The 71,791-nt window shown below is 45.4% G+C and overlaps 1 protein-coding gene and 1 long non-coding RNA gene across 3 annotated transcripts; one reads left to right on the forward strand and one right to left on the reverse strand.

The window, feature by feature from the left end:
• The first annotated feature begins 5,101 nt into the window (after nt 1-5,101).
• LOC142826737 (uncharacterized) lies at nt 5,102-17,652 on the forward strand. The gene is made up of 3 exons (XR_012900960.1): nt 5,102-5,210; nt 8,330-8,648; nt 17,529-17,652. It is a non-coding gene; the product is annotated as an uncharacterized LOC142826737 (long non-coding RNA).
• Nucleotides 17,653-26,613: 8,961 nt separating this feature from the next.
• On the reverse strand, nt 26,614-41,127 carry LOC102453637 (cyclin-dependent kinase inhibitor 1-like). Of its 2 annotated transcripts, none has more exons than XM_075901188.1 (3): nt 40,926-41,127; nt 32,632-33,074; nt 26,614-28,536 (listed from the first exon to the last, which is right to left on the reverse strand). In XM_075901188.1, coding segments are annotated over exons 1-3 (513 nt in total). In that variant the 5' UTR covers nt 40,928-41,127; the 3' UTR covers nt 26,614-28,468. The 2 variants fall into 2 exon arrangements, with proteins under 2 accessions (XP_075757303.1, XP_025036705.1); XM_025180920.2 differs by lacking the exon at nt 40,926-41,127 and adding an exon at nt 35,191-35,940.
• Between the last annotated feature and the right edge of the window lie 30,664 nt (nt 41,128-71,791).

Here is a 71,791-nt window from a genome sequence, read left to right on the forward strand (position 1 = left end):
TTCACAATTTGACACAAATCTTGTATCGATTTTCTCTGCCAATGTAGACTAGCCGAAGAGAGAAGATGTGTCCAGTGGAAAGGTAGGAAAGTAGTGGGTTAGCTCCTAATGGATGACCCCCTCCCCAAAAATAATTCCATCTACTAACCAATATTAAGAATAATCAGTGTGCGATGATTGGAATAAAGTGGCTAAATGTGTAAGGCCCTTTACTGGTTGGCATCAGAACAGCCCATCTATGTGTCATTGATCACCATGCTGGTATCAGGAAAAACTTAAAAAACAACAGATAGTCTGGCAGCACCTTAGAGACTAACAAAACATGTATATGGTATCATGAACTTTCTTGGGCACAGACCACTCCTTCAGATGACTGGAGTGCTGAAAGTCCAGATCCAAGAATAAATAAGGGAAGGAGGGAGGGGGGAGAAGGAAAAAAAGGAGGGGAGGAAGAAAAAAAGAGCCAGTGAGTAAATAAGCTTCCCAGGGGTAGCTGAGTTAGTCTGTAACAAGAAAAACTTAAAAAACAACAAATAGTCTAGTAGCACCTTAAAGACTAAATAGTTACAAGAAGCTGATAAGAACCATTAGTTTGCACTAGGAACTGAAGATGACCAACACCAGATTCTACACAGACATCAAGAACCATCAGCACCTTCATTGTTTGTTTGGTTAAGTCATTAAGATGTAGAAGATAATGTGTGAACCATTTGATATCCCGGTTCATACAATTTGCATAAGAATTAAACTTGCAAATGAAGTTAAGTTCCAGTCCTTCTCTGTGTATTTGACTTGTGGAATTGGTCTGAAACAAAATGGTAACTTGGAGATCTATTAATGAGTGTCCAGGCAGATTAAAGTGTTCTCCAATAGGTTTTTGTGTACAGGCAGTCCCCGGGTTACGTACAAGATAGGGACTGTAGGTTTGTTCTTAAGTTGAATCTGTATGTAAGTCGGAACTGGCGTCCAGATTCAGCCGCTGCTGAAACTGACCGCCAGTTCCGACTTACATACAGAATCAACTTAAGAACCCCAAGCATCCCCAAGTCAGCTGCTGCTGAAACTGATCAGCAGCTGATTCCAGGAAGCCCGGGGCAGAGCAACTCTGCCTCGGGCTTCCTGTAGTCAGCGCTGGTCAGTTTCAGCAGCAGCTGACTTGGGGACGCCTCGGGCAGAGCAGCTGTGGTGCTGCTGGGTTGCTGCCAGCTTCCCCAAGGCTTTGCAAAGCCGCGGAGGGGCTCGGGCAGCGGGGCAGTCCAGGCGCACCTGGGCTGCCCCGCTGCCCGAGCCCCTCCGCGGGTTTGCTCCACGTCTTCCTGGTCTGCAGACCAGGGAGACGCGGAGAAAGCCCCGGAGTACATGGGCGGCAGGACCGCGAGGTCCTGCAGTCCGTGTCCTCTGGGGCGAGCCCCGTTCGTAACTGCGGATCCGACATAAGTCGGATCCGCGTAAGTCGGGGACTGCCTGTATTGCCTTTTTGGATATCTGATTTGTGTCCATTAATTCTTTCCCGTGGAGATTGTCCAGTTTGGCCAATATACATTGCAGTGGGGCATTGCTGGCATTTGATGGCATAGATCACATTAGTGGATGTGCAGTTAAATGAGCCTCTGATTTGGTGGCTGATGTGGTTGGATCCAGTGATGAAATTACTGGTGTAGATGTGTGGGCAGAGTTAGCCCCAGGCTGATTGCAGGGGTGGGTTTCTGGATGATTATGATGGAGGTATGTTGCGTGGTTACTGGAAAGAATTTGTTTGAGGTTAGGGGTTGTCTGTAAGTGGGAATTAGCCTTTACCCCAAGGCCTCTGAGAGCAAGGGGTCATTTTCCATGATAGGTTGTAGATTGTTGATAATGCGTTGGAGGGGTTTCAGTTGTGGACTGCAGGTGGAATTCTGTTGTTTTCTCTTCTAGGTTTGTCTTGAAGTAGTTCATGTCTGGATCCTTTTTTGGCTCTGTTGATCTGTTTTTTCACTTCTCCAGGTGGGTATTTCAGTTTTAAGAATGCTCTATATCAGGGGTGCCCAAACTTTTTTCAAAGAGGGCCAGATTTGATGAAGTGAACATGCGTGAGGGCCGACCATTTTGCCTGACATTCTTTGAACCATTAAAATTAAATGCAAATTAACTATTTTATGCAAAGTTTATTGCAAACGGCACACTTTTCATTTCGTCACATGGATGACAAATCTAAACAGGTGTTAAATCACTCTGACTTTCATATCTGAAGGCCAGATGAAAAAAAATCCAGGAAGCTGAAATATACGTCAGGAACATTGTAAAGTACATTACATATTATTGGTAATAAAGGTTGTCTGTCAACTTTTAAGTTAAAAAAATATGAACAGGAACATAACACCAAGTATACATGTTGTGTCCAAATATATTTATAACTGATTTAGACCAACTGACATTAACTGAGATTTTACAATATATTCATCTCAATACATATGGATTCATTGGGGGCCATAAAAGATAGATATTGCCATATTACCTGTGGGGCCGTATTAAACCGGAACACGGGCCGCAATTGGCCCGCGGGCTGGACTTTGGACATGCCTGCTCTATATAGTGTCTCCCTAAACACTACAGCTAGGAAGGAACCTGAGTATTTGGAGCTGGTGTATGACCTTGTACATCACAGCAATAACCATGCAGTCTTACACGGACACAGATTAGTTGTGATATATGAATAATTCATGGCATGATTATGGGAAGGAAAGTCAATAGGGAAGTGGCAACCATCTTTCAAAGTAGAGTGAGAAGATGGATCAGGCACAAATGCAAGCCCTTGAGCATGTTTGACTAAGAGGCTATTTTTGCAAGAAGCAGAATTGTTGCTGGGTCCATTTATCATGCAAACTGTAACCACACTGACTGGGAGCATTTCTGTTTTTACAACTTCCAAAAACAGTAGCTGCAAGCAGTGGTTGCTGCTATTATGTGAGAAACAAACACAGGATGAAAAAATTGGAGTTTTTTGCTTTTCTGCTAAACTTGACAGTTGTTGTTGATCACCCTGCAAACCATGTAATGCAAATATCTGCAAACCATTGAATAGAACTAGTAACAAACCAAACCTAAAAAATCAATAAAAAGTCCTATGAAAGAACTCCTAGCCCTTCACTGCCATTTCATAGAGCAGCTACATGAAACATTTTTAATACGATGGGAGAGAGGATTTAAATATCATGGACTTGCTTAGTGTTGGAAGAAGGAAGCCTTCAGGTTGGCTGAAAATCATTACTTGAACTGGGAGAATAATTCACAGGAATACTTTGAAAGAATGTAGCCCCCTTTTCTGTTTGCAAATGATCTGGGCTCAGATCCTGTTGTTCATAAGTGTTTAGAATGAAATAATTCTCCCCGGAATATCCCTCATTTTAAAAGTCATCTGTGAACAAGATGATTAGGAATAATCAGTATTCAAAATGGGAGCTGTTTTGATTGGACAAATAGTTAAATACCTCCTCTTCCAAGATAGAGGTGAGTGTAACTTGCAGGATTCTGTTGAGGATATACTGAATTACCAGTGGTATATTTTCTTTTTGAGAATACTTCGTAAAATAACTCTAGCTTTTTGAAAAACATTGCTAAGAGTAAATTTAACTTGCTTACTAGAACATTCATGAAAAGTGAACCCCACAAAGGAGGAAAACACAGTTAAAGCAAATTTATTTCATAAGTATTTCCAGAAATGTATTTAGTATATCATTTTTACAGATAAACAGACAGTCATCAAGCCTATCATTCTGGAACTTCTAGTAAGAAGTAAGCTCCCTGTGGGTTGTAATAGAGTTCTCACGGGATGTTTTAATTTTTGTTCAGTCAGTTGCATTTTATTGCATATATTGTTATAGTTAATGTTCTCAGTTCAGCTAAAGGCTGAAAACTCTAACCAAAGTCATGTCTGTTGTAGGTAAAGCTATACACTCAGCACAATCTTGCTCAGATCCTTCCAATTCCAGCCTGTCACTCCTCTGTTAGCTGTGTCCTAGGTGTCTCTGCTAAATACCCATTATCAGCCATGACCAGTTGTGTGGGGTGGTTTCTTCACTTGCAAAAACTTTTCCAAAACTGAATTTAGTGCCTGTGAATGATGCCAGTTAAAGAGTAGTAGGGAGGGAAGTTCACTGTTTCCCCATGCATAGTGTAGACCTGGCCCTAGTCTGGTATCCTACAGTGGATACTTTAATGCAGGGGTGGCCAACGTATGGCTCTGGAGCCACCAATGGCTCTTCTGAAGTTAATATGAGGCTCCTTGCTCAGGCACTGATTCCAGGGCTGCAGCAGCAGATGCCAACTTTTCAGTGCTTAACTCGTGGTTCCACCTCCTCCTTCAAGTGTATTATGCCCTTGCTCCTTTCCCCCTCCCACAGAGCCTCCTGAGTGCCATGAAACAGCTGACTGCAGTGGGCAGGTGGCGCTGGGAAGGAAGAGGAGGTGCTGATCGGTGGGGCTGCTGGTGGGCAAAAGATGATAGAGACAGGAGAGGAGGCACTTGATGGAGACTGCTGACAAATTGCTGTAGCTCTTTGGCTATGTACATGGGTAAACTGTGGCTCCTTCTGTAGCCAGACAGACACCCCCTCCCCCCCATCACATCCATCTTATTTGCCTTCCTGAAGCATACAGGACAGAGAAGGAGCAGTAAAATCAGCATAGTCTATGCTGGCTCATCTGATCCTGAGAAGTTGAAAACATAGATATGAGGAGAGAGTGATTAAGGCAATAAGCTGGCCTCGAGGCTGCAAGAACTGCCACCGGCTGGCACCTATGTTGATTCGAACACACACACAGTCCCTGGGAGAGGAATTTCCCACTGAGAAAAGAATCCCCAGTAATTCCAATTTAGTTATCTCTCTTACAAGTGTAAATTAAGTTCACAACTCCCTTGTAAGAACTGGTCTCACAAAAGACAGACCAGCCCCATTTGGCATGACAGACAAGAAAGAGAAATACGTGACCTCATGAGTATATAAGATAGGTCCAGCACACACTCACTTTGAGTGTCATTCTACCCTCTACCTGCTGGTCGGGTTAGGTGTTTGACCTCCTGAGGTTCTATGGGGACGCCCACCTTGTATTTTCGTCTTTCCTAGGAATTGAGGGACCGGCCGTGGCCTGACATGCTGGAGTCGAGAGGCACAGAAGGGAGTAAAAATTGTACCTGGATGTGGTCCTCTGTCTTAAGTGTACACATAGAAAGAGTAAGCTGTTACTTGGTACCATTATTTCTATTTTTCTATCTTTATCTTCTTTGTAACCATTTTTAAGATCTATATTTTGCTAGTAGTTAAGAAATAGAACAATAGCCATTGCAACCATATGATTTATAAGCTTCCTCAATAAACCTGTAACTGTTTAAGCTTTAACCTGACTCCTTCAGTTGCTGTAATAGAACCAAGCACAATTTAAAAGAACTTCAGCCGGTCATAAAGGGACAGACATAGGGAGAGCTTGGGCGTTTGGATCTGTGTCACTCCCAGGTGACAAGATCCGTTGGGGCACCTTTTCAGCCTTTCCTAGGCTGCCCTCTGCGAAGGAACCCCTGTGTTCTAGCAGCTAAAATCTAAGGTGTAATAAGCTCTTCCTATATAACGGGGTGTCTGTTGGCCTGCTGGCCACCCTCTGCGATGGGACCCCGGTCCTAGCAGTAAAGACACGGACGTTAAACTTTTTCTTGGAAACATACACACACACACTGCCCTGACCGTCGGCTGACACCTTCTCAGGCTCAGGTTGGCCACACGTGCTTTAGAGAAAGACAGGGACCTTGCAAATTCATTGAAGCACTCATAACTGTACAGTACTTATGGTCTCTAAGAATAGAGTGCAAGAGATGAACATTTCCTGGCTTTAGATGGTGCTTATTTTATACCCTAAAGCATAAGTATTGACCATCATTATAATTTTTATTATATATCATATATCCCTTTTCTTACACAATAGCAACAGCTTTGACTACCTGTGTTATGGCTCTACCTATCAGGAAGCAGGAGTCAAGTTCTGTCAATCAATCCTATAATTAATGCATGATGTCGATGGAGACATGCAGAGACAGAGGACTTGTTCTCCAATCCATTGTCCCTTTCTTCCTTTTGTCAATTTTCTTCTTTCCTCTGATCCTCTTGTCTTTTTCTCCTCCTCTTTTTTTCTCCTCTGACTCTTTAACTCAATCTTCTGTCTCATTGCTGGAATGAAAGAAGAAGCAGGGTTTAAGCCGAGGGATAGGATTTCAGCATGCAGAAGGCAAGCTATTGAACTGAGAATTGGGTTATGACACTCCTTCCCATGTACACTGTGACAGGAAGATACTGAAATTAGAATTGGTCAGAATTATTCCAGTGAAACCCCTTTTCTTATTTGTTTCCCTCCCAGTGGACATTTTCCATTGAAAAAACAAAAGCTGAACATTTTTGGCAATGGAAAATTGTTGGCCAAAACAGGCAGAGACCCCTCTCTTCAAAAAGAAGCAAACAACCTTTCCCCCAACAAACCCCCCCAGCTAAAACCAGATGTTTAATTTTGTTTGAATTTTTTTCTGTTTTCTAATGAAAGTTTTAATATATGGATGTAGTTAGACACCAAATATTTCCCGAAAAAAATTGTTTAACTGATTACCTGATTTCCCCCTACACATACTAAATGCAACGCCATATTGTTTTTTTCATAAGACAGATCGCACAAAAATGAGCAAAGAAATCTGGGAATGGGCTGATTGGATGTTTCATCCACCACTGTTAGTATTCTTTCTCTTTATTGTTTTCTTTCACATTTTTGGGCCGTATTTGGTGGAAAGTGTTTAATATGCCAATAAGCATATACTAGACTAAACTAGTTTATACTAGATTTAGGCTGCATAGAAACACAAAGTTGCAGAGAGACAGAATAAATCATGTGGTCACTTCATTTTACAATGAACTAATAACTGATGATTGAGGTTGGTATATACAGCTACTGCATAGGCTGGCCTCTCTGGGAAAAACTTTTAATAGGAATTGTTCACAGCCAGTTAGTCTGAATGACCATCTGTCATTGTAGCCTCTGTGTGGTGTGTGTATAGAGGATAATGGATGATTTGGATTGATTTATATGAAAAAATACCATTCAAGGGTGCTAGTAACATCACAGACCACAAGAATGGAGCTCAAGTAGTTTGTAAGGCCATCAGAATGCCCCCTTCCTCTCCTGGAGAGGAAATTAATACCATATTATTTTCGTGCAGCTCTTTTGTTTTGTTTTTTAAGTAATAAAATGATTCAAGGCCATTTTAAAGCTTCAAAGCATGTGAAGTAAACAGGACATTTCAATGCAACAGGGATATTGGGATTGGAATGTGAGGGATCCTGTAAATTAGTGAAATTGGCTGTCTGTGGCCCCTCAACAATAGACTAGGGTCCTTAGACAAGGTGGAACTCGGGGCAGTTTATCTGTAAATAATACAGCTTTCATCATGGATACTTTGCTTGTATGTTGTCTGTCTGGCTTGCCTAATTAGATTGAAAACTTTTCTGGGTTTTCCTCATATTTTAAACTGTGTCTACAATGTCTAGACAATGGAGTTCTGATCCTCCATTAGGACTTCTGGGCTCTACCACAATATAAAGAAATAGACCAGCAACAAATTCCTCAAGAAGCTTAAAAACACTTAGGACCTCTTTCCCCCAGATTTCTGTCTTGTGAGACTTCATTCAAATCAGCGGAGTTTCACCAGTGTGTGAATTGGGTCCTTTAGTTTTAGGTCAGTACTGTGTTTCAGGAACAAGGTAAACTGTATCATTCTATAAAATGTACCACAAGTCACCCATGCATTTCATTAGCTTTAATTCACACTCTGTCATGCACTGCAGCTTTCTGGTCCTTAAAAACTAGGAGCAAAGTCATCTGTCTCCTCAAATTGCTAGGACAGGAGAAAGGCAGAAGCAATTTTCTGTTCCCCCCACATCCATCTTAGGCATCACTTACATGAGCAACAATTCCTTTACCCTGGTGGACCACAAAGAATGTCCATATGGTGGCATTTACAGGACATTAGTATCATGGAGCTATCCATATTATTTATGGAAATATACTTATGAATATACTTAACTGGGAAATGCTTTATGTGAAATACTTTGTGTTGAGTATCATTTGAAAAGTTGTAATCTATTGATATGATTTTTTTCCCATTTGTGTGCATGTATCATTCCTAGATTTGAAGTTAGAAATATGAAATATAAACCTGCTTTACTAATATAGACAGCTAAGTGAGGATCATTAAGATTTTTCAGAAATGTGATGGCTCATTAGTAAAGTCAATGATCTGTAAATAGGTTTGTTTTTCTAGGGAGCAGTCCGTAGAAGAGATTGAGAGTCTCTACAAGGACATGTGTTTAGCTCACATGATGCTGAGAACCATCTTGGATGCTGTACTTTTCCATTGAAAGTGAGAAAAAATTTAGATTGAACACAAAGGATTCCTGCCTTTGGCAAAATCAATGTAAAGGTGGAAAGCCAAACACAAGTGGCTGCTGCCAGATGGCAGGACACTTCTACTTACCACCTAAGATGACTGCTGGAAACATCTAAGACTGAACAGGGGAAAGATCAAGCTCAGACTGAGAGGCTGACCAGTCTGTGAAAGAAGTTTATCAAAATAACTGATGGTAATATATTCCATGTAACCAGTTTCTTAGTGTGTTCAGCTTAGTTGGTGTGCTTTGTTTTACTTTGCTTAGTAACTTAGGCTGTGTCTAGACTACATGCCTCTGTCGTCAGAGGCATGTAGATTAGACACATAGGCAAAGGCAAATGAAGCCGCGATTTAAATAATCGCGGCTTCATTTAAATTTACATGGCTGCCGCGCTGAGCCGACAAACAGCTGATCAGCTGTTTGTCCGCTCAGCGCGCTAGTCTGGACGCTCCCCTGCCGACATCAAAGCCCTTTGTCGGCAGCCCCGTTATTCCTCGTGGGATGAGGTTTACCGGGGCTGCCGACAAAGGGCTTTGATGTCGGCAGGGGAGCGTCCAGACTAGCGCGCTGAGCGGAAAAACAGCTGATCAGCTGTTTGTCGGCTCAGCGCGGCAGACATGTAAATTTAAATGAAGCCGCGATCATTTAAATCGCGGCTTCATTTGCCTTTGCCAAAACAACAAATCTACATGGCTCCGTCGACAGAGCTATGCAGTTTAGACATACCCTTACATTGTTTGGTGAGCTATTAGTTATAACAGGTTTTTGTACATTGCTATTCCTAATATCTGATTTGTGTCCATTTATTCTTTTACATAGGGACTGTCCAGTTTGGCCGATGTATATAGCAGAAGGACATTGGTGGCACATGATGGCGTATATTATATTGGTAGATGTGCAGTTGAATAAACCAGTGATGGTGTGGCTGATCTGGTTAGGTCCTGTGATGGTATCACTGGTGTATATATGAGGGCAGAGTTGGCACCGAGGTTTGCTGCAGGGATTAGTTCCTGAGTTAGAGTTACTGTAATGCGGTGTATAGTTGCTGGTGAGAATTTGCTTCAGGTTGGCAAGTTGTCTGTGGGTGAGGACTGGCCTGCCTCCCAAGGCCTGTGAAAGTGTGGGATCATTATCCAGGATGGGTTGTAGATCACTGATGATGAATTGGAGAGGTTGTAGCTGAAGACTGTAGGTGATGGCCAGTGGTATTCTGTTGATTTCTTTCTTGGGCTTGTCTTGTAGTAGGAGGCTTCTGGTTTAATTAATCACCCAATGTAAATAATTGTTACTGGGGTGGGGGGACAAGCAGCTATGCTTATCTCACTTTATGTAAGAAAGAAGGCAAACAATCTGAGCTTGTTCTGTGTGAAACTTTATATTGAATAAGATGGATTTGTCTTGGGTTCGAGTTGCATTGGGGCTGTGCACTGGGGTTCTGAGGCAAGTCCTTTTTACTGAGCCTTCCCAGAACTAAGCTGATCTCATTGTCTGTGTTACTCTGCACAGGGCTGTGACCCTATCTCTGGGTCAGTGAAGAGCCTGGCACAGAAAGACCAAGTAAAGGGGGTGTCTGGAAGATAAGGAAGTTGGCTCAGTGGTATTTTAGCACATCAAGTGACAGTTACAACAGGATCTTTCTGAGCGAACCCCTCACAATTACCTGGTGTTTTGAACATTCAGTCACCTGTTTCCAATGAGGAAAATTATACCAGTCCCCTTTTTAGCAACATTTATGCAGAAAGGATGAGCTAGTTGTTTGGCATCAGCGTGACCCTAAAGACTAAATTATTAGACCTGGTTTGCTATAGTGACATTGGTTAGGTCCACAAGAAGGCTAAATTTTCCTTCTTGGGAATGAAATAGACTTGTTTTTCTGGCTTGAAATCCATGCAGGATGCCAGTAAATAAAAGTTTACAGTGCAACTGGCAGTGAATACTATGTCTGGATTCTTTTCCATTAGTGATGGACATTTGGTCATAATGGGTCATTCCATTAAGAAAATCAGCCATGTTGCAAGATCTGTTTATATGACACGGCAGTGCCCAATACAATTAAAACACACCTCATTCATGCAGTGTAGGCAAGACGCATCTATGTTCTCAACATGTTCCCCAAATCTTCTCCAGCCTTCTAATTTTCAGTTTTGTGGCATGATCTGGGAATATAATTAAACATACTTTGACTCATCAACACTGAAGGCTATGTTTTAACCATCTCTGATCCTACCTAGGCTGTAATTGCAATGTAATAGATTTCCATAGCATAGGTTTGATCTAACGCAGTATCACCTTCCAACAGTACGGCATTGGATTGTTGTTCTTGGGTATGACACTATTTTGGGGATGCAGGTTTACCAACTGGAGAAGACAGACAGATCTATGACAGTGAAAGAGCCCAGGTGGTTTGTGTATGCATGTATATGAGAGGACTTCAGCAAGAGAGAAAAATGGATCACCAAATGATATATGGAAATCTAGAGTCCAGAAATTCTTTTCATAGCAGCTAGGGAGATAAAAGTTCAACAAAGTAGATAGACATCAGGGCCACCAATATGGGGTGGAGGGGAGACAGGAATGGGGGCAGCTGCCTCAAGTCCCAGCAATTTAAAAGGGCCCAGGGCTCCAGTCTGCTGCCACTGCTATCATGGCAGCAGAGGTGGCTGGAGTCCTCAGCCCTTTAAATCACTGCCAGAGCTTTGCACAGTGAACTTGGAGCAATGCTGAGTGCTGGTTGCCCCTTGTCCTCTCCCTTTTGCCTGAGACCCCACCCTTTCTGGGGGGGGGGGGGGAGGGGAAGGAGGAATATTCCTGGGCTGAGTCACCCTATTTTGCCTTGGCCTGGACTTAAGTGCTATGCAGTAGAAGAGCTCTGTTTCACCATTCAGATTGTGATCTCACATATTGATAATTGCATCTGCTCTTGGGGAGGGTGGTAAAACATCAAGATGAAGATCCAAGCTGATGTCTGAAAGAAGAAGAATGACGAATTCACTTGAGAGAAAAAATGCCGACAGCCCCACATTAGAAAGTCTCTGTTGAGGCTAGTGTGAGAGCACTATGGAGGGAAGAGTTGAATAAACGAGGCAGGATGCACCTGTTAAGTGTGTCCCATCCATCACCAAAATAGAAGCAGGGTAAATCTCTGATTAAATCTGTGAGCCTGGAGTTTTATGACAGAGTACAGGGCCAGGACAGGGGCCATGGTGCAATATATTGCTTTCAGCTGTGGAAACATAATTCAACCCTTGCTTTGCTAAGAAGCTGAAATGGTCTTGGTAAGTCTCCTCTGTGTCTCTGTTGAATATCTATCCACCTCTTAAAACTAAAGCTTACTCCAGCTGGACTGGCAAATGATAAGCTTCGTCAAATTAAAACAGGGATGGTCTGAGTCAGCACTGGGGTTCGTTGGCTGAGTGCTGCATGGAGGAAACACGGACAGTATCACATTATCCTTAGGGCTGGTTGAATAAACCCCAGTGAATAATGAATGCGATGCATTCCCCATCTCTTTCTGTTCACAAGTTAGCTTTGTGATTTTTCTCAAATGTATTTGCTACCTGGAATTTTTCTGAGTAGCTGTGTTGCAAGTATGTGACATTGGAGCTAATGTGATCAGAAACATAAATCTTATTTTTGCTTAGAATCAGATTTGCCAGGCTAATGTTCATGAATCTCAAATGTGCTGCCCATGGACACTTTACACTGTTCATTTAAAACTGGCTCCTAGTCCTGCCACTAAGCTTGTTTGCTGGCATATTTATGTACAGTGAACACAGCATGGGTGTGAGAGCTCTCTACAATCAACTTCATTAAAACTTCCAATGAATACTCATGCAGTCTTTTTGCAATATGCATCTATAATTTATCTCTAATAGCCTGTGTAACTTGTCTGAGCACTGAGTTAATCTTTAACAGGAAAACTGACATGCTTTGTACTTGTGAGGCTTCTTTGTGTGGTATGTAGTGGTGCCACCTGTCTATCAGCTCACTGTTATCAGCACCATCCTTAATTAATAATATTTTGCACTTTAGCCTGGGGTCTCAAGGAATTGTTATTTATTTCTATTACTGTAATGCTCATAGACCTCTGCTGAGATTAGGACTCCATTATACAAATACATAGTAAGAGACAGTCCCTGCCCCTGCAGGATTTCCCATCTAAATAGAAAAGACAAGGAATGGGAGAAAGAACTGTTTAATTATGACCATAATCTCTCAAATAGGATGCCACATGCTCCAGAACCCCAAGGAGGTAATGTTTGCATTGGTTTAAGGCCAGGGCTTGGAGTTCAATTTTGAGAATGAATCTGCCATAATGTTGGTTTGGGGTTCATCTTTGATAACACAAAAGTCTCACAAGCTGTTCTTATGATTTTTTTTTGTCTTAAAATGGCAAATATTCATCTTGAATGGAAGGAGTGTACCGCATTAGTGATTCTCCAGAATAGGCCTACATCATCTACAATTAAAAAAATTAGAGGGCAAGTAATGTTATATCTCCATCAATGCCAAATGTACAGAAGGTCTTTCGGCCTTCAAGGACTGCCATTAAGCTAGAGGGTAGGCTGTTTTATACAAATTTTGCCATCTTGCCACTGCCCTTTGAGAGGGAAGGGCTCAATCTTTTGGCCACTATTAGGTCATAAATGGCATTTCTGACTTCTTCTATCTGGGATCCCAGGAGTATAGAGGAGTCAAGTGAGGCCCTGAGATTTGAACAGCTTTACCAATAGACTCTCCTTCAGCTGCAGGAATCACAGGCCAGGTTTGGGTGCACTGAGGCAAACTGAACCTCGTCTGTGCTGAGGCCCAAAGGTGTAACTACTGGGAGGAAGAGAGGGGAATATTCTTCTCCTCCCCAACCCAAAATTTAAGCTGAGGGGGAGGGGCAACAATGTTTCCCCCCAACAACTTGTAGCCTGTGGTGAAGAGGATGGTAGCGGAGACCACTTCCAGCTCTTATAGTGCTCCTGTGTCAAGTACCATGCTCCTCCCCTCTGCCTCTCTCCCATATAGGGCTGCCTACCAGCTGGTAAGATGAGCTGAAATCTCCATTCACCATCTGAGAGGCAGAAGCAGAAGCAGTGCTGTACTCAGTCAGCAGAGGGAAATGGGGAAGTGTCCAGCTCCCTTCCCATCAGTTACACTGGTGGGAACGGGGAATGAAGAGTGCCTCTTTCGGTTGGCTTGGAGAACATGGAAGGAAGCAGACTCCTGCCAGTCTCTGATTAATATGGAGGATGGCAGTGTTGGGAGAGCCTTGGGAAAGGCTGGGATAGAGAGCTGGAGAAGGAGACAGAAGACACTGAGGGGAAGGAGGAAATGCAGACACTGGGGGATGGGGAGGGACACACAGACACATGTGCTCTTGTATGGTATCAGTGTAGCATGTGGTATTACCGGGCGGCTTTTGAGAAAGCATCAAGCTAATCAGTGCAGAGCCAGTTCCTTGCCCTCTCCCAGGCCTCCAACATTTGTGCAGCAAAGTGATTAGAGCAGGGTTAATGGGTTACCCAGAAGGATCTGAGATGGAGCTGTGGTCTACCACCCCCCATCTCCTTTTTAGTGAGAGTTTTTCACTCCACTGTTGTGATGCAGTTACATAAAGGAGTGCCTTCCCAGCCTGCTGCCCAGTCCATAGACATATTGTTACTAGGGTTGCCAGGTGTCTGGTTTTTGCACGGACAGTTCCGTATTTTGGCCTTCCGTCTGGTAAAAAAAAACCCAGAGAAGTCCGGTATTTTCTGTTTTCCTCGGACGGATAGCTGGCAGAGTCTGCGACGGTGGGTGGAGCGAGGTGCGTGGTAATTTAAAGGTGCAGAGACCTCTTTTTTTTTCTTAACAAGTTTGGTCTCCTTTTTTTTTTTTTTTGCTCAACCAATTTTCCCCTGCCTGTTTGGGATTTTTTGTGAAGGTATCAGGCAACCCTAATTGTTGCCATCCTTTACTCTGGTCCCTTTAAGAAAATTTGAGCAAAGCAAAACAAAAAACAGCTCCTTGACCCCCAGCTATTGGGGTGGCTCTGGTGAGGCCCCAAGGTTTGTACAGCAGACTGGGGATTCTGCTGTAGTTGCAACTAAATTTGAAAGAAGAATTTTTAAAGGAATTAAGCATGAACATTTCTCCATTTTGAATGTGCTATTTAAATCCTCAGCTGGTGGGTGAAGTCCCTTAGGTTGAGAAAAGGTGCCATTATCACTTATCTCTGAGACTTACAGGTCCCAAGAGGCTGCAGGTGGGACTGATAGCTGTAGGACAACAGGCCACTGCAGTTTGACATTACACAACTGCATTGCAGAAACTGGATGTTTTGGCAGTTGGGAAGGCAGAGGAGGGCGTTAGGCACTTTGGTAAAAGCAGGTTAGATGAATGTTTCTGCTTTCACTCTCTTGGCTTGATGATGTCACCATTGTCATGGATAGAGGGGAAGCTGTAGCTTGTCCCTTTCCTGGTCTCTGAAAGTCCTCCTCAAGGATCAGGCCTCACTGTTAGTTCTCCTGGGGCAGAATCCCAGAAGTCTCCCACTCTTCAATTGGGGCTGGGCTTCAGGCCCCAGCAGGGCTAACGAGGTCCAGATAGGGTTACCAGATGGTTTCAAAAAAATACCAGACACACTTGATCTCAGATCAGCGGGGTGGGGGCGGGGGACCGGCTGGGATGGGAGTGGGGCTGGCCGGGGAGAGTGGTGGTGGGGTAACTGGCCAACAGGAAGCAGGGCTGACTGGGAAGGGGTTGGGGGGAGCGGGACTGGCCGGCAGGGAGCTGGGCTGGCCAGGAGGTCGTCGGGGGGAGCAGGGCTGGCCACTGCCTGTCTCCCACAATTAAATCCCCTCTGGAGACAGAGAAGAGATCTTTTTAACTGCTTTTGAGCTTCTGTTTCCTAGCCTTGGCTCTGTGTTGCAAAACAAGTTTTGTAACTTCACTAGAGCCAGGAAGTAGAATATTCAGTTTATAATTTGGGCATTGTCTCATAACAACCTTGAAGTGTTTATTGGGGAGGGGGGGGGAGAATCTAATCTGGAGCCATTGTGCCCATACTGCTTGCTTTTTTCTTACAACCTGCTATTAAGCTGAGCCAATATAGTCATATGGCAAATGTCCCAGTAACCTGGTCAACACAGATTACTCATAAATTGCTGCCAAGTAGCTCTGTGTCTGTCACCACCATTGCACTAGTTCTCCTGTCACTAGTCTTCTGGTACAAGCAGGGCCTGAAATACATATATTAAAGACAACAGAGCACCCCCGTTCTTTTGATTGACAAAATCCTGTCAGGTGTTGTTTATACATCCTAAGAAGCAAGGAAGGGGAAAGCCCAATGGTTTTCTCCTCTGTTTGTAATTCACCTTTAATTACAAACCCAGGGTATGTCTACACTACCCCCCTAGTTCGAACTAGGGAGGGTAATGTAGTCATACGGAGTTGCAAATGAAGCCCGGGATTTGAATTTCCCGGGCTTCATTTGCATAAACCGGCTGGCGCCATTTTTAAATGCCGGCTAGGTCGGACCCCGTGCTGCGCGGCTACACACGGCACGGACTAGCTAGTTCGGATTAGGCTTTCTATCCGAACTAGCTGTACGCCTCGTGGAACGGGTTCCAAAGCCCAATGGCATCAAGTGGAACGAGGTGTACAGCTAGTTCGGATTAGGAAGCCTAATCCGAACTAGCTAGTCCGTGACGCGTGTAGTCGCGCGGCACGGGGTCCGACCTAGCCGGCATTTAAAAATGACGCTGGCCGGCTTTATGCAAATGAAGCCCGGGAAATTCAAATCCCGGGCTTCATTTGCAACTCCGTATGACTACATTACCCCCCCTAGTTCGAACTAGGGGGGTAGTGTAGACATACCCCCAGTGAGTACTTCAGTCCAGCACTTCAATGAAAAATAACATTAACTTAAAAAAAAGTCTTGCTTTCTGAGTGTGGATAAAGACAGAGGAGGGCTTGTCTTGGATTGGGTGGTGAACCTATGGACCATCACCTTTATCTTTCCATCCTGCAGAAATTTTTTCTGAAAGACAGGCTGCCTTCTTTTATTGTATTTTTTGATGTTCTGCCCATTATAATTTGTGTTTCTAAACACCAGAGAGAACTGTTTCCTGTCTCTGATGGAAAAAGACAGGGTGGCAAAAAGCTTTTTAAGTCAAAGCTTAATTTCCTTTTAAGGCTTACTACAGGAAAACAAAAGCTATTTCCATTATGGTCACAGTTCAGGCATCCCTTTAAAAATGATTACATAGGGGAAGTGCTAACGAGCCATGTGCAGGGGTTACATTCTCTTTTCCATTCAAATGTCAGTTTTGTTAGCTTGCAATCAGTGGCAAATCACTGATCCATGACTGAGCACATCAGAGAGGGATGATGTAATGTCCTCTGCACTTAATCTGCCCGTCACATGGGTTCCAAAGCCCAATGGCATCAAGTTAATCATTGACATGAAAGACTAGGTTTCAGAATCGATATTGGGCAAGGGTGAGAGATGGGGAGAGAAACTTATATCCACTAAAGTGAAGTGGTGGAAACTTTGTCTTTGTCTTGGATAGAGACACTTATTCCTGATGTGACACTTGGGATCATTAGGAAAGGCACCGAGGAGTTGCAGGCTCATTGGAGTTTGGAGGAGATAATTCCTCACCACCACTGTGCTAATCTCTATTACATATCTACAGACAAAACAGCTACTTGGCATTGTGTTGCGGATGTCTGCAACTTTTGCCAGGATATTGAAAAGAGGCCAAAAAGCTGGGTGGAGCCAGGAGCCAGAAGGTCACCTGGGGTTACCACTATTTATTATACAAATAATGTCATGAATATACTAAGTCCCTTTCAGTGCTCTGATTTTTTTTTCTTCCAGTGGGCTGATGCAGCAGATAAATATGCACAGCAAAGCAATCCATCCATTTGCATGAAATTCTTAAGTCATTTGTATTAAAGAAACAAAAGTAAAGTCCTTATTGCAAAGGTTTGATTTCTGAGAACATACATTTGGTTCTTGGTAGTTTGTTTGTTTTTCTTTTAGGCACTGATTTGCCTGTATGAAAGTACCAGTAGTTTTCATTATTATTCCCTTAGGGAGAAGTTAAAAATATGAAAGTGAGCTGAAGTAAGAACTGCATCTGGAAGAGCACACTAAGAATTGGATCCTATGACTCTTCGAGGCAGGTAGTCCTTACTCATATAAATAAAAATGATGGAATTAATGGGACTATTAATATGAGTAAGGAGTGGTTGCATGAGTAAAGGTTACAGGACTGGGTGGTTAATATGCAAAAGCTACTAATGCCACTCTATCTTTTAAAAAGTATTTTACTGGGGAGGGGGCATTTGACATTATTGCATGGACAATATAACAGGATATATATAGTTACATTTTTAGACATCTAAAATCCCAAGTTATTATTACTGAGTCAATAATGTTAAAACCTCCTGATAAAATGTATTTTAATATATACAGTAACAGCTGTGTTATCCAGCCCTGCACCAGACAGAAAGCTCTATAAACTGGCATTTCTGTTCTTCATAGAAAGTTCACTTTATAGTCCACTTGGAGCAGGCCAGTAGGCTCCTTACCAGGATCTGCTGCCCCTGGCAGCTTCATGCACCCCTCCCCCACCAAGTGCTGGCTCAACAGCTCCCATTGGCCAGGAACTGTGACTAATGGGAGCTGCAGGAGTGGCGCCCATGGGTGGAAGCAGTGTGTAGAACTGCTTAGCTGCTCCTCCACCAGTAGCAACATGGAGAGGTCATCACTTGTAGGAAGCCACCCAAGATGAGCATTCCCTAGATCTGGCCCCCCAACTGCTCCCGTGCTCTGACTCCCTGCCCTGAGTACCCTCCAGTACCCAAACTCCTTCCCTCTTACTTAACTGCTGTTGTGTGCCATTCCTGAGCTAGCTGTATTTTAATGGGCGGGGGGAATGGACCTTGCACATGCTCTGCATATATTTTGAGGTTCTTTCTGAATGAAAGGTATTATGCAAATATATATGTTTGTGTTTTTATAAACCCAAATATGGCATAATTTTCAAGAGCCCCCATGAATTCTAATGGCAAAGTTGCTCTAACAGCTTTGAGACTCTTTGAATGTGATTCTTGGTAACCACAAATAATAGAGATTTATGGAAGGGCAAAAGGGATAATCCTAATTTATGGCAGGCAAGTTAAAAATCTCATGCAGTCTATTGCTTCAGTTCTCCAACATAACAGCACAATTTTGTCACTTCATTGGTTAGCATGGCTGAAAAAAAAGAGAAAGAGACAGGACAAATTGTACAACCACAAAAATTCAAGCAACGCTCTTAATCTAAGTGAAGAAATGTGCTCTGTTGGCTTGGTAAAAGATTTATAGCCCTTTAAAGTTGCCATATCCCAGCAAAAGATGTGCTCATGGAGGAAAGAGCTTGAAACAGCTAGCATGTGGCTTAATGTAGCTGTGTTGTAGTGTTTATTAATATCCACTGCAGTTGGTTTATAGAAACATCTGCTCAGAAGCAAGAGAATCCAAAAGTGTATGTTATTGTTCATTTGTTTGTGCAGACTTTATGTGTTGACTATGACAGGGTTGCCAGATGGTTTAACCAAAAATACCAAACACTTCCCCCCCAAAATATACACTAGGAAAAAAAAAAGGAACCCAAGAGTTAAGAAAAAAAAGCGTGGCCCCTTTAAGAAATGCTTTGCTTTTGAGGTTTTTTTGGCCCTAACAGGCTGCGGGTGTCCATCCACCATCTTGCCTCCCTGTGGAATCCGGTAAGCACCCAGGATTTTCACGGCCTGGCCGTGAAAAAATCAGAAAATACCGGACATTTTAGGTGTCCAGTATTTTCTGAACTTTTTTTACTGGACAGGAGGCGAAAATACCAGACTGTCCGGGTCAATACCGGACACCTGGCAACCCTACCTGTCATGGCTTCTGGCACATATTTTAAAATGATTTTTCTGCATTTTTTTTTTTAAAAGGCCATCGTGATTATTTTGAGAGGCCACAAAGACCTGAATTTTAGCAGATCATAGATACAGATGTAAATGTTATGAACATTAAAAAAGCAGGTAGTAATTTTGCTGAATAATGCCCTTGGCTGTGATATGGTAGCTAGCATAAGATAAACCAGTTTCCTATATATTGTAATCCTCAAAGTGCTAGAGACATGGTCTGCATCCTCAAAGGTATTTAGCTGCTAACTTCCATTGATGCCAATAGCTGTTAGGGAATGAAATACCTTTGAGGATCTGTACCTATGTTTCCTTAGTTGGGTGCCACAGCCAAGAAAAATAATTTTTCACTCCCTGACCCATTTCTTCTACTCCTTTCCCCCTTCCTCAAAAACAAACAATATTCTTCTGTCTCTCCAAACCCCCTGCCAAAAGATTGTTTACTATGCTGGCTTCTACTAGGGCTGGTGTTGAAAAAAGGCCAGTTTTCAACAACTAGGGTAAAGCTTATAAATACTAAGTTGGTCTTTTGGGACTTAGATGGAGGCTGTAATCCAGATGATTCCTGAAGTGCCTTAGGGTGTGTCTACATTGCAAAAAACAAAACAAAACAAAAACAAAACACAAACCCCCAAAACAAACAGACAAAAGTGGAAGAAAGAGTCAGAGATTAGGATAATCAGAGAGTAGGGATAATGAGCAATGGGACTGAAAATAGCAATGTAGGCTTACAATGGTCTTGGCTGTGAAACTCACATTTTTAGAGTCAGGTGCTAGGGGCTGTTAGCCTCACTGCCACAGGTCTTTTTTTCCCCAGTGTAGACAACCCTAACAAACTTGACTTGGGTCATTAATACTTTTAAACCTCTAAAAATTACCAAAACATGTATTCTGTATAAAATGTAGTGATTATAGAATCTGTATTTCTGGATTTGAAATACAGGACTAGAAATTCAGGACTAGAAGCAAGTGCTCTGTATCCCATCAGGAAGTTGAAAGTTTCCTTTTTCCAGGGATATATGTCACTCCTTTCTAGGCCTGAAGTTACCTCAATCTATGAGGGGGTGATCTCACCCTGTACTGGAGAGGAATGGATTAATTCCTCACTATGGGCAGAGGAAGCCACACCCCCATGTCCCTACTGGGCATGCTTCAGGGTAGCACCAGTATGAGAGGAAGCAGCCTAACTCAATCTTGACTGACTGCTGGAAAGAAAGGCCACTCCTTGCCGGCTCCCACCCAGGAGCAGTTGGAACCCTGAATCACAGAAGTCAGAGGTACCAAGACACAAGCAAACATTTGGCTATCTGTGGACACTCCAGAAAGGTCTGAGCTCCCGGGAGTTGCACTAGCTGAGAAACCCAGAGCCCTGGAAGATGCACCAACACCATGACTATCATGGTAGGAAGTGGCCTGGAGAGGGGGGGTTTAACTATTGTCCTGATGATAGTATGCTGTGAGCAGATCCCTGCTGGATCAGTGGTGAGTACCCTCACCGCTAGCAGGGCCCTGAGCTGGGACCCAGTGGATCGGGTGCCTGGGTCCCCCTATCTTAGCTGCAGCCTACTCCCTCAAGTGGTGGCCCACATATCCCAAATGTATGCTAGGCCACACAGTCCCACTCACAGAGCAATTCTATTGGTTCTGTTCACTAGCCATACAGCCTGGTCCAGAGCGTAACTCTATTGACTCTGGCTACTAGGCCCCACTGTCCTACGAAGCTGGGGTATCTCTACTGAATCTCTCCACTGGGACTCTGGCCTTTAGGATTTGCTGTCCTGCGGAGAAGAGGACCCTATTGTCATGGGCCACAAGCTCTACAGGACTCTTCTGTCCTGTAGATCAGGAGTATTGGGCCTTACATCCCTATAAATCAGGGCAACTCTGTCAATTTTAGCCCTTAGGTCTCACTGCCTAGAGACAGAGAGGAGCTTGAAGGACAGGGTGAATTCACCCTGAAATGGATAGGGTCTCCCCACTCCCATCACACTGTTATTGATCCAGGATTAAATATTATCATTGGCTTCGGGCCAATGTCATTTTAGGGGAGAATTTTCAGATTTGTGCAGGGGTAGGGAGATGAAGAAGGGTAAATTTATCTGGAAGGCCTACCTGTGTGCCTTGGGCTTTTTTCAAACTAGGAGCTGCTTGAAAGTGCTTGGAGAAAATATTTTGATGGGCAAGTGTAGATGACTACCACCAAAGGTAATACGCTTGTCTTTGCTATTTACCCACACACACTGCTTTGTGGCAGGATGATTTCCAAAAAACAGAAGCCTAAATCATTTAGGCTCCTAAATCATATTTAGGTATCTATTTTCAAAGTACTGCCCTGCCCATTAGCTGCCATGGATGTATAAGGCAATATAACAGTAGTAATTAATAATAAGCATGTGTGTTCATATAATCTAAAATATAAATCACTTCACTTGGAACTGAAGTGCAGCCACTTCTGGGGTGAAACATGGCAGATGCTTACTTTGTCAGTACAGCTTTCTGTGGCAGTTTATGGCAGGCAGTGAAGAATGTCAGCCAAATGAAATCGCAAGAAGGATTTAGTCAGGTGAGATGTGAGCACTAGTACTGGAATATGTGCAGGACTCCACAGGCTAACTCTCCTGCCATTGCAAACTGAGATTAAGCGACTTTTAATTTTGAACACCTGATAGTAGTGTTCTTTGCCAGGGGGAACCTGGAGGATTGCCAACACCATTAGAACGGCAGCATTTCCTCAGCAGAAACGTATCTGAGGAGGAAAGAAAAATGGACTTTGTATGCACTAGTTATGCCCGCAGGCAACTAGTGAAAATGTTCTTTGAGGTGGAGGGGCTGAGTCCCATGCTGGCTCATGCCAGAGGAGCCTGCTCTGTGTATGTGTCAAGCCCACCTCTCCAGTGTGTACTGTGTGTGAGGTTGCTGGCTCTCTCACAGCTCAGTGAGGAGTGGAGTCCAGGGAAGGCTTGCAGAGCCTGCAGCAGCAGCGCCTTGTCTGTGAGGCAGCGCCTTGTCTTCTCTGGCCCATGGGCTCTCACTGATTTGGAGGTGCCTGCCATAGCAACACATGATGCACATACCCATGTCAAGGTGCCATCCTCTTCCTGGTCCTCGTACTGCTGGACATGAGTCTTCATTGGCCAAGCTAAGCAGGCATGCAGTTGGTGGGGTGGCAAGGCAGAGATATGGGGTGGTGGTGATAGTGACTAACCCTCCTCTAGCCCTCGCACTCGCTGACTGAATTAGTGACGTTTCAGTAAAAAACTATGGAAAGATCCTCTTGGGGGGGAAAAGTCAATTTTTTTTGGATTCTAGATTAGCTGAGTTTAAATTGCCCCAAATGCTGTGCTGGAAATGTGTTCGTGTCAGTGAGGGAAGAACGGTATGGGGGGTAGAGTGGACAGAATCTAAATTGGAGTCATGAAGGGAAAAAAAAAGCATATGAAAGGAGGACGATTCAGTCTCATTTACTGTAAAAAAAAATACAAGCAATGAACCAGATTTTATTTATGATTTTACATATATCCACAGCTGACAACCAAATATTTCACATGCCAATACTTTTACACTGAAATTCACGGAACCCACAGTATTATAACAATGCAAGCAAAGCAAAATTAATACTTGAAAGAAAGTACCTTGTATAACATAAACCCTCTGAATTTCAGAATGAACTTGGTTGACCCATTAGATTTACCATTTGACTGGAGTCACTCACAAGCTTTGGAATAAATAAGTCCCTCCAGCAGCCCCCCATTAAAAAAGGTCCAAAAGCTAATAATAGAGCATAGGTGTCTACTGTATCTCACCTATAGGTTCTCCAGAAAAACAATGCTGCCCTCCAGGAGAGTGCGTATGATAGTTTGCAAAGAAGTTGTTTGAAGTAGTAGAAGAAAGCTCTGTTTGTATTATCCTGAAAATAACGGAATGTATCTAGTGTCACTTTTCTTGGATATCTTGCTGAAGTGGCACAATTTCCTCAATTACTGCCAAAGGAATTTAATGAAATGAGCTATACCTGAGAGAGTATTTCCAAGTTTGTACAATACATCAACAAACGAAAGGGGTGCATTTGTACTTGCTCCGTCCCACTTTCAGCTAGTATCGTGTTGCACATGGGACACATGTTCATCTTGAGTGGAAAAGCCTTTGGGCCACATACTTCCCTTTATCTGTGTGCAAGACACTGACTGGTATCAGTAAGAATTGAGCTGCAGATGGAGGACAGCATATGACCCTGAGTCACATATTATGTATATACAGGCAGTCCCTGGGTTACGTACAAGATAGGGACTGTAGGTTTGTTCTTAAGTTGAATCTGTATGTAAGTCGGAACTGGCATCCAGATTCAGCCGCTGAATCTGGACACCAATTCTGACTTACATACAGATTCAACTTAAGAACCCCAGGCGTCCCCAAGTCAGCTGCTGCTGAAACTGATCAGCAGCTGATTCCAGGAAGCCCGGGGCAGAGCAACTCTGCCTCGGGCTTCCTGTAGTCAGCCGCTGGTCAGTTTCAGCAGCGGCTAACTTGGGGACGCCTGGGGCAGAGCAGCTCGGGTGCTGCTGGGTTGGTCCAGTAGCGCCAAGGAGCGGTGCTGCGGGACCAACCGGCAGCGCCCCACCTGCTCTATCACAGGCCCCAGGCTTTGCTCCACATCTCCCTGGTCTGCTGGGGGGGGAGCACTAGCTGCGTCCCCCCCAGCAGACCAGGGAGACGCGGAGCAAAGCGGCGGAGGACCCGGGCCGGACCCGCGGCGCTTCCAGATCAGCTGGAAGCGCCGCGGGTCCGGCAGGGTCCTGCGCCGCTTTGCTCCCCGTCTCCCTGGTCTGCAGACCAGGGAGATGCTGAGCAAAGTGGCTCAGGACCCGGGGCCGGACCCGCGGCGCTTCCAGCTGATCTGGAAGCGGCCGCGGGTCCGGCCCGAGTCCTGCGCCGCTTTGCTCCCCGTCTCCCTGGTCTGCTGGCTCCCGCAGCAGACCAGGGAGACGGGGAGCAGCTTTTCTCGCCCCGGAGGAGGCGGGCGGCGGGACCAGGCGTCCCACCGCTCCAGTCCTCCGGGGCGAGAAAATCCCCGTTCGTAACTGCGGATCCGACATAAGTCGGATCCGCGTAACTCGGGGACTGCCTGTACTGGAGTGGGGGGAGGGGAAGGGAGCTCGGGTGAGATTAGCTGTCTGTTTATTAACATGTGGAGGTTAAAACAGCTAATTATCATGGATTCCCGATACAGCTTCCCCTCTGGTGTGTAATTAGAAGTACATGTAAGATAGCTTGAAACAGTGCTGCTACCACTTCTTTAATGCCCAAATTTATTTTAGTTCCAGAGCACAGCACCTTACTTCTCCTTATGAAAAAGTGCTACTTGGGGATTTGATTGCTGGTTTGTCCCATGCCCCTGGCAGCCAATCAAAGTCAATGATCAGCAAATATGCCTCTGGCTAGCTTCTTTACTGTGTTAGTTCACTGGGAACGCTGTATATTTAAATGGAACTAAAACATATATTAAAGCTACAGTACACTGCTTAACTTCAAGTGGGCCTGCCTCCTTTTTCATAAATGTAAAGACTGGGACTGTTTTAGGCCCATTTCTTAATTTTATTTTTTTGCTGTGTGCTAGGTATTATTATTCGGTATGCTGAGTGAAATGTCTTTATAATGAACATATAAATTGTGTTTGACAGGAAAGTGCAATTGGCAGGATAAAAGGGGAAAAAGATATTGACTCTACGTTTTTTTGTTAAAATACGTCTCCATCAGAATGTTAACTACTGAAGAAAAGACTTCTAATGGACTGTGAAACATTGGTTCCCAAGAAACATCGGCAACCAATCAGAGACCTGTTGTCATTCTCTGCAGTAGGGTTAATAGCTGTAGTGTTGCTATTGCAGTGACCATACGGTAAACTTTGTGTAGGAAGAGAAGAGGCAGCTTATATGCAGGGCTCATTAGTAGCTTGTCATCTATTTTTGGTCTGGAGTAACATGAAGCACTAGTGCAAAATACCTCTCTCCAGGTCCTCAGCAGGTGTAAATTGGCACAGTTTCATTACAGTTCCGTGATCTGCATGAATTTGCACTAGCTGAGCATCGGGTCCTCTACTAGTTAGTGTGAGGCCATCCTAATTGCAAACACCATGAAATGAACAGTGAGAAAAGAAAATGTTTTCTTTCTGTACACTGTGCCTTCATTTACCCTACTTTGTTATTAAGAAACTTAAAGCAATATGCATATCGAGCCACTAAACTTCACAGCATCTTGCCAGCAGATTTTTTGTATTAACATTCTTCACTAACATTTACAATCATAACTGGCAGAGATGTTAGAAATTTGGATGAGCTAAAATATATAGCCTGCAGTCTCTCAGTCTGACAATCTCAATCCTGACAAGCTATCCTAATTTTCCTCGGTAAGAAGAGGTATCCCTTTTCCCCTGTAAGAAACCAAGGCAACATCACGGTAACCTTGTGCATGACAGATGTATAGGCTTCTTTTGTGTGTGTGCAGCTCCTTTCATATGGATCAGAAAATAAGGCTGCTTAACACATCACTACAAAACAGGAAGACACACAGTGTTGATGGTCTGATTTTAACAACACACAAACACACAGAAAACATACAGTTGTGCAGTTCTTTTCAAATCAGCGAAAATCACACACTATAAAAAAATAGATTTGTCTTAGTCATCATCAAAAGTAAGAAAACATGCTATTTCCCAGCATGCCATCGCTATTGTAACAGGATTACTAAGCACCCAAATACACACACACTGAATTAACTCACAATATTCTCCATTCAAAATCTCTTCCTGTTTCCACTGAGCAAAACACCCATTGATTTCAGGATTGGGTTCTCTGTTTCCACAGTTCCCAAATCAAAGATTAAAAAGAGAAATAATTTCTCCTTATTCTCTCACTTGCCTGCAGTTGAAAATAGACCCTGCAACCAGGGTTGCTCTTGTGCATTTCAAAGCAGAAGTGCCCGCATGAAGCCTGGGGTCAACGGGGGAGCCTGGGGTCTTGTGGCATTTCAAAACACGCAGAGCCTGGGGTCAGCTGGGGAATCCTCAGCTGATCCCAGGTACCATAGATATGCCACGCGGAACCCAGAGTCAGCTGGGGGAGTCCTAGAAATAATCCATGCAACGCCAAGAGGGATAGATGAGCTAGTGCTATTAGTACCCTTTTGAGTCTCATAGAAAAAAACTAAATAGCAATGGATACACTGTATGGGGGCTTAAAAATGAAAAAAAAAAATGTCTAGATTCACAAAAAGACTTAAGTGCCTAATGGCCGCTTTAGGTGCCTAAATTCCAGAATCAGGCTGCAATGGGATTCACAAACCCTACCTCAACCTCAGCTGTCATCAAATCCTGTAGGTGTCTGTATTCATTCAGCACCTATATTTTAGCAGTAAATATTCCATAAGTGCCCATGGCTCTTCCTCTGAGCATGCCCTCTACAGCCCCACACCAGATGTAACCCCAGAGTGATGCAGGAATTGAGGCAAACAGGAGTTCCTCTGCCTAACTTGTCTGCAGGGTACAATCTGGTAAGCATCCTCAGATTTTGCCTGTGGGATTGGTCCCTATACACGAGCATACACAAAATGGCTGAAAGTGGGCACAGAGGAAGCCCTCTCTCCAGTGTTTTAGACCAGTGGTTAGGGGGCTCACCTGGGATGTGGGAGACCCCAGTATAAGTCCCACCTGCACTTACTGGGGTAAATGAGTTTTGAACTGGGATTTACCACTTCTGAGTGCCCTAGCCACTTTGGCTCACAGTGGGGTTTTCCCCTTCCCCCACCTTCTTGCTAAAGCAGTCAGTAATCCCAAAAGAGGGTTTGCACCTGAGAATCACAAGCCAAAGGAAGTGCCTTCCTGCAGCCCAGACTTCCATCACCCATCTCACAGAGAGGGGCAGGGCTTAGCACCTGCCATCCCTCCAAGTTTGACATCTCCCAATGGCTAGCATATGTGAGGAGTTGCCTAGCCTACTGGCTTTTGTGAATCCCATTCTGGGACACCTCTCTCTCTCCATTCAGTGGACTCAGAGCCTGCGTACCAGATTCAGGCTTTGTGAATCCTAGGGAGTTTCTAGGAACCTGAAAGTTATGCATGATGATGCTGAGCATTGCCATGCCGAAGCTTCTTTGTGAATTTAGCCCAATGTCTCCACAGCACTGGCATTAAAAACACGGTGCCCAACAGGGCATCTATTGCTCCTGTTTTCACACCTGCATTGGCCTCAAAGGAATTATTTGTCCCAGCAGATACAGGGAATGATTTTACTATAAAGTCCCGCATTTCCTGGGTGCAAATTTGCAGCCATACATTTATGATAGTCACATGTTTAACAACCTAGTTTGTGAACACAGTCAAGGAGATGGACACATAGTGCCATTTTAAATGGGCAAAATTCCGCAGAAGTAAGTACAGTGGTGTCCATTTATAGCAGCAGAGATTTGCCACATAAACATCACTTTTTATGTCCACAAATATTTGTATACACAAGTGCAGTCAAAACTTTGCACCTGAAAAATCATAGGCTGGGTTGGGAACTTTTTAAATAAATCGGATCTGTAGAATTTAGCTGGTGATGCTTCTTGATTGAATAAGCCATCACCCTTAGAAACAGGGATCAAGTTGTACATTAAAAGTACAAAAAAAACCCCCAAACAAACCAAAATCAGACCTATAATGTGGCTCCAATCATATTCTAACTTGCCAAAGGCAGCTGTACATTTGTACAGCTGTTTAACCTTATGTTTACTGCTTTCTCGTATGCAGTATTTTTTGAAACACACATGGTTAAGTTGCTACTATTAGGCAATTCCAGTAACATTTCTAAACTTGCCATTACCAACACATTTAAAGATAGCGACCCTTTGCAAAAGGCTTCCAGTTTAACCTCATTCCGATATGAGTTTTGTTGTATTTATAAGACTTTCCATCACTATTTTCATGAATATATCAATCCATGCGATGCCCGTAAGCATTTGTAGCCTGCACATACAGTTTCTGAATGTCAAATAAACTTGGCATCTCTTTATAACATCTCTGATGCAGATCAATCCTGTGTTCCATTTCAGAAAGTCAAATTCTTCGCAACAGCTTGACTGTTAGTTTTGACTTGCTTCTTAGCTGAGTAGTAATCTGTAGAATAGCAAACAAACAGAATTAGAATCTTCAGAAGTGGTGAATGATGGTTTAAAGAAATCTCTCTAGTCTCACAGCTAAAGAAGTCAAGTAGGCTTCTGTAAGGCCCATAAGGGAACAAAACTAATACCTTTAGCATGTTCCATATAAAGCTATGTACTGTAATACCAAACAAACACAGGAAATGTACTGGCTTTTATCCAGCATAGATCAAAGGACCTGGGACCCTCTTATACAAGTTGAGCAATGTGACATTTTACTCTGTGACTTTTAGATCCAGTACAGTAGTGTTTTCTAGTCAGAAATAGTTATTTTTCAGAGCTCTTTAAACAATCTAAAATAGATCTGCAGTTTAGAATAACATCAAAAGAATTATAATCATGCTGAACTTTACTAATAATGTTCTACTTATTGCATAAAATAAGAACTCTGGGAAGACTACATATAATCTTGCAATAACACTGAATTAATTATGTACTCAGAGAGGAAGGGCTATAATTATGGATAAAATACTCTATATTCTTTATTCTTTTATCCTCTTTATTCTTTAGCAAAGTGATTTCATTCCTGCTTCAAGTGCAAAACTCAGCCTAATGACAGAACCATAACCTGCTTTCATAATTTGTGGAAACACCAAGCAGAGATTTTTTTTCCAGCACAGAAACAATCTACCTCCTCAGCTGCTGTAAATTGTCTCCATTGGTTTTAATAGAGCTATTCCAATTTAAACCACTGGAGGATTCAGTCCTCATGAAGTTTTAACTTCTCTTTCCCACATAACCAGATTGGCAATGTATGTTGCAAGTATTCATGGAGCCCTAGCAGCTTATGGCTTGTATTCATTTCTATAGAGAATATTACTGGCAGAGGAGACTCCCTGGAATTCGATGGGTTTCCATAGCCAAGTTCTGCAAAGAGAATCCTGCAGCCAATTTCATTAAGTTCTGTTGTTTGATTTATGATGAGGATAATATGTATAGTGGTGACCCAAATTAATACCACGTATTGTTGGGAGTCAGAGCAGCTAATTTATCAGGAAAAAAGGCCTGTAAACATCACAAGAAGATCTTGGCAGGGAGGAGGAAGAAATAAATAATAATAATTAGCATGTCTGAACTCTCACAAAGTATAATCTTCACAACTGTTAATTCTTCTAGTCACGAGACTTTATATATAAACTGTCCTCCAGTTTGTACTGAAGAGGAGAGATATATTGTGGATTATACTTGGTGGATCAAGTGCGTAGTGAAGAGACCCCTGTAATCATCTAGTCCAGTGTTTCTCAAAGTGGCCTGTGGACCTACTCTGAGAAAGCTGTTACTGGGCCACTTTGGTTTGTTTACTTACCAGCTATGCAGGCACAGAGCCTCGTAGCTCCAATTGCCTGCAATTTACAATTTTCAGCCAAGGGGAGCTGCAGGAAGCAGTGTGACCATAGCTGCAGAGTCCATAAGTAAGCAAACTGGAGCAACCTGGTAGCAGCTTTCTCAGAGTGGATCTGCCAGCCACTTTGAGAAACACTGGCCTAGTCTGACCATACAGCTTCCCCCACATAACTCCTAAAGCATATGTTTTTAGAAAAAGCATCCAATCTTGATTTTAAAATTGCAAGTTATGGAGGATCCACCTCGATCCTTGGTAAGTAGTTCTAATGGTTAATTAACCTCACGGTCAAAAATGTAGACCTTATTTCTAATCCAAATTTGTGTATTTTCAACTTCTAGCCATTGCATGAGGTTAGACCTGTCTATGCTAGATTGAAGACCCCATTATCAGAATTTATTCCCCAAGGAGGTTCTTATAAATTGTAATCAAGTCATTTCATAACCTTCTCTTTGTTCAGCTAATTAGGTTTTGCTCCTCAATCTATCACTATAAGGCGTGTTTTCTAACCCTTTAATCAACCTTGTGGTTGTTCTCTGAAACCCTTTCCATTTTATCAACATAATTTTTTAATTATGGACACAACTGGATGAAATATTCTAGCAATGGTCACACCAGTTCCAAAACAGAAAGGTCAAATAACCTCTCTAATCCTATTTGAGATTCTCCTATTTAGGAATCCAAACATCACATTAGGTGCTGGGTGCTGAGCACTTTTTTACAACCTGGCCCATAAGTATCTTACTAGAAGTGGCTGGGTGCTGAGTATTTTTCAGAATTTCCCCTTGGCATAGGTGCCTAAGGTGCATGTCTGTGCCCCAGCTTGGAGGTCTGATTCCCAGCGCAGACAGACTTGTGCTATCTGTGCTCAAGCTAAGGTGCCAAAAATAGTAGCCTCGCCATTATGGCATGGTTGGTGACTTGGGATAGATGCTCAAGCTCAGACCATGAGAGCAAGGTGATCTTGGACTCTGGTGGGTAGGGTGAGCCACTTCCCTTGCAAGGTAGGGTGAGTCACTTCCCTTGCAAAAGTGTCTACACTGCTATGGTTAGAATGCTAACTCAAATAGTGTGTAAACTAGGGCCGTTAAAATAATTTAATCAAGTAAATGTGTAACCGCTAAAAATTTCACGTTTACACTTAGTGCCTGCTCCCCCCGCACTGCTGCCTCTGATTCAGAGGCAACAGTGTGAGGGGCAGCTGGCTCCCCGGGAGCTGGTATATGCTGGGAACTGGCTTTTAAGACAGTTACACTTTCATATCCCTAGTGTAAACATACCCTAAATGGGACTGGAGACCATTCAAAAATCTGGCTCTAGTTATGGCTGCTGAGCACTTCAAAACCTGGCCCTTTCTGCCTTTCTGCCAAGTTTAAGACTGGTCTGCTCTTACAATTCCTGGATGCATTCTCTGAGTATCCCATCCAAGCTGAAGTTAGCATGAAAACTGGCAATCTTCTCTGTTCCTTTCTTTCTCCCCTGGTTCTGCTTGGCCTGCTGTATCTCAGACAGCATTTTGGGAACAGTGCACATGGCTAACTATGGAGAGCTATGAAAAAAATTGGGGAAAATTATATTGTCTTGCTACAAAACCCATCTTGAGATCCAGACTGCCCTTGAATAAGTCCTCTCAAATATTCTTCATAGCCCCCTTCCTTTGATCCCCTTTGCCTAGTCTCTCCCACCCTACACTATGGCCACATCTGCAGACATTTCACAGCCTTGAGCACTGGAGGCAGGTCAATCTAATTCTGGAGAATAGACCAGGCCTAAATTTGACAAACAATCATACCATTCTTCGGCCTGATTTTCAGATTTTCTAAGCGTTCACAAATCCCATGGATGCCTTTGGGAGCTGCAGGTGCTCAACCTTTTAGAACAGGGGTGAGGAACCTCCAGTGTGCTGGCTGGATGTTGTACACCACGGTTAGCCCTTGGCGGACCACCAGACACTTTGTTCACCTGAGTATCTGCAGGGAAGGTCGCTCACAACTCTCACCCCTGCTTTAGAAAATCAGCCTACTTGTGTCTTGTGTAAACTGGATATGATAAGCCTCCTTAGCCTACCAGATGGTGTTGAATCCTGGGATAGTATGAAACAGTAAGACTATGTCTATACTGTGCTCTCTTGTGCAAGAAAATATGCAAATGAGACAAAGCGGTGAATATTGCCATGCCTCATTTGCATACTTAATGAGCCACCATTTTTGCACATTTTTTTTCAGGCAGAATGGCTCTTGCGCAAGAGGGGTTTTTTGCGCAAAAAGGAGTAGTGTAGCTGGCTCCTTTTTGTGCAGAAGCCCCTTATGCAAAATGGTGGCTCATTAGGTATGCAAAGGAGGCATGGAAATAGTCACCGCTTCGCCTCATTTGCATATTTTCTTGCGCAAGAGAGCGCAGTATAGACGTAGCCTATGTCTTTATCTTGCCTGAGCATGCATATGCATAAAGATATTCTGTGGGACAATTATAAGTAAGTTGAAAAGAAATGATTTTAGCGGGGGGGGGGGGGATATTCAAAGGCCCGGTTACTGACAGGAGAAAATGAAAGACTATTCAGGCATGCCATTTGATTTATTGGAAGTGTTGCAGTGTTGCTTGTTTAAGACAAGATTAGTTATAGGCCTGTCAGGATTAAAATCTTGCAACGCGATGCTCTCAGAGCTAATTCTGACCCACTGTGCAGCATAAAGTACAAATCTCACAAACCTGTCAAGGATGTCTGTCTTCGTTTCTTCCCTGCTTGACTCTTCTTGCTCAACGTTTTCTTGGCAACTTTGGGGTTCTCGGTCAGTGTCACTGTGGCAAAATGGTGGACCTTGACCTCTTTGACTTTGCCCTGGTTCAAGGGCTTCAAAGGCTTGCGAGCCTCACCCACCACACAACTGTGGTAAAAGACTGGAACATCGTGGTTCTGTAGTTCTTCCCACTGCAGGAGCCCCTTAGCTGGCATGTCTCGTAGGAAGTCAAAGTTCCACTTCTGCTGGGCTCCCTCCATGCTGCTGTGCAGCATGTGCTGGAAGTCCTGCTGCAGCTGCTCATGGTCCACGGGGCCGAAGAGGTTCCTTCGTACACGGGTTGACTTTGCTGGCCTCCATTCTGTCTGCTCTCCAATCCACCGCTCTCCGACAAGCGTACCAAGCAACGATTCCCTGCCAGAGATAGAAAGACCATCAGACACCTTTTATATGGACAGTTCAACAGGCATCTATGGGGGATATAGCAAATGTTGGGGTATTTCTGATCCTCTGAAAGGAAATGCTGGGAAACAGTTTGGGAAAAGGTCCGCCAATCTCTAATCTTCATGGAAAACTCTTATTGACTTCAGGGGATTGTGCTGACTGGAGCCCCAGCTGTTGTTGTATTTGCTGTGGAGGCACAGGAGGGCTCCTTCCTTTATTTTTTCTGGGGCACTTCACGTACTGCTAGTGAGGGAGTTGGTTTGGTCAGCTGGGAGGCTGAGGCTTTGTCTCCACTGCTAATAAAGCTGCATTCTTTACTTCAGTATTGAATGTGAGCTATCCTGAGGTAAAGACAGTGAAAACCACGCACTTTAGTTTTAAACTCACCAAGGTCAGCCCTACATCCCTCCCTGAGGTTGACCTCAGCAGTTTACTTCATGGTAAAACTAAAGTGTCTTGTCTTCACTGTTTCCAGCCCAGTATAATTCATGTGTTACTTCCCTGAGGTAAAAAACACAGCTGTACTAGCAGTGAACACAGTGTCCCGGGGGAACAATGGAAAGCCGACTGAAAGTTTTTCTGGTGTAAGAGCTTTTTGTTCTGTGTTTGTTCAGCATCTAGCACATCTGGGTCATGGTCCATGACCGGGAGCGCCTATGTAACAGTAATAAACAACAACAATAACAAGAGTGGACAACAATGCAGAAATAGAACAGAAGACACATTGGAGAGGATGGGGATAAAGCATCCCAGAATAAGTACCTGTAGAGGGAATAAAAATAAATAGATCTTAGGATGGGTAGAAGTGACAAAACCAGTTAATTAATGTTAATGAGGCTACTACTCCGATTCACTCTCTGAATTAGTCACACTGTTAGATGAATGAAACTCAAAAATATTACCCTCCTCCTTCAATTTTTTGTTCTCCCTTCTGGAATAAAGTGGGGAGAGGGGAAGGCTGTTTTCCATCAATACATAAAGATAAAAGCAAAGCACCATCTTTGTATCTCTCAAGGTAAATCTCAAGGTAGGTGCAGAGGGTTTGCCACACAGTAGTCCCTACTGTGAGGGAGAGGAAGAACGTGACTTGTGGAAGCAGCTCAGAAGCATGCATCCCCTCCGTGGAAATGAACTTGATTCTTCGAGGGATGCCTAGGCAGTGGTGTTCTAGGGGGTTTGGGACAGAGCAAAACAGAGGGGAGAAGTTAGTGAATGCATAAATTTTAAGGCCAGAAGGAGCATTATGGTAATCTGTCCTGATCTCTTGCATAATGCAGACTATAGAACTTCACCCAGTAATTGCTGCATCATATCTGTGACTTCTGCTTGAGCCTAGATTAAGGATGTTAAATATTGATTAATTTATTAGTCGAGGAGTTGATGCAATTTCCATTGACTACTCGACTAGTTGATAGGCACGTCCGCATTCCTCCTTTGAAATGTACAAAACCCCCCAGCTCTTGTGCATTTCAAAGTGGAAGCGTCCCTGTGGAGCCCAGAGTCAATGGGATTTCCCGCTGGCCCTGGGCTGCACACTGCGTGCCAGCTTTGAATGTACAAGAGTCCCCAGAGGGGGCTCTTGTGCATTTCAAAGCAGAAGCGCCCTCATGGAGCCTGGGGTCAGTAGGGGACTCAGAATCCCCCACTGACCCCGGGCTCTATGCAGCACTGCCGTTTTGAAATGCCATGCAGAGCTGGCGTTTCCACGGAACCTGGGGTCAGCTAGGTTCCATGGAATTGCCGCATGGAGCCCAGGGTCAACTGGAGAGTCCCCAGCTGATCCCAGGTTCCTCACAGCGTTTCAAAGCGGCAGCGCCGCATGGAGCCTGGGATCAGCTGTGAGGCGCTGCCCCTTTGAAACACCATGATGGTGTTTCAAAGGGGCAGTGTCGCACAGAGCCCGTACCCTGGGCTCCGTGCATGCTGTCGCTTTGAAGTACCCCCTCTCTCTCCCCTTTGCTGCCTCTATCTGATAGAAGCAGCAAGTGGGGGGCGAAGGGGGAACGATTAGTCAACGCAACTATCCAATAAGGATTTGCTTATCAGATAGTCAACTTGTCGTTAACATCCTTAGCCTAGAGCATACCTTTTAGAAAGAAATCCAATTTTTCTGTACATGGATCCAGTCACTTCTGTTCTCTGCTGGGAAGCAGAGCCAGCACGGACTCTAATGAGGTCTTAGGGTTGCATTAGAGTCCAACCAAGCCGTAGATTTATCTGCTGCCACTCAGACATCTGGAGGATATACAGAGTTAGGACCCTGAGAGAGACTATGTGATTGATCCAAAGCCATGGACACAACCAGTGCAGAGCCAGAGGACAAAATCATTCCCAGCCTCCCACCTTCTCAGTCTACTGCTAACCTAGGAATATGAAAGTATCAATTGTATAAACAAGATACTATTGTTTCTAAAACAGTATTTTTAATTGAGTTTTCCTGTGCTGAGCCATCACTGTGCTCTCAGTGCCTCTATAGGGGAAGCAAATGCAAATGCAGTAACACAAATAAACATCTGAGTGGCTGATCTCAAAAGGCAATTCCGCTTTCCCTACATTCATGTTTCACCTTACCAGTAGTTGTCAGGATACTCAGCGGTGCTGATTATCACTATAGATACTAACAGTCACCCCACAGCTCTATTCCTTTTCCATCTGGAGCCAAACCTCCAGCTGTTTAAACTAAGTTTCTTAAAGGGATACCATCAGCATCAGAAAAGGACTACAGCAAATAATCGTTTGCATTAGAACTCTTCTCATATGAAATGTGCACTGTTTGCTTTATTAGGCAAGGGCAAAATGTTATTTCTCAAACAATTCTGAACTGTGGAAAAAGCAATTTTTAATATCCAAAATGACATTCACTAGAGAAGGACAATATAGCACTTTAAAGACTAACAAGATGGTTTATTAGATGATGAGCTTTCGTGGGCCAGACCCACTTCCTCAGATCAAATAGTGGAAGAAAGTAGTCACAACCATATATACCAAAGGATAGAATTTAAAAAAATGAACAAATATGAAAAGGACAAATCACATTGCAGAACAGAAGGGGGATGCGGGGGGGTGGGAAGGGGGAGGAAGGAAGGTAAGTGTCTGTGAATTGCTGATATTAAAGGTAGGGAGAGTGGGATGTTTGTGAGTTAATGGTATTACAGGTGATAATTGGGGAAACTGTCTTGGTAATGGGTGAGAAAGTTCAAAGACTTGTTAAGTCCCTGTTGGTAAGTGTCGAATTTTAACATGAATGACAGTTCAGAGGATTCCCTTTCAAGTGCAGATGTAAAAGGTCTTTGTAGCAGAATGCAGGTGGCTAAGTCATTTAGAGAGTGTCCTTTCTGGTTAAAGTGGCAAGAAACTGTTTTCTCTTTGTGATCTTGTCTGATATCTGTTTTGTGGGCATTAATCCTTTGGCGAAGTGTCTGAGATGTTTGTCCAATGTTAGCCACCTGCATTCTGCTACAAAGACCTTTTACATCTGCACTTGAAAGGGAATCCTCTGAACTGTCATTCATGTTAAAATTCGACACTTACCAACAGGGACTTAACAAGTCTTTGAACTTTCTCACCCATTACCAAGACAGTTTCCCCAATTATCACCTGTAATACCATTAACTCACAAACATCCCACTCTCCCTACCTTTAATATCAGCAATTCACAGACACTTACCTTCCTTCCTCCCCCTTCCCACCCCCCCGCATCCCCCTTCTGTTCTGCAATGTGATTTGTCCTTTTCATATTTGTTCATTTTTTTAAATTCTATCCTTTGGTATATATGGTTGTGACTACTTTCTTCCACTATTTGATCTGAGGAAGTGGGTCTGGCCCACGAAAGCTCATCATCTAATAAACCATCTTGTTAGTCTTTAAAGTGCTATATTGTCCTGCATTTTGCTTCAACTACCCCAGACTAACACGGCTACATTTCTATCACTATTCACTAGAGAAGAATCTGTCTTGACCCTTTCTATCCAGTCCAGTAGCCAAGCCCTGAGGTGTAGCTTCTAGCTTGGGTGGAGCTACCATGCTAAAATAGCAGGGTACTCAGTGTAGTATGGGCAACAAGAGTGGCTAGCTGCCTGAATTCATACTTAGGATCTCAGACGAGATTGTAATTGGAGCAGCTCCAGTGTAGACAAACCCTGAGGATGCTATAGTATGAGCCTGGCAAGCCTGCATCTGCAGACCCAGGCTCTGAGATTTGCTGCTGTGGACTGTGCAGAGTCAGGCTTATCCAGAACAGCCCATACCAGCTGCTTCAGAGGAAGATGCAAGTACTTTCAAATGCGTAATTCTAGAATAACCTTCCCTTAGGGAACCTTTCTTCCTACTGCCTTCTTTCATACTTTGAATCATGAAGGATCACATATCTTTGCCAAACTTGTGGCATATTTGATAACAGTAGATGTTTTCATTGTTCATATAAATATCTAGGGTAAAATCCTAGACCTACTGAAGTGAATAGGAACATTATCACTGACTTGAATGGAACTAGGATTTCACCCCTAATATTTCTCTAGAATCCTACTATGCCCTGGACTTCAGAGGAACAGTTTTGCAAGGAGTTCCACATGCTAATTCTGTGTTTAAAACTGTGTTACAAATCTGCAAAACAAAATCATCTGAAATACTTTCTCCATGCAAAATATTGTAACTTTGAAATTCTTTGTGTTCAATACGGTTCAGTCACTCCTGACCACTGATTTTTGTGAACTGCAGTGACAACAGATGGACCTGTCTTCTCATCACTGGAGAATTTTAAATCAGGAGTGAATGTTTCTCTAAAAGATATGATAAAATTTAGACATGAATTAATGCAGGGAAGTCCAATGGCCTGTTGTTATACTGAATGTCAGACTAGAATGGATGATCGCAGTGGTCCCTTCTGGCCTTAAAAAAATCTATGAATCAATCCTCATTCAGGAACATAGTCTTTATTCACACAAGTAGCTCCATTTAAGTCAACCTGAATATGTAAGTATATTAGTAGTGGCCATTTCTAATTTCCCTCTGGTTATTTGCCAACTAGAGAAAGTAAAAAACTAATCCATAAATATTTATTTTTGTTTCAAAATTTTGATGGAGCATTTTGTCAAAATATTGAATTTCAAAATAGTTCAACTAGTTAACTAGCTCCTCTTAATGGTCAACACACTGAAATTAAGATTTTTTGGGGAAAATGAATGGAATTTTAAATCTTCATGGAGGATTATTCCCCGAGACAGAGAAAGAGGGAAAGAGAGGAGTGTATTTAAAATTCTAGTTAGAAAGTTGGGATTGGTCCTGCCTTGGACAGGGGGCTGGACTTGATGACCTCATGAGGTCTCTTCCAGCTCTATGATTCAATGAAAGTCCTATTTTTTCAGCTAGCCAATTGCCTATTAGGTAGTGTGGTCTACTGCACAGAGCACTAGGAGTCCGAGGTTCTATCTCTGACTTTGTTGCTGGTTAACCAGGGCCAAGTCACAGCACTGCTCTGTGCCTCGGTTTCCCCACTTGTAAAATAGTACATTTGCCTCTTTTATGAAGTGCTTTGCAAGCTGCTGCTGCAAAGTGCTCTGTAAGTGTGAGGTATCATAATTACAGAAGGGGGTTGGGGCTTTTTTACCTTTCAAGAGGAATTCCCAGGCATAACCACCATCCTTGATTTCAAATTACTTTGACCTCATGTCCTTTCTCCCTAGTTTTTTTGCCTCTGGCTTGCCAACTTTATTTGCCTCCTTAGCAAAGGCATTTGCCCCACAATCGGTCCTCTTATGGCTCAACACTTGTGCAGTTTCAGGCTTGAGGGGAGCGGGCAGGGTGTGAGTTATTTTCCATACCCTCAGCCACTAGTTAGGGGAATGGCTGCCATCTCCCGTAACGGCTGAACTACTGGTCCCTCGCAGCTGCCAATACTGGGGAACCAACAAGTCACATATTCCAGGAAAGTGCATCCACGTGCTGTGCTGTTCATACGGTTCCCATCAACAGGAGCAGGGACCTCAAGTTCCCACTGAAGCCCGTAAGCCCTTTGCTTCTGTGCCCTTTTCCTTGCCTGGCTTCCCCAGGGGGAGCCCTGGACACGACTCTACCTGGCTGCAGACTTTCACTTTCGGGGAAATATTAGGCAGCTTACGGGAAATGTAACTTGCATCCTTGTTATTAATCAGTCCCTCAGAAGGAAGAAAAGTATAGGGATGGAATCTGTAGGGAATCAGGATTTTAGTAGCATCCTCTTCCAGCTCACCTGCCAAACTAGGGGAAATCTGCAGCAGAGGAAACCACATGTAATATCCTGTTGGACTTTTGGCTCCTTGTATATAGACAAGAAGTACAAACAGGCACCTGATTTCACAGATGCAGAGTCTATATTTACTCTGAAAAATCAAAAAGGCAATTTGCTTCCCTGCCCTTGCTAAGCTAACAGGTCCTATTCCACCTGCAGACTTTACATGGGGGTGATTAAGATGAAGGCAAATGATAAGGACAAATCGAGATGGCAGGAGTCAGCAGCTTTGCAAAGACTTCTCCCACGAGTTAGCGGTGGTGAACTGGGATTTTGCCAGAGCCGCTGTGATTCCGAGGGAAACAGAAAAGCATCAGGTGCTGTTGGGGAAGATGCAATGCGATTGTAACACTGCTGCGAGGGGCTACGTTTTGCGAGGCAACTGCCCAACAGTATAACGAGAATAAAAGAAGGGAAAAGGCCCCACCCTATCGAAGTATAACAGCAATGCCCCCGGAGCTTGCTTCCGCCCGCTTCTGCTTTGCTGCCTGCTCGCTCGGGTGCTTCGCACCTCACCGGGCTTGGAATCGCCGCGGGGAGGCGGGACCCACCCGGCCTTTCCAAACCGTCCTGGGATCCGCAGTGACACGCGCCACTTTTGCCCGGGAGGCTGTTCCCATCGCCTGAAGCCCGCCTGGCACAGCCTTGTGCGCCCCTCGCAGATGCACTTCGGCTCCCCGCGTTACGCTGCGGCGGCCCCCCCGGCAAGGCAGCCGGGACCCGCTCAGAGGAAAGCCGCTCCTAGGAGCGAAGGAGGGACCCCCCTTCTCAGCGGGGCGGGGGTGGCAGGAGGAGGGAATCAGAATGAATTAATCGGGGGGCGATGGGGGGGGGGGCGGGGAGATGCTGCTCTCTGTGACTCCTTCGTCATCCCGCCAGGGAATTCCACGCAAGGCGCTGGCGACCGGGCGTGCCCCCCTCACGGGGGGCTGTGTGCTAAGTGTGGGTGCAAAGCAATCCACACAGCCTGGGGGCCGCCTCGCTCTTGCCCCGCCACGCCTCGCAGCCCGGGGAGGGGGCTTTGGGGGCTGATTCACTTTGGGGCTGTTTTCCTTAAGGGCCGGGCACTGCAAGAGGGGCGGATTTTTCCCGCCTGAGAAGATTCCAATTTTCCACCCGAGGCCAGGATTTGGGCGCCCGCTTCCTCCGCCTCCTGCTCCCGCCGGCCCCCGGGCTGAGTCCAGCCACAGCTCCCAGCCCACGCGCACACCGGGGACGGGCAGGGGCAGAACAAATCGGGCCGCTGCTGGACAGAAAGCGGCTGCTCCAGGAGCCATTGCACAAGAGAAACGCGGGGCTGCATGTTTAGTTAAGCCCCCCCCCCCCCCGAAGGCAGGGGGTGCTGCAGCCTGGAGGGGAAAGGAACCAGACTCAGCCCGAGGCTGAGCGGATCCCAGGATGTAGCCAGAGCGGGATGGGGAATGATTACGAGCAGCGGAAATGATTATTCTCGACAACGCGTGCGCCCTGGGGCTGGGAGCGCTGGAGCAGCCGCTCTCTGGGTAGCAGCTCCTGGAGCCCCGTGGCAGGCAGGGTCCAAGCGGAGCTCACTTACATGCCGGGGCTCCCGCCGCCTGACACGGCTGCCTCCTTCCCAAGGGGCCTGCTCGCTTGTCTTGCGCGGGTCTGGGGCGCAGCTGCCCAGCTGCGGAGAACGGTGGCACTTGTCACTCCCACACGTCACAGACGAGCCCGGCCGCCATGCAGATGTTGGGCTGCCCCCCTCCCCGCCTATGAAAGGGGCTCCAGCCGCTGGGGTGCGCACCGATGGCTGCAGAATGGCCAGATTCCCTCCTCTCCCTCCGGCTGCTCGTCTTCTTTGCCGTGTTTCCCTCCCCTCCCTCCTGTGCCGTTTGTAGGCTTCTGCTCCTCGGCTGATCAGCTTGCACATTCCGGGCTGCTTTCCAAGGGCTCGCTGCACTGGCACGTGGCTCTGCAACGTGACTGCTTTCCCCCGCGAGCTGGCCCTTGCCAAATAGGCCAAGCCGAAGCCAAACACTTGCAAGTCCGTGACATGGCTGGGGGGGGAGGGGGAAAGAGGAGGCGGAACTTGAGCCCGTGAGAGGGAGAAAAGATGAATCCCCGAGTGACTCAGGACGGGACAGTTTTTCCTCTCTGTGCCCGTGGGAAAGGGGCCAACTACCGTTCGCAGAAGGGACACCAGCAAGCTGCAGTCCAGACCATTAAAAAGAAGCATATTCTTTCAGCCAGCAAGCCTGCCGCTCGCCCTCACCGCTAATTTGGAAGAAGGAGGCTTCCAGTCACAGTTTCCGGAGCTTTTGCCCCTCTGAAACTTTTCCCCCTCCCATATTGCTTGTCAATGAAAGGAGCAGGGGAGAGTGAGCTCCAAGAGCTTTCATAGTCACAAAGAAACACTGAAGAAAAAGATACATTTTCCTCGACATTTTCAGGTATTCTAGGAATTATTTGTCACCACAAAAGGTTAAGAATTTCAGATAAAAATGTGATTAAAAAAAAAAAAGTTGCCATTCTCATTTTCAAAGGGATAATTCGAGTTTTTTTCAGCTGAGATTGTAATGTATTTTCGTGTCCCTGCTTTAAAAAAAATCTGTCTACCCCAATTCATTTACACAGATTGCTCTGTTTAATGTTAGTGTGACTGTGGCCATACTGTATTGTCCAAAGTGTGCAAGGCGCATTACTGACAAATATGAAAATAACATCCATGCCCAAAAGAGCTATTTTGCCCTACATGTCTCTTTTGTGGGGTCTGTGGTCATTGCAGGCATTTATTGAGGCGAGATCAGAAAACGTCCATTTGTGGGTTTTTTGGTTTTTGAAAAGGAGAAAAATCTGAGTTTGGGAAAACTGTTAATTAAGATCATGAGTAGCTCTTTGATAATCACAACTGAATGTAGCTATATATTTATATGTAATCATAATCAGCAATATAGTGTCCTGCTCTTTAATATCAATTTAGTGCTCAGACAGAGCTATTTATCTACAAATTGCTTTACAAATATTTACCTCTCAGTATCCCTGAAAAGAAGATAGGCAGGGTATTATCCCCATTTTATAGATCAGGCTATTTTTTGGGGCCACTGTTAAATTACTTGCCTCAAAGTCACATCAACAAGGAACTCAATATGAAGCAAAGAATTACAGTTGTAGAGTTCCTGGTACTCACTGGTCAGACAAAAATCTGCTACTTTTTGTTTTCTACTCATGAATGTTTAGCATTTTCCAGGGTATCTTGAAAGGCTTGCAGGTGGTATGTTGTGTGTCTCCTGTCCCACTGTGTCTCTGACTCTTTACTCTGACTCTGTGGAGCATCCTATGGGTCCTAGAAAGCAGGAGAGATGAGGACATGGAGGAACGTAACTGACTCAAAGGAGGGTTCAGACTAAAACTGTGACCATACCACATGCAGATCTTGGGTGTATGATCTAGCTCTCAGTTTTTACCTAATTTCACTTTCAGGTTCTCATCTACTAGCACAAAGTTGCAATGCTGATGTGCAAACACTGCAAATGTTGTAATCACAATTTAGAAAATCATGAAACATGGTCTTCTGGACAAATCACAATCTATAAAATCATATAGTTAATTAGCAGTGTTTGTTTGTATTGCCATCTAGGTATAGTAATTTCCCATTGAAATAACAATGTCCTTTATATGAGATCATCGTTTGCCTGGAAACTTCAAATGCCTGTTCTAACTGACTTGATTTTTATGAAGCTCAAATTAGTAGTTTAGTTTCCCACATAATTACATATCATCACGTGTCTTGTCTTAAACCTCAGAAAGGGCCAAATATTGTGAGTCACATTATATTCATTTCAAATCACCATCTTATGGTTAACAAACATTACAAAAGGTAATTCATATTTAAATATCAAGGACTTATCAAAGTTCTGCTTTGGTTTCACAACTTTCTTATTTCCCCATTATGCATTGTCCAGGTTAATTTTGCCATCCATTCTGAATTTTTTGGGACTGTCATAATTTTGAGAGATCTGTCCCTCATCCTGCAGTACTAAGGGCCTGTCTACATACAGATTCTGTATTGTGTAACTACGTTGGTTAGGAGTGTGATTTTTTTTTAAACCTATGACATATGGAAGAAAAGGGAAACTGATAGTAATTAGTATAAACAGGGGTCAACAAATTATGGAAAACCCTACTCGCCATACAAAAAAGGGACTCGCCACCTTCCCCCACAAAAAGTGTTTTTTTAATGACATAAATTCCTAATAAGAATAAAAACAGTAATTACTAATAAGTTATTAATAAATATCACCCAGGTTATTAATAAATATCTTATAGACCTCTACCTTTTCTCTCTGCTGCCATGTCTCCTCCCCTTGCTTCATCAGCTCCCCTGGTGCCTGCTGCCCCCCAGTCCCCTCACCCTCCTTTGCTGTCCTGACTCCTGCCCTTCTCACTGCCCTCAGCTTTCCTGAGACCTGCCCCCCTCCGCCAGCCCTTCTCTCCCCCCTGTGCCCACTCCTCCAGTAGCCCCGCTCTGATCGTGTGAGCTACCCCTCCTCATTCCCTCTCCTAAAACCTCCCTCTATACACCTGCCCTGCCTCTCTCCTCTGGTGCTGGTCCCTCCCCTGCAGGTGTCTGCCCTTCTGCTTCACCCCCAGAATCCCTTGGCACCTGCACCCTCCTGGTGCCTCCCCCTTCCCTCACCACCCTCTGCCCCCGTTCCCCTCATGCCCCGTGCCCTCACAGATGCCTTGCTCCATCCCCACCTTCCTCATGCCCACCCCTTCTTTCAAGCCTTCTCCCAGCACCTCCCCCTCCCCTCCCCCTCTAGCCCCCACTGCCCTTACTCTCTCCTCTCCCAGCATCACCCTGTCCCCCTCCCACTGACACCTCCCCTCTTGCCCTTTACCTCATTGTCTGCACTTGGCCCCTTGGCATTTGTCTCTCCTCCACCCTGTCCCTTGGTGCCTTCCCCTTTCTTCTTCTTCTTCTTCTCCTGACCTCCTCCCCTCAGCACAAGCCCCTTCCCCATATTTTCCCCCTACCCTTCCCTTCCCTCCCCTCCCCACAGCCCAGCCCAGCCCTTTCCCCATCCCAGGGGCCAGCTCTAGGTTTTTTGCTGCCCCAAGCAAAACATTTTTTGCCCCCACCCCTTTGTTGTTGTCTTTTATACATGTTTGCATTTTGCAGTGGGGTTTTTTGTTTGTTTTCTTTTTTGTCCCTGCATTTTAGCCCTATAAATAACAAATAGCATTTTCATTCGTTTTTTTCCATAAAGGCAAAGACGCTTCAAGTGAACTCCTCCTTTCACTCACTGCTGGGTCACAGCAGCCTTTTCCATGCCCTGTCCAGCCCCTCCCTATGGGCAAGCACCCTTCACTCCCAACCCACAGGGGGAGCAGAGTGCAGGCACAGCACAGAGCCAGAGGGGTGCAGGGAACAGTGGGGAAGTACGGGGGTGGCGCGGGGAACGGGATGCACAGAGGGATCGAGGTCTAGGGGTAGTGCAGGGAATGGGCAGCACAGAGCTGGGGGGGCAGAAATCGGGGGGGGAACGGTGCGGGGATGCGGTGGAGGCACGGAGAATGGGACGTGGGGAACAGGAGGGGTAGAGGGATTTGGGTCTAGGGGTAGTGCAGGGAATGGGCAGCATAGAACTGGGGGGGCAGGGATTGCGGGGAGCAGGGTGTAAGGGCGGCGCAGAGCCAAAGGGTCGCAGGGAAGAAGGAGAGCAGGGGGTCCGGGGTGCAGAGGAGGCGTGGGGAACGGGCGGCACGGAGACAAAGGGGGACTGGGGCCGTGGCAGGACTGGAGCCAATGGGACGGGCCCTGGCTGTGCCGCGCGCCGCAGCCAGCTCCCAGGGACACTCAGCCAGAGCCAAGCTGCCGCAGCCCTTTAAAATCAGCCGGGCCAGGTCACGCCAGCGTCCTGGCATCCCGCCCCGCCTCCTCACGCCGGAGCTGCACGCAGGCAGCCCAGTGGGAAGAATCGCCGCACTTCCCCCTTCCCAGCGGCTCTGTGCTCCTCCACCGGCTGGAGGATCAGATGGGGCAGCGTCGCCCGTAGTGCGGGCTTCGGCCAGCTCGTCACAACAGCCCACTGGGCCAGTCTGCCCCTGCACTCGCCAGCTGGAAAAATCTACTCGCCACGGGCGAGCTGGCGAGTGCATTTGTCGAGCCCTGAGTATAAATCAGAAGTTAGGAACTATAGAAAATTAATAAAGGAAGGAAAGGGACACAAATTGAAAGCTATGGACAGCAGAGTTAAGGACAATAAGAAAACATTCTTTAAGTATATTAGAAACAAAAAGAATCCTGACAATGGTATTGGTCTGATATTGGATGCAAAGGTTAGATTTACCCATAGAAAAGCAGAAGTGAACAATAAATATTTCTGTTTTATACTGGGAGAAAACACAGATGAGGTAGTCATATCATATGGTATTAACACTCCTTCCATTCCATTAATATTGCTGGTGGATATTAATCAGCAGCTACTAAAATGAAATCTTTTTAAATCAGCAGATTAAAGTATTTGACATCCAAGCATTTAAAAGAGCTGGCTGAGGAGCTTGCTGCATTGTCAATATTGATTCCCAGTAAGTTTTGGAGCACTGGAGAAATTCTAGAAACCTGGAAGAAAGCTAATGGTGCCAATATTTAAAAAGGGTAAACAGAATGACATGGGAAATGATAGGCCTGTCAATCTGTCATCTATTTCAGGAAAGATAACGGAGCTGGTTATTAGATAGTGGGTAATTGAATAGTCGTGTAACTACATGAAATCTTAGCAGTTACACAACTATTCCATAGTCCCCGGGGGTGGGGCCAGCAGCAAGTGCACTCCAGTCCCACTCCCAGGGAGCCCCCTGCCACCCAGCTCTGCTCTCTCTGTATGTGAGGCAGCAGCGCAGGGTGGCTGGTGGGAGCCCGTGTGCGAGGGAAGACAGTTTAAAAACCAGTTCCCCATGCAGACTGGCAGCTTGTCTCCCCACACTGCTGCTTCTGATACAGAGGCAGCAGCATGGGGTGGCAGCAGCTCCTGTCTGTGGGGGTCTGAGCTCCCTGTGGAAAGAGGCTGTTGTGGGGAGGGAGTAGAGAAGGGATGGGCAGGCTGCCCTGGATGTTTTAAAGTGGCAGTGCCACACAATTGAGCCCGGGATCAGCTGTGTGATGCTGCTGAGAGTGGAGCCTGGGGTCAGCTGTGGACTTCCCAGCTGATCCTGGGCTCCAGTGTCGCATTTCTGCAGAACCTGATATCAGCTGGACAGTCCCCAGATGATCTCAGGTTCAGCTGAAATGCCGCATGGAGCCTGGGATCAGCTGGGGAGTTGGTGCTGTGGGGAGTCAGTTTTTAAGCCGGGTCCCTGCAGCACCAACTCCTGTTTCCCCTCCCCTGCTACTGCCTCTGATACAGATACAGAGGCAGCAAGGGGAGGGGAATTAGAGTAGTCAACAAGATTAATCGATAAACCTAGGCTTATCAGTTAATCATATAGTCAACTATTCATTAATAATGTTGATGCAATATATTTCAGTTTCTGTAAGGTTGGTACCATGTGACATTTTGATAAAAAGCTAAAAAAAGATAAAAAATTAACATGACACATACTAAACGGATTAAAAGCTGTTTGCATGATAGATCTCAAGATGTAATTGTAAAGGGGGAATCATCACTGAACGGGTGTGTTTCAAGGGGGATCCCTCAGGCATCAAACTTTGATGTTATGCAAAACTATGTGAGTCACATGGTGCTATATTCTTGAGTCCTTAAGACTAGCACTTAAAAATGAAAAATTAATGTCAGGACATGTTACAGTTCTAGCATAGAAAAAAAAAACTGGTATGGGTACCTGCAACCTCAAGTGTAGCAGAATGTGGCCAGACTATTTTTCTTAAAGTTTTAATCACGGCTTCATATTTTGCCATGAACCATAAACAAGACTGCAGTTATTGTTTTGGACTTCTTCCTCTTCTGTAGTACACAGGCAAGCTTGGAAAGGAGTAGCTTGTGCTGCTGGGTTCTGCTGTTGTAAAATGTTGGTTTTTCACAGACGTGAATCCCTGTGGCAGCTTCACTAGTTCTTTTTGAGAAGCAAGACTTCTAGGGGAGAACAACTCAGTACTCAACTTGATCTCTGTCCATTGAGGATACGTTTAGACTGGCGGGTTTTTCCAGGATACAAACTCTGCCGCGTCCAGGGAATGCCTTTGCTCTTCCGCTTTTTTTTTTTTGCAGAAGAGCAAACACGTTCTTTCAGGGAGCCCTGTATACCTCGTTCTACGAGGAATAAGGGCTGTGCCGAAAGAGGAGGCTTTTCCACCATTTGGCCCGGAATAACAGTCAGAAAAAGCTACGCAAATTGTGAAGCGCAATTTGTGGAGCTTTTTGCAATAAAAGAGTGTAGTCTAGACCTAGCCTCAAGGTGAAGCCTTCCAGGTCAAAGGGTCAGAATCTTTTCCTTTTGCGGTACAACAATGCATAGCACTGCAACCATACGAAGTGGTGGCATGTTGCCAGTATGGCCAAAATGCACTGTACTATGGGGATTCTCTGCTTCTCAAGGCCCACAGGGGAGGAGGGAGGGTGGAACAAGACCCAGAATGTATGTAAATTAAAACAATCTTAGAAGCAGCCTCTAATTTACACCAGAGATTGTACAGACCTCTGCATATGGAGAGCACAATGGTGGCTGAGGACTTGTTTACATGAGGAAAACTGACCTTCATTGATATTCTGGAATAACTATTCTGTCAGGGTATGTCTACACAGCAAAGTTATTTAGAAGTAACAGCCGTTATTGCGAAATAACGTTACCAGCGTCTACACAGCCAAATCGCTATTTTGAAATTAAATCGAAATAGCGGAGGACTTATTTCGAAATTGGTAAACCTCATTCCACGAGGAATAGTGCCAATTTCAAAATTGCTATTTCGAAATAAGTGCTGTGTAGATGCTTATTTCAAAATAGGGGGCCTCCAGCCCTTCCCAGGTGCCCTGGTGACCACTCTGGGCACAACCAAGAAAACTCCTCTCCTCCCCACCCTCCCCGGAGCCCTTAAAGGGGTAGACTCTGGCCACAGTGCCTGTGCCAGCTCCAAGCCTGCCAGCCCAGAGCCAGCAGTCACTGCATCTGACCCAGTGGCCCCAGCTTGAGCCAGGCAGCCAGTGCCAGCCAGCCCTCCACCGCTCTCCAGGACCAGTCTGTCAGCTCCCAGGAGCCTGCCAGGGGCCGGAAAAGGCGGCGCCTGCCTGGTCCAGTGCGGAGATCATGGACCTAATTCAGGTTTGGGGGAATGCCTCCAATGTCCATGATCTCTGCACTAGATGGAGGAACACAGCTGGATGGCTGCCAGCCTGGCCACCAAAGGCCACATGCGAACCCAGGAGCAGGTTCACATGAATATAAAGGAGCTGCCGCAGATGTATGCCAGGGCCACAGGGGGCAGCTCCCAAACAGGGGCAGGCCCAGACCTCTGCCCCTATTTTGATGCCATGGACTGCATCCTCGGGGGGCAGGATGGTCTGTGCCCCCGAGGTGGTCATTGATCCTGGGGCAGAGCTTGCTGCCTCCTGCTGCTCCAGTCCCTGCTGCCTCCCCAGCTACCGCTCCTCCTCCCACTCCTTCTCCCCCTCCCACTTCTTCCTCCCCACCCTCCCCACACCCTCAGGGACGCCAAGGCCCTCGCACCAATGGTGCTGGGAGATAATTTGGCCAGCGAGACCCCCAACCCTGAGCCCTGAGCTTCTCCTCCCCCTTCCTCCCCTTGCCTCCCCCTGCCAGCTCCCTCCTCCCAGGTTTCCCCCTCCCTTCTCCCACGATCTCTCCTCCCCTCTCCCACCTTCTTTCCCCAGTCTCACTCAGTTTCATTCCCTCCTACCCCCCAGTTTTGTTCAATAAAGAGGCTTTGTTGTAATGAACACGTGTGTCTTTTATTGTACAGCAGGAAGGGAGATTAGGGAGGGGTAAGTGGAAGGATGTGAGGGAGGAATGAGGCACAAGCCCCCAGTGGGGCACACTAGGGAGACTGTTACTGCCTGCAGAATGTGCTTCCAGGCTTGCAGCAACACATCCAAGAGAAGCACCAGAGTGCCCTGGGGCGGCTCCGGTTCTAAGCTGCAGAGTGCTGTGGGGTCCTGAGTGACAGCAACCAGAGCATGCAGAGAAAAAAATACTTTGCTGTGCCTCAGTGAGGTAGGCAAGCAAGCAGGGAAACCTTAGAACCGGCTGTCCTGGGGGTCCCTTTAAGCACAGGTCTCAGATACCTTGTGTGGCTGCTGCCTGAGGCTAACTCCTGACCTGATGCCCTGCCAGAACCGGTTCCGGCCAGCCTTAAATGCGATTCAGTGTCCTATTAGTGTGGACGCGCTATTTCGAAATGTATTTTGTGTCTAGATGCATTATTTCAAAATAAGCTATTTCAAAAGAACTATTTTGAAATAAGATATTTTGAAATAACGCTGTAGTGTAGACATACCCTTATAGCTATCACAGAATAGCTCCCTGAGGGTATGTCTACACTGTGCGGTTACTGAAAGTATCCCGAAATAGCTACCCTGTGTCTACACAAGCCACCTGTTATTTCAAAATATTTTTCAAAATAATGGGTGCACTATTTTACAATCCTGGTAAACCTTGTTGCATGAGGGATAAGGGATGTCTTGAAATAGTGCATTATTTTGAAATAGATTCAAAATAAGATATGCAATTTGCATAGTGCAAATTGCGTATCTTATTTTGAGTTTAGGGTGAAGTGTAGACATACCGGCTGTGTCTACACTGGCATGAATTTCCGGAACTGCTTAAAACAGAATACTATTCCGTTTTCAGTTTTTCTGAAAAAGGAGCGTCTACATTGGCGGGCTGCTTTTCCGGAAAAGCCCTTTTTCCGGAAAAGCGTCTGTGACCAATGTAGACGCGCTTTTCCAGAAAAGAGCCCCGATCGCCATTTTCGCGATCAGGGCTTTTTTCCGGAAAAGACTACTGGGCTGTCTACACTGGCCCTTTTCCGGAACAGTGTTCCGGAATAAGGACTTATGCCCGAGCGGGAGCAGAATAGTTTTTCCGGAATAGCAGCTGATTTTGTACAGTAGAGCGTCGTTGCTTTTCCGGAAATTCAAGGGCCAGTGTAGACAGCTCGCAGCTTATTCCGGAAAAGCGGCTGATTTTCCGGAATAAGTGGCCCAGTGTAGACACAGCCCCCATGTGTGGACTCCCTATTCGGAAATAGAAAGGACTTTATTCTGCAACAGTCGATCTTCTTTGGCTTGGTCAACCAAAGGGGAAAGTCGACTTAAGATATGCAACTCCAACTCTAGTATGTGCTCCTGCTGGCCTCCCTCAGCGTGGACATTGCTAGTCTTGGCTTAAGGTAAACAGAATCCAGCTATACATTTTGTGTAGCTGGATGGCATACCTGAAATCTACTTGCTTGGTTTAGCATAGACCAGGCCTAAGGGACTATAGTGTCCCCCTCAGGGAGTTATTTCAGAATATTTAAATTTTACAAGAATAGGTATAGTAGAATAGTTACCCCAGAATAACTATTCCAGAATAGCTATAATGGTCAGTTTTCCCCATGTAGACAAGAGCCTGAAGTCACTGTTCTCTCCTTTTCTCTGTCCTGCTCCAAGCACAAGGATGGAATATTTAACTAGAACCCAGTCCCTTTCATGAGCAAGGGCCTAACTAGTGCCTGTTAGAGGGAACCTAGAAACCTGCCTCCTCAGAAGAAGGTATTAGAAGACCCAGTAAACTGCTAAAAGTGACCATATGTTCAAGTTTTACTACGCCAATCCCAATTTTTATGTAACCAATCAAAACTTCACAATGTCGGTTTAAGATGATTTGTTACACCACCTAGTATTTAATCTGTGTTTTCTAGGGACACACTGTCCCATGTCCAAGTGCTATGAACAGTGTTTGGAGCATAGAAAAAAGGCAAATGAGCATGGATGCTACTACCTAGACTGTCCATTGGCTCAAAGCAGTAACATTTGTTCAACGTTTCATAATAAACTCATTTAGAATGGGGGGTGGGGTGGGGGAGGAAATAGGTTTATCTTCCTGACTGTGGGATATGACTTTGGAAAATAAAGGGGCCAGCAGCCAGTGCACTCCAGCCCCAATTATGAGGAGCCCCCTGCCACTCCTTGCTGCTGCCTCTGTGCCAGAGGCAGCAGTGTGGGGTGTAAGGCAGGAGCTGGTCTGTGAGGGGAGCCAGTTTAAAAACCAGCTCCCCTTGCAGACCAGCTGCCTGTTTCTCCATGCTGCTGCCTCTGATAAAGAGGCAGCAGTGCTGGATGGCAGCAGCCCCTGTCTGGCGGTGAGGGGTCTGTGCTCCTGGACTCAGCGTGATCTGGAACTGAGCCAGACTGCCTGCCAGCCTAACTCCCATACACTTTAAATGGAGAACCGCAGCAGGTGTAGGTCCCATACCCGTTGCAAGCCAGAACTGAGCCAGGTTGCTGGCCAGCCTGCTAAAAAATGTACTTGAGGGGGACGATGCGTGTTAATGTCTGTAGCATTAACCTATAAGCTTTTGCTTACTGATTAATCGACTACATTATTACATCCCTATCCCATTTTATTTCATTAGCTATCCAGGGAAAAGAGCCAGCTTTTTAGAATCTCCAGTATCTCCAAACCTTCACCCAAAGTGAGGTGAAGCTGTTAGGCTGTAATAGCCTTTCGTTGAGGCCAGCGTACACTCCATGGGGCAGTTAGTTAAAGGAGCACTAAAGAGCATATTAAAACACTAACCATAATGTTTTTGGCAGCCTTCCAATGGCTTTTATTTTTCAGCTAAACAATACTTAAGATCCTGTTTGCTGCAAGTCAGCCCAGAATTAATTGTTTAAACCTGTTTTAAAACCCTGTAGCGTAGGGGGATTCAGTGCAAGTACTGCCAGCCCCCTGAGGGTTGATGACTCAGCAAGCGAAAGACGTACTGGGTGAAAAGTCACATATCAGAACAAATTGAGCCTTAGCTGTTGTAGTGCCCCGCTTTTTGGGCTCTGGGTTTAGTGCTTAGCCTTAGCTGTTGTAGTGCTCCCAGTGGCCCCTGGAAGTAAGTGATGGGAATGATAGGCTTGGTCACTGCAGGAAGGGGCCTCAAACCACAGGCAGGGCTCATTCCCCAGATGTGCCACAAGAAGGTGCCACTGAGCCGCTCCCATGACACCCGCGGGGGGAGTGACAGTCTTGCAGGGCCTCTGGGCATGGTGGGGGAAGGCCAGTGCTGCACTCCTAGAACGGGCGAGGCCTTGAGTGGAAGGAGCGGGGCTGCGGCAGCCAGCCCTCCGTGCTGCCCAGAGAACGCTACTCTGCACTCTCCACTCCCCAGGCAGCCCTCAAAGCCACCGAGAGAGCATAGCCTGGGGCTCTGGAAGCAATTTAAGGGCCCAGGGCTCTGGCTTTTGCCACTGCCACAGTAGCAGTGGTAACAATAACCAGGAGCCCCAGGCCCTTTTGAATCATCAGGCTGTGGGATGTTGCCTCCTTTGCCTCTCCCCCCTTGTTGGCAGGCCTGGACACCTGCCAAGAAATGTTCTCTCTAGTATACAGCTGGATGGATTACTTCAGATTATTTGCTTAGAGGGCCTAGCAGAAGCCCCGTTGTGCTAGGCACTGTGCAGGCACGCTCCCTCCCCTGAAGAGTTCACAGTCTAGCTAGGCAAGCCAAATGAAAGGTGGGAGAAAGGAGCTAGTATTGCTTCAGTTTCTCAGAGAGGGACCTGAGTGGCTCGGAGATTAAACAATCTCTCTAGGATGAATGCAGGCTAGCACTGTAACACACCAGTCGGGGGCTGAGTCCTTCAGTGTCTTCCCACAATCATCCAGGACCTCCCTGCCCCATGTCCTTGTCATCTAGCTATTACCCATTTACTGACCAGAAGCCACTGGCACAGCAGGGCTCTGCACAGTGGCTCTGCCCAGCTGTCCATGGCTCCCAATAGCAGTAGCCAACAACTGTGCACATCTCTAGTACAGGCCTCCACTGTTCAGGAATGTACACTGCCAACGTCATCGTCTCCGCCTGCTATCAGCCATCCAGAGGCCAGTGCAGGAGGATTCACCTGCCATTAGAAACTGCATCCACTGTCTCCCCTGCTCCAGCTCTGCATGGAGCTTAGGCAGTCTGCTTGAGAAAACAGGTTGCCACTACCAAAATACCCACCACAGTCTCTTCTGCCCTTGTCTGTCCTCCTCTCCCCATAATGAGTTGCACTAATGCCCACCCATCTGGTACGGGTCATTGCTCTGAGGAGACTCCCGCCATGTCTCAGGGCCAGTTGAAACTTAGGCTGTGGGCAGAAATCAGGAGCATGGCTACCTGGGACAGGTTTACTTTTGTGAATTGCCTGCTTTGCACCATTTCTGCCTCAAACCCCAAAAGGGACAAACAAATTCTCCTGCAATACCCAGTGAGAGTAGTCATAGAGTGAGGCAGTTGATCCTATGTGCCATAGGATGTGCTCCCAGAAATCTTGCACCACCCACGGCCATGTGAATGCAAGTCATTAAGGAAAAGCCCTTCCTGCTGCCTGACTTTTATTCTGTAGGGTGGTCTCTCTCCCTCAGAGTCAGTTATCCTAAGGTAGTAATTTCAGGTCAAATCACTTCCGTGCATTCTATAGTTTGGACACAGCACTAAGAGATGCTAGTAAGGGCAATTTTGGATGCAGAGAGAATTAAACAATTTAAAAGGTACTAGGAAGAGTTACAGGCACAAATGGAACCACATATTAATGCACCACTGGATTCTGGTAACATTTAAAACATAGTCTGGAACATACTTGAACTTTTTGGATTGAGCCTATCTTACATTTTAATTGATCTATAGTTTAAGATCTATAGTTCAGTGGTTGTATGCTGTCTCTTCAGCCATTTGGCAAAAGATGGGTTAGGGGGTCACCTAATAAGTAAACTTTGTTTTATTTTGCATAGTAAGCTCTGAGAAAGTCCTTATTTTTATTTTTATTCTTTTTTCATGGTGAAGTGAAAGATTTGCAGAACAATAGGAACATAGGTCTTCATCACCTTCATTTGATTGAAGCAACTGTATGGTAGGCATCAGACCTCATAAACCCAAGTCTGGAGACAGTACATATGGGTTTGCTTCAGTGATGGCCTAATTTTGCTCCCATTGAAGTCAACTGTAAAACACCCCATTGAATTCAGCGGGAGCAGAGCCATGCAATTGTTGAAAATTCCACCCTAGCTCTGAACAAAACACTCTTCTGGACATTTTGCTCACACTTGGGTCTTGCAGTAAGCAGTGGCGGCCCGTCAATACAGGCGAACTAGGCGGTTGCCTAGGGCGCCAAGATAAACGGTCGTTAAGGGCTTTGGAGGCAGGGGCGCCAATCGCGCACCAATTGCACGTTTCGCCTAGGGTGCCAGTTGCCGGCAGCTTGTCTAGGGCCGTTCCTGGCAGAAAGCAGCATCAATAGTCACATTAGCAAAACTAAACTTACAAGGCCTATAAGCCCTCACGCTTCAAAGCAGGACTTGATCACCAGCAGGTGACAGCAAGAAACTTTGCCTGTTTTGTAATGCACAGTTAGGTGCATTATGGGTGTTTTATGCCTTCCTTCCCGCAGCATCTGGCATTGGTCGCTGTTGGAGACAGGATACTGCACTAGATGAAATATTAGTCTGTTCCAGTATTGCAATTCCTAGGTTCCTGTCTCCCTGGTGGGCTAGCATCCTGTGATATCCTTCCAGCTGGTAATATGCCCAGGACAAAGTTTTAGCACCATCAGCCTGCCTGTGGCCTCAGCACTGCATTACCAAAATAAAGCTGTTTGAATGCAACAAGTGTTTGGGAATGTGTTGTGTCTCTCTGTGCAGATGCCAGAGTGTACGAGAAATGGGGAAGAGATTTTTTTCAGAGCTTAGCAAGTCATACACAGAGGATTCCACCCCCATCCTTCTCAGGAAAACACAAGTGAACATTGGTACCATGTAGAACATGTTTACATTAACCATCCAAATTTACATTAACTTTAGAAAAACTCTAGGGATTCATTTCCCGTGCTACAAATGCAGCTATTATTCTTTAAACCACAACGCAGTACAGTTGTTGAAAACTAGAGGCAGAAGCCAAACACAATAGGAATCAGAGTGAAACTTGTCCCTGAGGTTGTTTGATTTCATTTTTAATTGGCTGGCTTCAATTTCTCAGGTTAGTTTCAGTGACTGCTCTTGTTCTCACTGCTCATACCAGACACAAGAGCAGTTTGAGACCATTCATTCATAGTGTGGGTTCCCTACAGTCTGCAGCAGGAATGTTTACTCCTTGTTTCGGTTAGTTGCCAATCAGAGCACTAGCCAGTTGTTGGTTTTGTCTTTTTATAGTGAAGCTATGTGTTTTGCAAGCTAAAATCAGCATATGCCTGCAGTCAGGCGAGTCAGCAATCTCCTGATCTTATTTACACCTGACAGATTTGTGAGTGTTCTGATATGACAGGTTAAGTCTTGGAGCTCTGGAGGTTGTTTACTATTTTTTATTTGAAGTATGATAAGAGCTCCCATCATGGGACAGGAGTAGAACCCCACTGTTCCAGGAGCTGTACAAACACAATCTTTATCCCCAAAGTGCTGTGTGTTTGTGGAGGAGTGGGAAGAGGGAAAGTAGTTTCTTGAATATTTAGTATTCGTTAAGCACAAAAATGTTAGTGTGGTGGGTGTAATTAGAAGGCAGTTTTGTTAGTGTACATATGACATGCAAATAGCTTATAGATTATTCTTTGATTAACTTATTTGAGATACTCTTCTGGATGAAAGAGTAAATTATGTATTAGTTGTCTGTGAGATGATTATGGGTGGGAAAGTGGTAGTCCAAAAATATTTCAAGCATGTAAATACTAAGATGAAGAGGGATTGTTTTGTGAAGCACAAGGGTGAATAACAAAGAAACACAGGATGTGATTTAGAAAAAGAAAATTTAGCCTATCAGGAAAAATGTCAGATTGGTAGATCTATTAGGCTGCTAATTGGTCCCCTAAGGGAAATAGTGGGAGTAAGATACTTAAAAATAGATGGGGCAAAGAACCAGATATTTGTAAAAATAGCTGTACTTGATCAGACATATAGACCACTTAGCCCAGTGTCTCTCTCCCCTTTTGCCCTGTCTTTTCCTTGTTCTCCTTGCTCTTTGCTTCCTCTAGCCCTTTCTCTTCCTGCGACTTGCTGCTCCATGGTTCTTTCTCCTCTACACTATCCCTGCATCCCCCTCCTGTTCTGAAATGTGATTTGTCCTTTTCATATGTGTTCATTTTTTAAAATTGTATCCTTTGGTATATATGGTTGTGACTATTTTCTTCCACTATTTGATCTGAGGAAGTGGGTCTGGCCCACGAAAGCTCATCATCTAATAAACTATCTTGTTAGTCTTTAAAGTGCTACATTGTCCTGCATTTTGCTTCAGCTACCCCAGACTAACACGGCTACATTTCTATCACTGTTTCTTTGGTTCATTCTTCCCCTCCAAATGGTTTGGCCTTTACCAGTTGCCTGTTGTGTAGCATTGCTGGGTTCCCATATGATCGCATCATTAACAGAGGTACTTTTTAGGACGTCTGGGTAAAAAATACTCTTTGTGAAAGATGGTAACATCCCTATTTTTACACGGGGAAACGGAGGCACGGAGAGGCAAAGGGATTTGTCCAAACTCACAGAGCAGGGGATGGAGTTACTCAGTTCACCTGAATCCCAGGTCAATGTCTCCTCCACAGGTCCATGCTGCTTGTACTACCTTGATTCATCTGATCTGCACACAACTCAATCCTGAAGCACATGGGCAGCGTGAGGCGTGAAAGAATTATCATGAGACAATTCCCCGTGTTTTGGGCAGAGCAAGGGAAGAGTGTTGTTATGTTTCAGCCACTTTAAAGGTGGTAGATAAGGACTTAAGGAAATGAAGGGTGGGGAGATCCTGGAGATCTTTCCTCATTCCTCCCAAGCCTTCCATAATAAATGTGTAAGCTGTTGTTACCAGTTCTTTTAACAAATAAACAAGGCAGCTGTAGCCTTATTGACCAAGTAAGGAAATCTGCATAAAACATTCCCCAGATTTGAAGTAGTCATGTTTTTCAAGAGACTATATTAAAAAAAAAAATTGGCACATAGCATCATCGTCTAAGTCCAGGAAGACACACACATTAATTTCCAGTAGCAGCACACAGTGTACTGACTGAAACTAGGTGAGAATGCTAAACAGACCCAGTTTCCCTACTAGCTCCTAAAAACAGGGCTAAATTCCTCTGCAGAGAAAAGACAGAAGGCGTGGGCGTTGCTGAAAATCTGGCTTCCCTCTCTCAGAAAACTATGCAAATCCAAAAGCTCAGAGCATGGATTAATAAATGATTAGTAGTATTGTCATATTTTCATTTTTTGCCAGTAACACAGAGGACTGGCAGAGATCTTATCCAGATTGGGAGGCACAGTGTTTCTATGGAAGTAGAAACCTATCCACAGCCTAATGAATAATGCACTCATTCTCCTGCCTGTAGGAGAGTCGGGACATTGTTGTTATTGCTGGGGATACAGACCAAGGAGCTGAGAGTGGTGGATGATGATTGAGAGCTGATGCACAGGGGTAACTCATAGAGAGAGTGACACCTTCCCTGCAAGGTATCAATGGGCTGTGTTGTCTGCAGAGAAATCAAAAGCTTCCACTCTGGGTTTGGATGCCAGGAAGCATCTAATAACAATGAAGAATAGCAGCAGTTCTCATTTTATTTCACTGGATGGCATCTTGCATGGTGCCAGTGAGCTTTATGGATAGATGGGGCCTTATTCTGTGCTGCTTTGCACCTTGTGGTATGATGAATCCCCATATAAAGCAAGTGGAAAGACCTTGCTGATCTTCCTCTGATGAAGGGTGATTGATATGTTCCATCCCAGCTGCCAGAGGAGAATAATCTGAAGTCTGAACAGTGCTAAGTCCCAAGCCTCCATTCTGCCTGAAGAATTGCTCAGGATACAACAGAAGGGAGGGGTAAAGGTGACTTTAAGCCATATTATGGTTTAAAAGACCTCGGGCAAGAAATACGTGTGGAGAGTGTGTGTGCACAAGAGTGATTATATGTGCATGAGAGAGCAAGAGAAGGGTAAAAGAGCCAACAAAGGGGAATTTTTCTGAGCACAAATACCTCACCTCAGAACACCTGCCTCCCTACACCTACACACACACACACACACACACACACACACACACACATTTCCTGCGTGTGTAAAGAACATACAGGACAAAGAAGTGGATGAACTGATATGTATTGGTTGAGGGACTCAGAATGGTTGGTGTTTGTGGAAGAGGCAGGGGTACAGTAACTGTGCCCCATCACAAAATTTATTTCAAAAGAAATGACCCCTGCTCTAATTAGATTATCAGTTTTCTGAGGTCTTCATTTGAGGTCTTACACAGCGGTTGCTTTGGAGGGTGAATCCAAGGCATTAGGGATTTTTGCATTGGAGCAATGGTCTTTTGTTGTTTGCAATGCAGCAACATTATTGCAACCCCCTCTCCACTCAGAGTAGATGTGCTGCATTAGTACAAATCCTGCTTAATACCAGGATAGCACATCTGTGATGCAGCTCTGCAGCAGAATAGCTAGATCTATGTGGATACCACGGCAGTCATGTATGTGTATCCACTGTAATGTCGAGAGGGCCTAGGACTTTGTAGGACCAATAGTAAAGCAATTTCCAAAACTAATGCCTTCCTGAGAGCATTCTGCTGCTAATCTTTTGCTAATAGCCTTCTGCTAATCTTCTTCTTAGCATCCATGCAATATGTCTGAGGGGGCACATGCCAAGGATTCAACCCTGAATTTGATTAGCTGGTTGGATCATTAGCTTCCTTGGCCTGGGGCAGGTACTGATTAAGGATGTTAACTAGCGGTTAATTTACTAGTAAAGTAGTTGATGGGATTTCCATCAACTATTCGACTAGTCGATAGGCACTTCGGCATTCCTCCTTTGAAATGTACAAGCGGTACACTCCGTGTGCAGCCTGCAGCCAGCAGGAAGTCCTGCTGACTCCGGGATGCATGGGGGCCAGCTTTGAAATGTATAAGAGGTCCCAGCCGTGGGTTCTGCGCGGCATTTCTCCAAAACCCGGGGTCAACTGGGGACTCTGCAGCTGATCCCAGGTGCCGCGGAAATGCCATGCAGAGCCTGGAATCAGCTGAGGAGTCCTCAGCTGACCCTGGGCTCTGTGTGGCACTGCTGCATCATTTCAAAGGAGCAGCACCGCACAGTTGAGCCGGGGATCAGCTGTGCAGCGCTGCCACTTTGAAGTACCTCCTGTGGCTCCCCCTTTGCTGCCTCTATTTGATAGAGGTAGGAAGCGGGGGGAATCGACTAGTAGACTCCTTAACATCCTTAGTACTGACGGGGAGTGAAACAGGAATGCTGATCCATGCCAACCAAATATATGGACTGCTGTCAACAGAACTCCAGCTGATTCTTGCTGTTGCTCTATGTGTGAAACACCAACAGGGAAGTGCATGTGCAAATGCATGGTTGCAGTTATGCTGCAGTGCAATTTCAACGTTTGTGCATACAGATGGATGTTTGGAAAGGCTTGTTTTACACACATACTCTGTTTGTTTAAACTGTAGCCTTTCCAGTCAATGGGATATATTGGGAAGGAGATTGGTCGAGCAGTGATAGAACCAGGTAAATTATTTAAGAGGTTTTCCCTGATGTTTACTGACACCCTTATTATCATAAATGTGAACCAAATATTCCTTTGCTTGTTCTGGAAATTGTAATGTGATTTCTTCCCTTAGTTGATTTTTTATAGATTTAGGTATGTGTTAATCCTGAGATGATATTTTGTAATATGCTGAAGGTTATCTGTAGCTCCCAGAAGTCATGCAGACAAAGAAGAAAATACATTTTTTTCCACAAGTTCTGCTTCTAATGCTGAAGGCTTTTATCCAGTCAAAAGAAGGCACTGTCAGGGTTACTTATCTCAGGGATCTTAAATACATTGTGCTTTAATAGCCTATGGGCAAGAGACCTCGCCCACTTCGTGCTGTGCTTAATTCAGGGCTGGATCTACTGACATTCTTGGAGCGTCGATGACGGTTGCTCCACTCCTATCCTTTACAGCCTCAAAACATTGGCACCTGGGCACTTGCTTCCACCCTCCATCACTCCCTGTAAACCAGCCTTTGTGTAGGAATTTTCAGTTACTGTTATGCCTCACTTTGAACAATGTGACCACTTCATCACATGTCATAGTTGTTTTCTTACTGCTTCTTGCTCTCTGGTGCCTTGGAAGCGTTCCCTTAGTCCTCGGCGGGAAACCCCTGCATACTCACATTTTCAAGGTGAATTTTCTGGGATGGATTTTCAGATGTGGGTTCTGATTTTCCACTTGGAGTTTTGCAGTGATGGCCATTTAGGCCTGGAAGCCCTGATGTTTCAAGGGGTCTCATTGGGGCTTCTGATTTTGTGTCTGCACATAATTTTGTAAGAACATAAGAACGGTTGTACTGGGTCACACCAAAGGTCCTATCTAACCCAGTGTCCTGTCTGCCAACAGTGGCCAATCCTAGATGCCCCAGAGGGAGTGAGCAGAACAGGTAATTATCAAGTCACCCATTCCCTGCTTATTCCAAGCATATTGTGTCTGTAAATCTTTAAAATGCAGATTCCGTTCTTTGCAAACACGGGGTATGTCTAGACTACATGGTTCTGTCGACGGAGCCATGTAAACTAGTTTACCCGACATAGTCAATGAAGTGGGGATTTAAAATAAATCCCGTTTCATTAAAATAAAAATTTCCGCTGCGCTATGCCGACAATCAGCTGATCCGGCACAGTGCAGCAGTCTAGACGCGGATCAGTTGACAAGGGAAGCCTTTGTTGACCGCTCCCTTATGCCTCATGAAACGAAGTTTACAGGAGTGGTCGACAAAGGCTTCCCTTGTCGACCGATCTGCGTCTAGACTGCCATGCTGTGCCAGATCAGCTAATTGTTGGCACAGCACGGCGGCCATTTTTATTTTAATGAAGCAGGGATTATTTAAATCCCCACTTTTTTGCCTATGTCAGGTAAACTAGTTTACATGTCTCCATCGATGGAGCCATGTACTCTAGACATACCCAGGATTACTTACGATTTCAGTCAGTATAAACTTTTAGCACATACCTGTAACACTTCCCATGTCAGCTTTGCTTTTTTGTCACATTTTTATTCAGTTCCAACATGAAAAAATCCTTTACTGCCTGGAGGCACAACCTCAGAGGGACTGTCCAAATTGATCCGTGGGTTCCTATACCGGTAATTCAGGTTCCCTAGCTGATCATATGTGAATAGCCTTCATTCTTTTCTTGCCTTGGTGGGTCAGTGAGTGTTAGTGTTTGCCTGTCCCCATGATGGCACTGATTCCTTTGACCTATATCCATGTGACACCTCAGCATTTCCCTCAGAATCAGCAGCAGCGTGGGAGTGATTTGTAATAAACTATATACCACCGCTTCTGGATTTAATGAGCTGGTCATTATAGGTTGGCGTTCCCTCAAATGTTGTTCCCCAGCATTAACAGGTGCAGTTTTTATTCTGGCTTTGAAGAGAAAGGAACTGAATCTGTATGCCATCCTCTCAGCTTTCAGAACAGATCTATTGCTGAAAATCTGGGTGTGGTGCTGGCAGATCATGGGCCAGCTCTGGTCAAGACTGAGGCATCGGCTGGGAACTGACAAACTCACAGCTAGGTCCATTCACCTGGGTAGCAGTATAGATCCAAGTGATTGTTAAATGTGTAAGAATGTACTGTAGAACCTCAGAGTTGTGAACACCAGAGTTACAAACTGACCCATCAACCACACACCTCCTTTGAAACCAGAATGACACAATCAGGCAGCAGAAGAGACACAAACAGAAAAGGGCTAGTACTTTGTTAAATGTAAATTACTTAAAAAATAAAACTTAAAAAAAGATTTGACAAGTAAGGAAACTGTTCCTGTGCTTGTTTCATTTAAATTAAAATTGTTCACGGCAGCATTTTTCTTCTGCATAGTAAAGTTTCAAAGCTGCAGTAAGGGTATGTCTACATAGCAGGGCTTAACTCGAAATAAGCTATGCAAATTGAGCTATGTCAATTGCGTAGGTTATTTTGAAATAGGGAGGATCTACACAGCACTTATTTCGAAATAGAGCACTCTTCCCCCAACTTCCCTTACTCCTTGTACAATGAGGGTTACAGGAGTCAGAATAAGAAGTCCTCCAGCTTGACAGTATTTCAATATTATTTTGAAATAACTGCCTGCTGTGTAGACGTGGACTAAGTCATTTAAAAAAACATTGCTGTGTAGACATACCCATAGTCAATGTTCAGCTGTATACTTCTGAAAGAACTACCAGAATATTTTTGTTCAGCGTTATGTACATTTCTGAGTTACAAACAACCTCTATTCCTGAGGTGTTCATACCTCTAAGGTTCTATTATATATGGTGTTCACACTTAATGGAAACAAATGGGATGCTGCATGCATTGTTATCACTTATCCTGGCAAACATTTACATTGTATAACCCCACTGTAACCAAAAAAAACCCATTAAGCAAGAAAGAAGCCTTATGCAATGCAAGTGAAGAACTTTAACAGGAAAATGCTAATTCTTGTGCATTTCAAAGAAAGGTTATGTCTAGACTGCATCCCTCTGTCGGCAGAGGGATGCAGATTAGGCAGGTCGACATCGCAAATGAGGCAGGGATTTAAATATCCCATGCCTAATTTGCATAAAAATGGCCACCGCGTTTTGCCAACTCAGCATTTTGTCAGCAAAAAGTGGCAATTTAGAGGGGTATCTGTCGAGAAAGAAAGCCTTTTTCGACAGATCCCTTATGCCTCCTGCAAGGAGGTTTACAGGATCTGTCGAAAAAGGCTTTCCTTCTCGACAGATCCCCCTCTAGCCTGCTGCTTTTTGCCAACAAAGTGCTGAGTCGGCAAAACACGGCGGCCATTTTTATGAAAATTAGGCACGGGATATTTAAATCCCTGCCTCATTTGCAATGTTGGCCTGCCTAATCTGCATCCCTCTGCCGACAGAGGGATGCAGTCTAGATATACCCCACGTGGCCATTGTGTGTGATGATGGGAGAGCAAAGACTCAGTACATTCCTTTCTCTCAGTCGTCAAAGGAAGAGCCCACATGGGTAGCTGAACTGTCACTACGTTTTCCTTGAGAAAAAGCTATATGTATGGACACCATCTAACGTTCATCATTTCTGGACAGTTTGGATTCCAGGAAGGCAGAATAACTGAATGAGAAGCTGGAGCTAGAGTTACTCTGGCTATCTCTAAATGACTTTTGGAAACTGGCAGATTACTACATGTCTGCTGCCTTTTTAAATTATAGCCTATGATTCACCTGCAGATATTTTGTTTTAACCTCTCAATACCTCTCACTCCTTTTTCTTAGCTATTAAACTGTTAGCTAGTTTACTACATGTAGCGCCCCCTCTCCACCTGGTTACCTTCTTTTAAAGCCAATCTCCTTTCAGGTTCGGATGGATAGGTCTGGGTTCTTCTGGATTCCGCCACCCACTCAATTTTATTCTTTCTGATTGATGTACTTGGCGGTGCCTCCACCCCCCTCACTCCTTCCTAGCAGGAATACCAGGGCAGCTTGGGAGGAAAATTCTAGCCCAGGATAATCCCCACGTATTTGCCAGATAGTTGGAGACTCCCAGAAAATAGCACAAACACATACACTATAATAAACACAATTATATTAAACAGAAGACAATTATAACAGAACAGGGTAAAACATTATTTTTAGGGTCACCGGTGCCCAGCAACTGTGAGGTTAGTGTCCCGTTGGTGCCCTTGATGGGGCCTTTGTTGTGCAAGATCTGTATACCTCCTTTTTTGAGGAGAAAGAAAGAAAGAATGAAAGGGAATATTTCAAAAGTTTACTGGATTATAAAAAAGAGGGGTAAAGAATCCTAAATTCTTTCACTTCAGAAGGCTTGTAGCACTTTGGTCTTTGTGAGAGATCCTGACTAAAGGGGTGGGTAGCCATCTTGATGGAAGGAGGTGTGGTAATAATCTTGCCTTGAACCAAGACTACAGATCTGTTAAATCTTGGTGATGAGAAAGCACTTTCACTTTTATTTGCTTGCAACCTTTTATCTTTTATACTTGAACTCACTTAAAACCTCTCTCTGTTTGTTAATCAACTTATTTTACTTCTGTTCTAAATCAACTCACTGCTCTGTATGACTAGAAGTGATTGTTAACTCTAGCTAAAGCAACAAGCTGCTGTGATTTTGTCTCTTTAAAGGAGCAACGGACCTAGCTGTGAATGTCCCAGGAGAGTGCTGGACATTTTAGGGCAGATGGTTTTGGGGAAATTCAGGACTGGGGTGTCTCTTGGGATCACCTGGCTAGTAGTAATCAAGGATGGTGAAGATGGTGGTGCACCAAGCAGGATGCTGGAGTCAGAATTGCTGGACCACGAATTCTCAGTGCTTCCTTACATGCCGCCAGGGAACATCCAGACAGGAAATTATGGCAGCTAAGTATTTTAAGGCTCTCAGGATTACAGAAGAAGGGTGCTGCAACCTTTTACTGATCTGAAGTGAACCCCAGAATGCGACATTAAAAGCTACTGACACTTTTCATGAGTGTAAAGGTTTAGGCTGGTGTCCTTGGCCAAATGTTCTTTTCCTTCCAGTGTTGCTTGATATTCAGTGCTGCTCTTGCCCCCAAAGCTGATTTCATTCCATTGGTGCTTGTACACGGGCTGAGATTGTACTAAGGGCGTTAGACACCCAATGTGAATTACATTCCAGTGAAACTTGGCTGCCTTGTGCACTTAGACATCTTTGAAACTTTCAGCCACAGTGCAGATTGAGATCAATGGAGCGTGCTACTTCTACCTATTATCACATTGTTACTTCTACTGTGAACCCCTTTCTTGCACTTTTGTCAAGTTACATCTGGGCCTCCTCCTTCAGAAGCAAATGTGTTGGTTGTGGCTGTACTCCAAGGAGGGATCCATTTCCCTCAGCATTTGCAAGGAGGTCCATGAGATACAAAACAATGGTTTATGGGGGCAGAGGCCTGGAGTTAGAAAGTAAGAGCAAGTTCATATTCCCCTTCTCTTGGCAACTGCCTCTGACTCCCCCCCCATACCTATTTGGGAGTCACAGACAACTCACATGTTGAGATCTGTGCCCAAAATGAAATAGAATGAAAACTAAAAATCCTGCTTTACCAACTGCTGCTGGGCATCTTGTTTCCCTGTCATTGATTATAAATTGCAGTCCAGCTCCTTTTATAATCCCCATGCCTGACTGGCTGGAATCCCATGGGACTTTTTGTTGGCATCAGAAATACCACATGAAGGCTGCCAAGGTTCCTGAATAGACAGTAAGTGGCAGGAGATTCATTTTCTCTGGGCGGGGCACCTTGAAAATATCTACCTCAAGAAGGTGTGGGGTGGCTGGGAGAGGGGGAAGAATGTTTATCACTTGTGGGGGTGGAGCATGTTGCGGGGGGGGGGGGGAGCCGGAGGGAGGAAGAGAGACCCAGGTACTCCTTTCTGTACCCCGGCAGAGAGTGCTCAGCCATGAACTTCTTATTAAACCCTGGTAATGAGGCAAGGATCTACATATTTGTGCGGGAAATTAACAACAGATGGTCATGTCTCAGCAAGGAAACCTGGCAGACTGGTGTCATACCAGGACACAGTGCAAGGATGAATCGTAGCCCTCAGCGATATTCTGTATAGAGAGCTTCACTGCAATTAGAAAGTACCATCCCTGTGCTTGAGAGGCAAGGAATTTTTCTGCTTTTGGGAGGTGCATTCTAGAGGCTGGACTCCCCCATTTCAAAGCAGGTGAAAACAGTAAGTCTTGTACAGTGAAAAGTGATTTGTAGCCAGGGTATTTTTATATAGAACGGACAACATTTTAAAACCTGGATGCCATTAATTAGCCTTCTACGTCCATAGTTAGGCACCAAAGTAAAAAACCCAGATCTTTAAGAAGGCAGAGAATCCCATTGAGATGTGTCAGTGGGGAGCAACGGGAGGTCAAGGCATGCGCCATGGCACTGGGGAGGGGCATGTTTGGACAGGCAAGCAATCAGTAGGGATGTGTGTGAGCAGCGCTGGGAACAGAGGCAGTGTTCCAGATAAGGAATGCTGTTGCTGGGGACTTGCAGTTGTCTGCAAGCAGGCTCAAGCCTGGGGACAGTAAGGGTAGGGTCAAGTCAAGTTGGAAGAGCAGAGGTAAAGTGATAGAGCAGGGAGCTAGCCTGCAATTCTCATCTACACCATGCCAGTCCCAAGTCAGTGCTGGCCATGCTTTGCTTTTATGAGCAATAACCTCACTGAGACGTTAGCTCAGAAAAGTGCTCCTATGTGGTGGGATGTGGGAGGAGTAAGAGAAGACTGCGGAGCAGACAAAAGAAAAGTGAAGGAAGAAAATAGTGGCAGGCTTAGGTTGCTGCTAGAGGGTGTAATTCCCAGCGCAGGCTGGCAGATTTACACGAGCTCCAGCTTGAACTTGAGCTCCAAACAAAGCAGTGCAGATGTTGAGGTGTGGGTGGTGATTCACACTAGCCACGTGAGTCCAAGTCCCCCGTGTCCAAGCCTGGGCAGCTACACCGAGCTGCTGTCTGTGCCACAATATTCCACTACATCAAAAACCTGAGATAGAAGCCGGAGCAGGGCCAGGCCTTCAATCTGACCTGCAAGTGGAAAGCCAGAAACCACTTCCTCCCTGGGGCAGCTTCACCAGAAAACCTGAGCGTTAGTGGTTTAAAAAAAAAAAGTAGGCCAACCGTATTTCATAGTCCGGGTCTCCAAGTGAAAAGCAAATAAACAGTTTACCTGAGTTTAGTCTGGACCAGGGGTTCCCAAACTTTTTGATACTGGGGACCAGTAAATCCATTCGTGAGCTTTTGGAGGACTGGTAACATTTATTTGCATATTTGCATATTCATTAAGCAGATGATGACTATGCAAATACATTGTTTCTGGTCCTCCCAAAGCCCCCAGTCCCAACTTTAGCCCACAGAAAGGTCAGTCAGGGCCACAAAAGTGAGAAAAAAACCCACAACCCCTCCAAACCCCTCAAACCTCACTAATGTGGCCTCAGCTGTGCTTGTGGGTGTTGGGACAGAGTTTTGGGGAAGGGTGCCAATGAGTGCTGGGGCAGGGGACAGGGCGCTTGTGGGTGCTGGGGCAGGGTACTTGTAGAGGTTGTGGGGGGAGGGGACAGGGACTGATACCTGGGGATCCTGTAGCTGCCAAGGCCCAGGAAGTGCACGGGCTGCTCCCAAACAGTGGCGTGGTATCTGACACGCTGGTCTGTTGCATGCCTGATGCCTTCCTGCGCCAGCCCCAACTGCTTGGGCAGCACGTGCCTTGCTCCTCCGCTCCCCACAGCAGCACGTGTCAGCCGGAGCCGGCGCAGTCCCAGATCCCCACCCACTCACCCGCGCACAGGAAGGCAGCAGGGGAACAAAGACCCCAGCATGCGATGGGCCGGCGTTTTAGGTACCACACTGGTTGTTAGGGCAGGAGGGAGAGCAGCCTGCGCACTTCCGGGACCTGGTGTACCACTGCAGAACTGCCCCACTACCCCGCAGGAAGCCTGTGCTACCGCCGTTGACACTGGGAGTTCAGCGCGGCGTTCATCTTGGGGGTTGTGGGCAGCAAGGCAGGCTCTCGCAAAAATTTTCTGAGGCCCAGTATTTTTTTCCTAAGGACTGGTACTAGGCTGCAGACCACAGTTTGGGGAACACTGGTCTGGACTATGCTAATGCCAGAATGACCCAAAAAGAAACATACAAATAATTGGTTTGGGTCAAACAAAATATGTCATGCAAACCAAAATGATTTTTTCTTTTCTAGTTTTGGTGAGAAAAAAAATCTGTTTTGATGTAAATCAAACTGTTTTTTCACCCAGGATTTAGTTTGAGTTAACGTTTGACTGTCGCGTGTATCCGCGGGCAATTAGTTCGGACTAAGGGGATTTAAAAATAGCGCCCGGACAGGAAGATGCAAATTTGCAACTTTGAATGCCTTCATTAGCCTCCCTAGTTCGAACTAGGGGGCTAGTGTAGACATACCCCCAGGGACACCATTCCTTATCCATCCTGGCTAATAGCCATTAATAGATTTAACCTCCATGAATTTATCTAGTTCTCTTTTAAACCTTTATAGTCCTAGCCTTCACAAACTCCTCAGGCAAGGAGTTCCACAGGTTGACTATGCGCTGTGTGAAGAAGAACTTCCTTTTATTTGTTTTAAACCTGCTGCCCATTAATTTCATTTGGTGGCCCCTAGTTCTTATATTATGGGAACAAGTAAATAACTTTTCCTTCTTCGTTGAGTGGTATCCCTGTGGGTGCTCCACTCAGGTCTTGGTGTGTCCCTGCACCGGGTATCAGAGATTTTCAGCAGCAGTGCGCCTCGTGCCAATGCCTGCGCACTCGGCGCCCCTCCCCCCCCCTCGGAGGCTGTGGAGCACGTGCGCAGTGTGAGTCCCGTCAGTTTCTTTTCAACCTTCCCTGGCTGAAGACGGAGCTCAGCAGTGCTTTTCCCCCGAGAGAGAAAAATTGAATCCTTAGTTATTTCTATCGTTTTGGCTAGTTTAACCTTCTCAACGTTAACTGAAAAAAAAAAAGCAGCAGCCGTGGTCACGGCGGCTTTTCTTCTCCGCTTCAGTGCCGGGCTCCCCTGGCTTCAAAAGATGTGATTCCTGCAGAGACTCAATGCCTACCTCAGATGGCCATGCCACGTGTTTAATGCCTGGGGGAGTCTCACATGGCAAAGAAATGCCCACATTGCTGGAGCATGTCGGCAAGGGCGAGAAACGCCCGCAAATCGTGGCTCAAAGCAATTCTCTGGGAAAAGTGTCTTCAGTCACCAAGGGACAAACCAGAGGACATGCGGGTGCAGCAAAAGCCCTCCAGTAGGGCAGCTTCATCACCCCACAAAGGTTCTCAAGCTGCAAGGGCTTCCCCAGCACGCTCCCTGTCTGAGCTGCCTGAGCCTCTTGTTCCCTGGTACCATCAGTGTCTGGTACTGCAGAGAAATGCAAATCAGAGCCAGCCAGGAGAGCTGAGGCACAAACTAACACTGCCACATCACCAGGCAGCAGTGAGGCGGCAGCTACAGATAAGCTGCATATGCCTCCACCATTAGCGTCAGTGAGCTCTCCCTCTGCACCCAGTTCAACCGGGCAGAGTGATTGTGACCGCCCTGTGGCACAGCAGCACAAGAAGGCGCTGTGCAAGATGCGGCACCTACAGAAATCTCCTCAGCCTGAGTCAAGAGGAGTAACTGCCTTACCATGCTCCATGGTGCATTCTAACCTCTCAGAGTGGCCCCCATTCGTCTATATCGCTGTCCCCAAGGCCTGACTATGGTAGTGGACATAGGAGCAGGTTCTCATCACACCATTCCTCCTCTGCTCCCTCACTAACTTCCTGGAATTCATACAGGGATTACTCCCTTCAACAACACCCTATCTGGCCCAGCCAGCCATGGATGTATCCCTCACATCAGCTCCCACCTCAGTGAAGTCCTTGGGATACCTGGCAGGGGTACTGACCATGGTCCTCCCCCACTTACCATCTAGGCAAACCGCACCTCTAGGCACTCACCCTTGATATCTGCATGCTCCTCATCTCCTCACCCACCCTCAGTAAATTCTCAGGTGGGCTCCACTGAGCAGGATCACTTACCTCAGTCAGATTCAGAGACCTCCTTGCATGAGTCCAGGTCTAAGCAGGGCAAAGCAGTTTTTCAGATCTCGCCTTCTCCCCTGACGGACGACCTGAAACATTTTCAGGATCTTTTTAAACAGGTAGCGCAGTCACGAGAAATTACACTACAAGAGGTGCAGGATAAACAATATAAATTACTCACCATATTACAACCCTCAGTATCCTCCAATATTGCTTTACCTGTCAATGAAGCTATCCTTGAACCTTCAGATGCTTTGTGGCAAAATCCAGCCTCTGTCCCGCCCACAAACTGTAAAGCAGACAGAAAATACTTTGTCCCTGCAAAGGACATGGACTTTCTGTTTGCCCACGCACAGCCAAATTCGCTGGTGATGGACTCTTTGAATCACAGGGCTAAGAATCCATAATTTAAATCTATGCCCTGTGACAAAGAACATAAATGCCTAGACACCTTGGGCTGCAAAGTGTACTCTTCGGCCACACTCCAATTCCGCATATCTCATTACACAGCATTGTTGGCCAGTCACGATCACGCCAATTATACCAAACTACAAGATCTGCTTCAGGACCTCCCTGAAAACAAACGCCCTCACCTCCAATCCATTATGAGGGAGGGTTTATCAATAGCAAAAATGGCTCTTCAGGCCGCCATGGAGGTCGCAGACACCGGGGCCAGAACCACAGCCACGGCCATAGTAATGCCCAGGGCCTCGTGGCTGCAGCCATTAGGGGCCTCAAGGGAATTGCAAGCAAAGGTGGAGGATCACCCCTTTGACAGGAAACAGCTATTTTCTACAAATACAGATGAGTTCCTTCATTCCATGAAGGACTGTCACATGACTTTACGTACCCTGGTGATGTACACCCCTCCTAATAAGAAGCGCAAATACACTCCTTATCAGAAACCAAGGGGTTATAATTACAACTATTACAGGCAGCAGCAGAGGCCATATGATAACAGGCCCAAGGAATGCCCGAATCGGAGGAGGAACCATCAAAACCAGTCCTCCACAAACCAGTCCACCTCCAACAAACAGCAAATTTGAAGTTTTGGTCGGGGATATGAACGACCATCCCACAACCCCAGTGCAGTCCAATGTCATATTAGGTCTCCGCCTGAGACCTTTCTACCATCAGTGGACCCTAATTACGACACACAAATGGGTCCTACAAGTTATCCGATTGGGCTATTCGATCCCCTTTACTTCCATGCTACCTTCCCATCTCCCTACCCCATCCCTCTTCAGGGACCCTTCTCACGAACCCTTGTTATGGGCATAGGTCCTGAAGCTACTTACCCTAGGAGCTATAGAACCTGTGCCCAAACAACATCGCGGAAAGGGGTTCTACTCCAATTAGTTCCTCGCAGCCAAAAAATCAGGGGGCTGGAGACTGATATTAGATTTCAGGAAACTAAACAAGTTTATTCGAAACTCAAGATTCAGAATGGTGATCCTAGCAACAATAATACCTGCACTGCATGAGGGGGACTGGTTCTCAGCCCTCCACCTACAAGATGCATATTTTCATGTTTCTATCCACCCATCCCACAGAAGATTCCTCAGGTTTGTTATGGGACAAGATCATTACCAGTTCAGAGTCCTCCCCTTTGGCCTTTCTATGGTCCCTCGAATTTTTTCAAAGACCCTAGCCTTGGTCATAGCTTTTCTCAGAAGACAAAACGTCATTATCTTGCCTTACCTAGATGACTGCCCAATCGAGGGCCCCACCTAT

Source organism: Pelodiscus sinensis, chromosome 1 (assembly GCF_049634645.1).
Source record: "Pelodiscus sinensis isolate JC-2024 chromosome 1, ASM4963464v1, whole genome shotgun sequence".
In the NCBI taxonomy this organism is placed as follows: Eukaryota; Metazoa; Chordata; order Testudines; family Trionychidae; genus Pelodiscus; species Pelodiscus sinensis.

Excerpts from the sequence above, each read along its gene's own strand:
- LOC102453637 (XM_025180920.2), bottom strand. The coding sequence starts at position 35,222 with ATGTACAGAAAAATTGGATTTCTTTCTAAAAG. Across the intron at positions 33,075-35,190 it reads ATTGGATTTCTTTCTAAAAG|GGAATCGTTGCTTGGTACGC; the intron begins GTATGCTCTAGG and ends TATCTCTGGCAG. Across the intron at positions 28,537-32,631 it reads AAGACAGACATCCTTGACAG|ATTACTACTCAGCTAAGAAG; the intron begins GTTTGTGAGATT and ends GCTATTCTACAG.